Source organism: Artemia sp. Qi Xiang Cuo, chromosome 5, assembly GCF_049724085.1.
Source record: "Artemia sp. Qi Xiang Cuo chromosome 5, ASM4972408v1, whole genome shotgun sequence".
NCBI lineage: Eukaryota > Metazoa > Arthropoda > Branchiopoda > Anostraca > Artemiidae > Artemia > Artemia sp. Qi Xiang Cuo.
In genome coordinates, this window is record NC_142798.1 from 34,834,799 (window position 1) to 34,906,887 (window position 72,089).

General features: G+C 34.6%; 2 protein-coding genes across 2 annotated transcripts; both read left to right on the forward strand.

Annotated features, from left to right (window-relative positions):
* Positions 1-3,555: 3,555 nt before the first annotated feature.
* Positions 3,556-5,058, forward strand: LOC148952074 (uncharacterized). Its single transcript, XM_089088826.1, has 2 exons — positions 3,556-3,657; positions 4,660-5,058. The coding sequence occupies exons 1-2, from the start codon at positions 3,649-3,651 to the stop codon at positions 4,981-4,983; spliced, it is 333 nt and encodes a 110-aa protein (XP_088944952.1). The 5' UTR covers positions 3,556-3,648; the 3' UTR covers positions 4,984-5,058.
* Positions 5,059-50,674: 45,616 nt separating this feature from the next.
* On the forward strand, positions 50,675-52,052 carry LOC148952075 (uncharacterized). The gene is given in 3 exon segments (XM_089088827.1): positions 50,675-50,700; positions 51,761-51,942; positions 51,944-52,052. Coding segments are annotated over 3 exon segments (300 nt in total). The 5' UTR covers positions 50,675-50,691.
* The last annotated feature ends 20,037 nt before the right edge of the window (positions 52,053-72,089 follow it).

The following is a 72,089-nucleotide window of genomic DNA, read 5'->3' on the forward strand; positions in this document are numbered from 1 at the left end:
GAAAGTAATTCCTGGTCGTTTTGAATTTAATGTAGTACTTTACTTTTCTTAGAAAAATTCATTTTTCGGAAAGTTTGTCTAATGAATTAGTCGAAAAAGCTACAACAAATGAGAAAATCACGATAATGTTCAGCATTAGAGGAAAGAACGAATAATTCTTAGGATAATTTCATTTTTGACATTTCATTTAACTCTGCTGTATTAAAACGAAAGGATTCCATCAAAACTCTTTCTTTTGATTCTATTTCAAACAATCAAATAGATTTTTTTTTTTCTAAATGAAATTTAATCAATCTGTTTAGTTTGTACGGAAAAAACATTAAAACAATAAAAAATGATCGCAACAGAAATTGGCGAGCACTTTTAAATAGAGAGCAAAATTAAAACATTAAACAAAAAAATAGAGGCTACCCTCTCTTCAACCCCTCGGTCTTGCGCTAAGGTTTCAATTTTTGTCCTGATTTTTTAAAAACCTCTGCTTAAAAACAAGAGTTGTTGAATTGGACTGTGAATTATTTAAAAACCACTATAAAAATTTAGAGTAAAGAACATGGAGTTAAGGAGGGGGATTTCCCCTCACATACAGGATGATTTGTGTTTGTTGTGAGTTTTGATTTACCTCTCACTTACAGTTGAAAAAACTCATTTTTTTTAGTAGTGCACTTAAAAATGGGATATTGTCGATAACTATTAACCAACGGAATAGTGTTAAAGGCAAAGGTACTTTCAACAGGTCTAACAACTTAAGCATGCATGCTTAGGTTATTTTTTGTCATGTCGGTTCTTGGCTCATTGGGAAATCCAGTTTAACTCGTTCAGAATTTTAATCTCAAAAATAATAACACAGAAACTGCATGTTACCTTGGCATTGCCTACCTACAATTAGCAGATTGGTTCCATTCCATAGGTCGTATTCTGAGGTACTTTAAAAGGAGCATGTCCAAAAAAGAAGTTTTTCAAAGAAAAAAAATTGTTATATTAAAGTCGAAAATACGGATGAAGCATATTCATATAGTAGTTCAGGCCTAAAACAGACAGAAACTACTATGAATGAATATATGAGAATGCTTTAGATTGAAAACGATTAAACGTCGTTGGTCATTGTCAAAAAGGATCATTTTCAAATGCTATTAGCCTCTATAATAATTTAATTTTCTCTTGCATTCTGTTTATCCCCTTAGTATTCTTCTTTTGAAAACTTGAATTCTTTAAATGGAAAAAATATTGTCTAGAAGTAAAGACTCGTTCAGACTCACAACAACAATTGGAAGCTTGTACTAATGCAAATACATAAACCTTGTAATAATTTGAAACATATTTGTTGTTACTTTTTGTTACAAAATATAAAAGAAACATCACAAATAAAAAAAAGGGGCTTCAACAGGACTCTGTGAGCAGTGGTGTCTGCAATTTTTTGTTTAAGAGCTACTCATAGTTTAAATTGGTCAAATGGAAAAATTTGGGAATTTTATTTTTTTAACTAAAGGATATTATTGGGAGTGATATTCAAATAAAACGAAGACGAAAGCACTTAGAGTAATATCCTGCAACGAGCTCCTTAGTCCTGATATACATGATTATATCGTGTTAACATAAAGTCACCGTAAGTACAGTTTTTTTTTTCAGAGTTACAATATTACACTTAAAACTAAAAGCTCATCAAAAAATTTTTGCAAAATGTTTTATTAAAAAAGGTTACAAACAATGAACTTTGCTTTTGTTCGAGGTAAAAATGTTTATTCAAAGCTAATGCATAAACATTTTCTATTACAGATTTGATTATAAAATTTATAGCTGCAGAAATTGGAGAAATAGTCTATATTTAAAAATAAAGAGGATCTTTTAAATTACAAAAAAGCTACTGTTCGGTTATAGCGACCCCACGCAAGAATTACGTTGTGTAAAACTCGAGAACAAACCTAGAACTGGTTTTTCGTCTCTGTGTATTAAGAGACAATTAGCTTACGCTCAGTAAAAAACAAATGGCGGGTGACAGAGAGTACATTTGACATATGTAATTTGGGCTATATATTTGCATATTGAGGGGGGGGGGGTAAAGTATTTGGACAGTAGAAAGTTCCAAAACAATTCTTACTTCATAATAATATGCAGAATAATTGTAGATGACACATTTTGCATGCAGACCCGCTATAGTTTACCCCCCTCCCCCTAACTTGCAAATATAAAGCCCAAATTTGTTCCTAAAACACTATAATTTCATCATGTTTTGATATTTTTCATTAGGATTAACCTAACATCACTTCTTGAGAGGGGTCGGTATAATATCGAAACATAAGGGATCCTTATTGTATCAAACCTAACAACGATACAGGATGGTAACGAAAGTAGAATAGTAGAATAGTAGAAAAGTAGAATATAACCATAAATCATATTTCCTCCACACTCAAACAAGTAAACATCCATACACAGAAAAAAAACCTGATAAAATGAAATACAGCAACAAAATAAAAAACTCTTTTATGAAACCAGACAAAACACATACATAATTACAAAAAAGATACAAAAAAAGAAGTAGAGACGAAAAAAGATAAACGGTACGATATTACTCAAAAACAACATTAAAACGCAATCTGAAAGGGAGTTAATTCGACTTGCTAACCACTTATTGGGAAGCTTTGAGACAATCTGACCAAACATTTTTATCACTGAACTTGTCTCTGTCCGCACTCAGAATGTCACGACAGCGCTTTGTTGGAGATTCATGTATGAAAATTCTAAAATTTGCCAATTTTGGAAAATTTCTCCTGGAAACTCCTGCCACTACTTCTTGCAATCATTTTTCCGGTAGTATTTCGGTGACCTTTTTACAATCCTTTTTGCAAGCTGAAGAGCTGTAACAATAGGAGCATGGATATTTCAAGAAGACAAGTATTGAAGAGTGGGATGTTTTGAATTCAAGCAATCTTTCGTATTCCTCCCACCCTTCTAAGAAGAAACACTGTAATAGTATGCGAAGTCAAGCTTTGACATTTTTTCCTTCTTCTGTCACTGTTTTAGTAGGTTGGGGGTAGGAAATTTTACACACAGTGGAACAATAGTACACACAGTTTACACACATTATGGAACAATAGTAAATAAAAAGGGGCTGTATGACAAAAAACCTAATTTTTAAACACTTCTTAATGTACTTAACCACTGTCATTATGACTGCTTCTATTATTTGAATCTTGATTTTCAGACTTCTCTTTTCTTTTCAAGATATTTTAAACAGTAAATAAAAACATCATAGGCTGTGGATAACTAATTGGTATGCAGACGAAATTCATAGTTTGTGCTCGCAGTGGCGTCATTAAAGAAGGACTAAAGCTAAATTCCTCTCTGTAAGCTTAGGCTCAATAAATCATATAAATACACCACCCTCTCACCCCCAAAAATCTACAATTACAATTAACCTGTATCTTGTGATCTGATTGACCCAAAATATCTTCCTTCTGGATTAATCTCGGTTCTTAACCGCTGCGACATCCAACGTCAATTGAAAAAGTCCCCGGTATCTTTTCACCTGAAACTAGTTTGATTTAGAAAAACATAACCTGCAGTTTCAAACATATAAAAGGACTTCTTTAGTTTACATTATCAGTTGAATATTTTAGTTGCAGTTGATTGCTCTCCAAAAAATTGCTAATAATGAAATATGTGAGTAGCCTATTCCTGTCATTATAAATCGTAGATTAGCTTTTGTTAGTAGTTATACAGCCAATCCGAAACTCTTGAAGTTCATTTTCGAAAAGTTTTAAGATATCAATTATTTTAAAATAACATGGTTTAGTATCAAAGTAAAACCAAATAAATTAATAGAATTGTAACAAATTGCTTTATTGAAAGCCAAAATTGGAATGAATATTTCAGATTTAAGCAATAATAATAATTGAACTTATCTTGATACAAAATAGATCTTGTTAAAAAAAATGTCCTTGACTTATCTGAGGCAAATTATTTTTATTTTGCATTTTTCTGATTCATTAATGCCATAATCTTTCTTTATTTTTATTTTAACACTTTACTTTTATTTGAGATCTTTGTTTTTCCCTTCCTACTTGTTTCAGTAGGCTCTTTGAAATGTTTAAATTTTTTCAAATTGAAACATTTTACTAATTCCTGTTTGGAATGGATGAATTTAACAGCACAAAATTTATTTTTTCTATGTTTTTCATTTTATGCTTCTTACAATTTAATCTGGAAAGATGAAATCGATGAAGCTGTCAAAGAAAGTCATTTGAATGATCTTTCATTTTATCTTCTTAACTACTGATATTCCGTACACTATTGACACATTTTATTATAAAACTGCATTTTTTGATTGGAGTTCCAGTTCCTTAAATAGGTGTTCTGTGAACTAAATCCCAAATCAAATCTTGAAACTCAAGAAAATTTTCATTAGCTAAAATTTGTTACCATTTCCTTTGTGGGCTCTATACAAAATTCGAAATATGCCTTATAAATTTCTAAATGCATAATTGATTTTCCTATTGAATCCGCATTTGAATTTACAAATGCTTACATAACATTCATATTGATCTTTGCTCTTGATTTTGCTTGTTGTTCTTTGTGCATTTGCAGCATTAGTAGAATATACATCTCCAAAAGATACATACCTATCTTTATCAATATAAATATTTTTCTACTACTTTTTTTTAGATTCTGCTTGTTGCCCTTTATGTCACCGCAGTATTAGCCAAATCCAACAATCCCAAGAAACCAGCTATTGATTTTCAAGATATGAAAAGAGGGTTAACAGCTAACAGAGGTGGTCTTTCCTTTGACGATCATAGTTACAGGCTGAGAAGAGAAGCTTCTGAAGCGGAAGCTCCTATCGAAGAAGATCTGAAAGGAGCAGAAACTCATCACTATAGTTATTATCCTTATCATTATTATGGTCATTATTACCCTACATATAGCTATGCATATCCATCATATGGTTACGCACCGTACAGCTATGGTTACAGACGGTATTGGGGCTAGAGAGAAGGACTTATTTAACTACAAATGTTTTATTTACGTAATTTATTTTTAAATTAAATGTTTTTTTCACCCAAATAGTATTATTTTACCTGTTTATTCTATTCTTGATTATTTGCATTAGAGATTTATTTCCTTTTGCACATCAAATTTATAAAAAAAAGTAAACTAGTGTTTTCAAATTTTTGTAAAAAAGAACAACAAAAACTAAAGAACAAAAATTATTATATATATCTAGCTTTTCCAACACTATAAGAAAAATAAAATAAAAAACATATTTTTTATTTGGGCGGAAACATCTTCCACCCATTGCCACTCTCTCTGATAAGTCCTGTAAAGAAATTCTAGGTTGATACATCTACCTAGATTTTGATAAAAGAAGCTGCTAAATTTATCCTTAGAATTTACATGAATTTGGTCCCACCACAAGCCATAAACAATACTAAACGCCAATCCAAGGCTTTCAGAGGCCATGTTCTATTGTTGCCTTAGTAAAGTTTCCATTCCCTTCAATTTACTAATTAAACATAATTTCCAGAAAGAGTTTTTCCAATAGAAATGAAAGAGCTTTAGTAAAACCTCGAACTAGAAGAATACTTAAAACTTAGAAAAAATAGAAATTTTGAAGAAAGATCTATCAAACCCAAACGAACAGAAATTAAAATAAATAATCACATTAAACATAAATATAACTGAAATTGTTGTGGATGAGCAGATGAGTTATAACAAAAATTATATTAAAATGAAAAATGTGATTCAAACTTAAATTTAATAAGGAATAGCATGAATAAGAAGAGGACAGTCATCCCTTATGCTGAAACCGTACTAAAAAGTTATTTTTATTTATTGAGTTCTTTTCGGTGCTTTTTCTAGAAAAACAGTCGACACTGCCATCTTCCGTTCCATGTTTTTGTAAATATGGGGTAAAATTGGAGGAAGAAAACACTAAAGGGTGTTATCTAAAAATTGCAATTAGAGGATTTTTAGCTATTAGTGATAATAACTAGTAGGGTATTGTTTTCCTATACGATTAGTTTCTCCATTCGTAGTTGAAAGGTTTAATAGTGAAGAATTGTGTCTACCGTAAAATTTATAGATTGGAAGTCACAAATGACTTTCGTTTATGGGTGAGGGGAGGGGAGTAATTGTAAAACAAGGTCTGATAAGTTGATTTGGGACTTCAAAAAGTTCAAATATTCGGAGTCTTAGAGTTGTCAAGCCCAAGGCTCCGCTCTTCCTGTGCTCGTTCCTAAACAAGTCCATGCCTATTTATATCTAAAAAGAAAAGATGTTAGTCTGTTTCATGCCATCTTCTGAACCAAATACTATTTCAACCAAATTCTAAATATTTTAAATTCAAAAATTGGCATTTCCCCAGAAGTAGGGCTATGGAGAAGGAAACATGTGAGAAAGAATTTTACTTCACAATAAGCGGAAATTTTTTTTTATTAAATTTTGAATACATTCCCAACTACATTTTACCCTTATCCACCCTAATGTGTAAATATATAGCCAAAATTACAGGCTATATTTTCCCATGTGTTTTTCCGTTTCTTGATTTCCTCAGCGTTGATTCAATTTACGGCTAACCAGGTTGAAACAACAATGATGCATGGCAAAATCCAGGTAAAATATATAATTTTGGCTATATATTGGCACATTAGGGGTCGTTCGGGGGTAAAATAAAGTGGAAGAGTATTCGAAATTTGTATATTATAATTACTATACATATTTATGAAATAAGAATTACTTTCGTAACGTATTTCTTTCTCAATATTCCAAATTCTATGCTTATACCCAAAAATTTGCCGTCTTTTAATTTTCAAAGTCGATTCAAGTTTAGCTACACCCCTCCCAGTAATTCCTAGACGAATATTTAAATCCCAAAAATATAGACGCGGGCACAAAAAGAGTCTTTGAAGTTCTGGAGGGGGGGGGGGGTAAATTTGGCGTTTTATTTTTTTCACTGAATATAAAAAAAGGATTTTTCAATAAAAGTATCCCTCGAAATCGTTTTATTTCAAAATCTAACTGGGTAATGAATCGAGAAGGGACAGCCGTCCTGCAATTTACGATACTGATACCTTTATATAGCATATTCTATCAATGAAAGTTAACTCATTTTGACAGTTTCTGCCATTTTTGCAGTTAGCATATTTCTAACTAGCTGCTGTTCGTACTGTTGATAATAATAAACAACAAACCTTTGCTTATGTCATTATATTATATCGAAGCATTTGTTGAAGAGGGGGGGGGGGACGGTTAAACTGGAAGGAAGAAAAAAAAAATCTGACAAAAGGCAAATGTTGGGAAAAACATTTCCTGGATATAGTGCAGACATAATTTCATTAGACCTATCTGGCTAAATAATGTTCAAAATATTTTGTAAAATATTCTTCAACAAAACAAATGGCGGTATCCAATATAACTACTGGTTTTAAGATCTTTGATTTTAAGACAGTGTATTTTTTTTAGTCTAGAGTTTCAGGATGAAGGGGGACCCTGAAGCTCACCCCCCCCATTATTTCAATAGCGCATTGCCTACCTAATAATGTCTTATTTAAAATAATTTCATTTTACCTTTACCACACATTCTTTTCAAAAGAATATCATTCTATTATTTGTGTATCTATACAATTATGTTTATTTTCTTTGTAACTTTCTAATGTATGACTGAACAAAAACAAAGAACTTTACAAGACGTAAAGTGACGCCTATTTGTTTTGTTAGCTTTACAAGAGAAGAGTCGTGAATGAAAAATGTTAGCATGTTATACGTTACGTCCTGCTGCACAAATGCTGGCCAACAGAACTGTAAATAACATCTGTAATTAACATACTGAAATAGCATCTGAGGAAATGTTAAGGGGAAAGTAGAAAAAAATTCAAGCATACTATGTACATACAAATTGATAAATGGCGTATCATCAATAGTTTTGAAACAGCTTACCGTATCAATATGAGACTTTCGGGGTATCACGAAGGAGGATATTCAACTGAACAAAAGGCAACATGTACATGCTTCTACTGCTATTAATACTACTGCTACTACTATTACTACTATTACTAATACACCACTATTGCTACTACTGCAACTACTACTACCATTATTGCTATGATACTTCTACCATCAAGGCTACACGTATGAAGATGAAAATTTGCGGAATATAGGGGGAGGGGGAACTTGAACTAAATCAAAACACACTATGTGCATTTCGTTGTCAAAATAGTACAGGCAAACTAGAGTTTAACCCCAAACAAATTGCAACAGAAATGATTTTTTCATCATGTTTTAGAGAAAAAAAAGCCGAACAACATATGCAAAGCTCCGGTAATTGTTCGTTTTTCTTGAAGTGAATTTTTATTCTAATGTAAAAAGACGAGATGATTGTGAAAATGGAGTCAAATTTGGTGTACGGTATATACAAAAAGTTTCATAATCACAAATATGAGATTTGGCGTCTCCATTACCTTATACGTTGGTACATCTATTAACAAAAGCTTCTCTGGTTTTGCAATACAAAGACGGGGTTAAGACACCCCAAATCCTCACGAAAAACGTTTTCACAACGATCCAATTCTTCTCACATGGCTGAATCAGATCAGTTTCTGTTTTGTGGTACACGGGGTTAAACGGATAGACACTATCCAAGGTAGTTTCCTTGTTTTAACATATTTAGTAGAAAAGAAAATGAGTTTATAGTTTTGTTCATGTATGAGCCTGGTGTTTAGTAGGCCAGATAATTATTTGTATTTTAATGGTTTAGCTGCGGTAAATCCAGTATTTGGGTATGGATAATACCTTTCATAAGTTTATTTTTATAAATTACATAAGGTCATGACAGCTTGGCCGTATAGACCGTCATTACATAAGGTCATAACACCTAGGGTGTATAGGCCGTCATTACATAAGGTCATAACGCCTAGGGCGTATAGGCCGTCATTACATAAGGTCATAACGCCTAGGGTATACAGGCCGTTATTACATAAGGTCATAACACCTAGGGCGTATAGGCCGTCATTACATAAGGTCATAACGCCTAGGGCGTACAGGTCGTCATTACATAAGGTCATATCGCCTAGGGCATATAGGCTGCCATTACATAAGGTCATAAAGACTAGGGCATACAGACCACCATTACACAAGTCTATAACGCCTACGGCATATAGGCCTTCTGGCAAGGGTTAAGTTTGTCTGGAGATTGCAGCTCAGATTAGTCCCAGCATCTAATTATAAAGATTTTATGGTTGGATAAAATTATGTATTTATAATATTGTAATTGTTTGAATAATCAATACAAGAGGAAATGAAAAATATGAAGTCACAGATTGTTTGTTTACAAAATGATGGAAGATCCTTTTCCGAGCGGGACCACACCTCCATCACAAACATGGGTGAGGGCCCCTCAACAACGGCGTCGAGAGACCGAGAAGATACAGGTGATGGCAATTGTGAGAATGACGACAATGATTCTCTGCATTTCGATGACGAGCAGTCGGTGGTAGACCACGATCCCGGAACAGATGACAAGGTCTCTTTGGCAGAGTCGCTGGACCTTGTATACGAAGTACTGGGTGACACCATTTGCCCCAGGCCTACCATTACCATCCAACAGCCTTGCTCGGCGGCAGAGCTGGTTTTGCCAGTTGAGCATTTCAAGAGAAAACAGCTTATCACGTTACCTTTCTCCCCAATGCTGAAAAACTTCATCAAGCAGCGCTCAGAAGAACTGCAGTCAACAACAAAGAATAAGTCATTCTCAGAACGTGGTACTTTCTTCGATCCTCTCGACATACCGGGCCGAGCGAAAGCTTACAAATATCACGACACACATTTGGTTTCACAGGCGCCCGCAATTCTTTATTTCGGACTTACACTCTTTGAGTAAACTTTCCCCTTCTTTCCTTAGTTTTACCCCTTTTTAGATATTGGCAGCTGGCAACCCTGGTGGTATGCAAAAATCATGGAACAAAACATTACAGAAGTTAATTTTTGTGTCTTATTTTTAATTATTTGTATTTTACTCATTTGGGTGTGTTGAACCCAGTATTTATGGTATGGTATAATACTCATTACATAAGGTCATAAAACCTAGTGTATACAGGCCGTCATTAAATAAGGTCATAACGCCTTTGGCGTACAGACCGGAATTAAATAAGGTCATAACACCATTGGGTGTACAGATTACCATTACGTAAGTTCATAACACCTTGGGTGTACAGACCGTCATTACATAGGGTCACAACACCTTGGGTGTTCATGCCGTCATTGTATAAGGTCAAATCACCTTCGGTGTACAGACCTTCATTAAATAAGGTCATAACGCCTTGGGCGTACAGACCGGCATTACATCGGGAATACAGACCGCCATTATATAAGGTCACGACGCCTTGGACGTACGTACCGTACTTGCATAGTTTTGTAACGATTACAGCGCTGGCCTATAAGTCTGTTCTGGCATGAGGTAAGTTTTTCTGGTGATTAGAGTTGAATTTACTTCCAGCGTCTAATTACAAATATGCTATGCTAGCTGGATAACAGTATATACTTATAATATTGAGGAAAATATCATTTCAAAACGTAGTATTTTCTTTTACCCTTTCGGCATCCCGGACCGAGCGAGAGATTACAAATGTCAAGACGCATTTTCAGCTTCACAGGCACCACGCATAAACCCAAAGTTCATTTTATTACCATCAACTGGATAAGTAGAGGACATAAAGTTCATATCAGTTTACAGAAAGTCATTCTTGGGCTTAGATTCTTCCACACGAGTGACTCTGAGCATGCTATCATACAGTGACCTCACGTTAGGTACTGTCATAAAGACGTTAAAAGCAGAGAACGTCTCTCCTGACACTATCCCAAAAACTGATAAAGTTCTTGGATTCTGTTAGTAGATGTCAGCAGCATATTTCAAATATTCTTTCTAGAGCGTACTCAAAACTGATGTTTATGAGAAGAGATACTGTCTCGAACTCAATTCCTGACTTGCCTCAGGAGATTAGGAATAAACTGAGATTATTATCTCTGGAAAGTATTTCATGTTTTCCGCCGAATTTAAGGACCTAACTCACAGAATGAGGTTAGGGTTCACTTTCAAAAACAAAATCTATCAGTTCAAAGTGCCATGGTGAGCTATGGCCATCTTCAAGCCATCCAATGGCATATCATTATGATTCTCCAGCACAGACTTGGGCTCATGCTGAGCGAGAAATCAGATGATTCTCCTGCACAGACTTGGGTTCATGCTGAGCGAGAAATCAGAATTGCAACCTATGCGACGGATCATATTTCTCGAGTTTCTGGTAGACCTGGAGGTAAGGAGGGTGTACCTAACCCCGGAAAAGATTCAGAACTTGATACATGCAATCAAGGCAGCTCTAGAAAAATCGCATACCTCAATAAGGCAACTGATGAAGCTGATTGGACTCATCAATGCGGGCTCAAGAGCAATTCCTTTCAATTTCTTCCCAACTCTTGTTCCCACAGCAGCTACATACTATCTCCTAACAAGAATTAGACAATTTTAACTCAGGAAATGTCAGTTACTAATGCTCAGATTGTGGGACAGGTCTTGGAACAAGATAGTTTTAAACATCCTAATTACAACAGAGATGAAAGAGGCATTTTCACCGTGGCTGAACAAAGATTGGCTGAGTCAAGGCCTTCCTCTCAAGCCCCCTATTGTTTCCAAAACAATATTCACCGGCAGCTCAACCTACGGGCGGGGTGGCTATATAGAGGACCCACATCAAGACACTTCGGGGACTTGGTCTCCAGAAGAGAAATCTCTTCATATAAATTGCCTCGAGGTGAGAGCCGTAGGCAACACAATCAAACCCTTTGCGGAGGAGCTATGAAACGAGGTAGTCATGGTAGCGACGGACAACTCGACTGTAGTCAATTACACAAACAAAGAGGGTGGAACCCATTCTTTCTCCCTAGAGAATGGATCCATAAAGCTCTTCGAGATTACGATGGCCCTGAACGTTCACTTGAGGGTAAGACACATCGCCGGGTCACTCAATCTAGTAGCCGACACACTGTCACGAGAAGGAAAAGGTCTGCCCACGGAATGGAGTCTCAACGAGAGTGTCTTCAGAGCCCTGTCAAAAGAGTACGGATTGCCAGAAGTCGATCTATTCACGACTCCATTGAACCGGAAGATTGACGTATATTTCTCACCAGTTCCTGATTCTCTTGCGATCGGCACAGATGTCCTTGTCCGCGATTGGTCGAACAAACACAGCTATGCCTTCCCTTTATTTGCCCTGATCCCAAAGGTTCTGGAGAAGGTTCGAAAGTCTGTGAACTGCCGAATAGCGCTAATTGCTCCGCGATGGCCTCGCCTAGCTTGGTACACAAATCTTCTCAACCTGCTTGTAGACTTGCCTATACCCCCGGAGATCAGTCAGATCTCCTCCTGCAGGGTCGACTTCACCACCCAGCACTAAGGAATCTAAATTTAGGAATCTAAACTAAGGAATTTAAATTTGCACGGCTGGAAGATATCGAGCGTGGACTCGAAAAGAGAGGTTTTTCTAAAGAATCAGCCCGTGCAATTGCTCGGCCCAGCGAGGATCTACCATTGAATTTTACAATGGAAAATGGAAAGTGTTCGTTGGTTGGTGTAGTGAAAGGAAGGTTAATCCTTTCGAAACCAGTACTCAGACACATGCAGAATTCATTATATATCTAAAGACTGGTTGACATCTCTCACGATCAACGATAGAAGGTTATAAAACAACAATATGCAGAACGCTAGCTCTAGCTACAGGAACAGATATCAGCAAAGATACTTGTTTGACAAAAAAGATACAGAATTTGGGGCATGAGTCACCGCGGACACAACATGATATTCCTGCCTGCGATCTTGGCCTTGTTCTAAAGTATTTTAGAACTTCACGATTTCTTGACTTGTGGAATATTATTAAGAAAGATCTTAGTCTTAAGACGGTATTCATTACTGCCATCGCATCTGGTCGTCGAAGGAGTGAAATTCATGCCTTGTCCTTCAGTACAGCACAATTTTCGGATAATTCAGTAACTCTCAGGTTTCTCCCTTCTTTTAGACCCAAAACCGTGAAGCCTCATGAGATACCTTCTCCTATCCTTCTTCCCGCGCTAGATGTAGATCCAGCTTTGTGTCCAGTGAGAATACTATCGGCCTACGCACAGTGAACGGCTAACGTGGCCGTCAGAAAAGGGAGAAACAGGTTCTTCCTTCCTTTTTCTAAAACAGCATCACGAGAGGTGGCAGCTGGAACGATTTCTTCTAGGATAAAGCAGGCCATAACTATGGCATATGATGCAGCAAAAGAAGAGGGTAGAAAAGGGAAAGCACACGACACAAGATCCATGGCGGTGTCATGGGCGCTATCAAAATCAGTCCCACTTGCTGATATAATGAGTGCTGCTGGCTGGTCTTCGGAGTCTACTCCCAGACAACACTACCTTCATGAAATAGAAGATCGAACCGATACTCTACATTTATTTGCGGTTCAGACAGTTTTATAGTTTATACATTTGAATATTTGAGTTTGAAACTAAATTTTTATATTAGTTGATTTATGAACCCACCGCCAAATCAGCTAGAATCTAAGTTTTTGTTAATAGATGTACCAACGTATGAGGTAATGGCGACGCCAAAACCGAACTTTCGAATGAAAATTCAGTTTGGCTATCCGATACTTACCTCATACGTTGGTACATAGAGCCCCTCCCTCCTCCCCGCTCATAGAGAGTTAAAAAAATATTAGGGATTTAGTTCAAAGCAGAAACTGATCTAATTCCGCCATATGAGAAGAATTGGATCGTTGTGAAAACGTTTTTCGTGAGGATTTTTGGTGTCTTAACCCCGTCTTTGTATTGCAAAACCAGAGAAGCTTTTGTTAATAGGTGTACCAACGTATGAGGTAAGTATCGGCTAGCCAAACTGAACTTTCATTCGAAAGTTCGGTTTTTTACGCTTCGCGTCGTCGTAATCCCCTTTTTTTCTACCAGACTATCTTTCGCTGGCTAAATTGTCGGTTTTGAGATCTAATTAATTAGTTAGCCTGAATCTGATCGTCGCTGGCTCCATCACCTGATAGGTCGGCCTAAAAAAAGTGATTGCAATGTGCTTATTAAAACACAGAAATATTAGAAAAGGGTAATCATCTATGAAACTATTTTTCAACGGCCGGCATTTAAAATCCCTCTTAAAATAAACTATGGTCAACACACTGACTAGTCATCAGAACTGATAAAATTACCGAATCAACTTCAAGAGCATTTGAAAACAGAATCATACTCCGACTATTATTCACAACTTAATCTTTTGATTCAGATATCTAAGCTTCGACGTTTTCCTCATCTTTATAGCTTCTGATTCTTGGAGAGTTAGAACATGCTGTCCCTTTACACGTTTTACACGTTACAGTGCAAGCTAAGCCATTTTTGAAGCAGCTACCTCTAGTTGAGCTGCATTCCAGTTGACAGGAGCACTTCATGATTTTCAGAAGCAGACGAGGAGTTGGCGGGACGTTAGTAGTCAATGGATACAAGAAGTCATCTTTATTTTTTCAACCCCATCCCTCGGCTTTAAGTTCAGAATCAGGATCTTCACTCCATACCTGAATTTGGTAGAAATCCCTGTAACTGCAACATTTATCTGCATCAGAAGTTGGTGTTAACTGTTCTGAGGGGACAAACGTGCTATCAGTAGTCACCTTCTTTTTAAAAACTTCCCTTCGAAGTTCATTCAGATTTCCCCCATTTGATGAGTCATATATCATGAGCAGAGCGTCTTCTCCAGCAATCCTTACTTCCTCCTTCAAAGCTAACTTCAGAATGAAAACTGCAGCTGATGTACAAAATTGGCACCTACCATTAGCTCCTTCAGAGCAAGGCCTTGTCCCACATTGTGGATATGTGAATTAGAGTCACAGCCTAAGATAGTGTGAGCAAAAAGACAACTCCAAAAAGTGACTGTCAAAAAGTGATATCGGGTAGGAATAAAGTTCGTGTTGAAAGTACTCAGATTCTGTGAGATTGAACCTTTTTTCCAGCGTGTTGAACCCCTGAAAAAGGAAAGTGAAGTCCAGTCTTTTGCAATCTCAACCTGGATTCTGCTTTGTAGTAATTTTAACTGTTTTCGTCGAAACACAAAATTAGCGACCAGCTTTCCAAACATGGATTAAGTGATTTTTAGGCCTAAATCTCTAGCAGAATCAACATTGGCAAATTCGTAGGCTAAAGACCATTGGTGATGTTTCTTAGTTGAAGATCTCCATTGAATGTTGCTCACTAGTTCCATAGAAAACCTGCGATACACCCTCAATCAGAAGATTTAGTGCAGAGCAAACTGGTCGACACAGAACCCATAAAGACCTTTGAGCCTCTGTCATACCACTTACATTAGTAAGGCCACCAGCCGTTTTGAGACAACGAGTGCGCTCCTGCTCAATGACAATATCCGTGGAGAGCCCAGTTCAGAATCTATCAGAACGTCTGATCACACACATCCCATTCTGGAAGGCATGATAAACGGCAGAATGGGTTTCTTGGAGCTCGACCATTCACTGGAGGTAGGGCTGGGAGATTTTTTGTAGTTGTTGTGCCCATATACCGTCAGAAAATGTACAGGAGCTCTGTGCAGGCTCTGTATAGGAGCAGTTCTAGTCTCTTCCTATAGTTGAATTCCGCTATTTTTTACAGGGAAGGGTTTCCATCTATATCCGCAACGTCCACTTCTTTTTTCATAAGCTTTGTGTACAGGTTTCTGAGTTCCAATATTTGTTCAGTGCTAAAAGAAACATATCAAATGAAAATAAAAAAGTGCATATTGATAAATATGAAACGGCTTTTCTAGTAGACACTACATGAGGTTAATTTGATATTTTGGCTCAGCTCATCATTATATGTCAGAATAATTGCCTTCCGATAGTATGGTGAAAAAGAGGTCACAACGACGAGGAGGGTAAATCACATATTGATGATTATCAAACTTTTTTTTCTGGTACATTGTACATCAAATTTGCTTTCATTTTCGGGCTAAGCTCTTCATTTTACATCGGTACGGTACTTCATATACAGATAAACAAAAAATCGCGAAGAAAGGAAGAAAACGAGGACAATTAACAGCCAGTGAAAAAAGGTTTTTTTTTTCACTGGCTGTTAATTGTCCTCGTTTTCTTCCTTTCTTTTTTTCACTGGCTGTTAACTAGTTTTGCGTCGACCTAGAATGTCTAACTTTGGATATGTTCTTGAGCTTTTTTTCTCTACAACATGGTATTAAAATCATTTCTGTTGCAATTTGTTTGGGGCCGACCTATATTTTTGGCTAGTTTGCCTATACTAAAAGGGCGGATCTCAAGAATGGATTTGGGTATTAAGTTCAACTGACCAAAAGGTAACATATGCATGTTATTGCTGCTCTTAATACTGCCGCTATTACCATTACTACTACCACTACAACTACTACTTTCATCGTAACTACTTGTAAGTTTAAAGGTATTAAGTAGAAGATTTCAGAAAGTATGTGAATATCCTGGCTACCAATAGGGCCAATCGGTAATGTTATAGCAACGGCTGATTGTATTAAGTAAAAATTTCCAGAACTTGATGAGGGGGGATGGATATTTAACTGACCAATAGACAATAAGTTAATACTACTGCTACTACTACTGCTAGTGCTATTACTGTTAATATCACTAATAGTACTACTATTACTACTGATGTGACTACTATCACAACTATGCCTAAGGATACGAGGGTAAAATTTTCAGGGAATACCAAGGGGAAAGGTGAATTGAATCATAATACGCAGTCTATATCCAGGTTACCAAAAGAGCGTATTGACAATATCTTAGGAACGGTTTGGAGTGTGAGTTGAAACTTACAGGGCTTGTTGTAGAGGATGTTGAACTAACCAAAAGACAGTATTTGCATGAAAATACTACTACTTTTACTCAAACTTTTACTACTACCACTGCTGATACTGCTACTGCCACTGCTGTTATTGCTGCTACTAAAGCTAAGGCTAGTATTATTAATTGTGCTATTACTACTACTGCAACTGCTACTACTGTTACTACTGATACTACTAATACTAAAACTAAGGGCAATAGCCCTAAGGTTGAAAATGTTGAACTAAATGAACTAAGGTCAACAGTATTGAACTAAATCAAAACACACATGCGCATACAGGTTGTCAAGAGAACGTATCAGCAATGCTTCAAGAACGCTTTAGGCTATGAAGTTGAAAATTTACTCGTGTGTTGAAGGGGGTGTTGAAGGAAACCAAAGGTGTTATGTGCATGCGGCTGCTAATGCTACTACTGCTACTACAACTATTACTACTAAGCAAGCTAGGGGTACTAAGGTAAAGTTTCCAAGGAATATTTGGGGGGTATTGGCCTAAATCAAACGAACAATGAGCATATAGCTTGTAAAAAGGGTGACACAACAATATCTCAAAAACGACTTAGTTCTTTAGATAGATTCTGAAGTTGGACCTTTCAGGGTAAGTTGTGGAGGATTTTAAAGTAACCAGATGTTACTATATGTACACTATTAATGCTATTGCTACGATCGCTATAACTAATGACGGTAAAGGTATTAAGCTGAAACTTTTAGGGAAACTTTAGGGGAAGTTTCAATTAAACTAAAAACTATATGCATGAAGGTTTTCAAAAGAATATATAAGCAATATCATAGGTAGCGCAGCGCTTTCATAGATAGCAAAACCACATAAACTTTTAAAGGAGCTAATCCGATTAGAAATTAAAAGTTCTGGTGCGTTTTTTAAGAGTCAAAACTAATTTGAGAGCAAGCATTTTTTTGATAGCCATTGTGTTCAGCATAGTTGAACAGTCCAGCAACTGTTCCATTATGCTTCAAAATCAAATTTACAAAAAAAAAACTGTGTGTATGCTTGTTGCTAAAAATGCATCTCTGCAATATTCCAAAATTACCATAGGTATTAAGTTGAAACTTTCAGGGCTGTGCCACTACTATTACTACATCTGTTCTTACAATTTAATTAAATCAAAAGAGTGTAAGCGTATCTAGGATGTCAAAGAGTATATATAAAAAAGACTTTGGGAATGGTATCAGGTTTTATTTTTCAGGTCAACTTGAGAAGGTGTAAAACTAAATTAAACAATACTATTTGTTGTCAGTATTTTCAAGTCAATGTGCGTTGTTAAAAAATGTCGAACAATTTTCACCAGCATACAAAAAGGAAGCCCTGCTATGGATTCTTATAGAAAATAACCAGAAAACATTTAAAGTATTATTTTTCTGTTTCCATGAAAAAGAGAAAGTCAACAAAAAACAAACAGAAATTAATTAAAAAAACTTTACACAAAATTAGTGTTTCAAAGAAAAGTAAAGAGCTCTATTAAAATCGAGTAGAAATAAAGTCTATTAATGTTCCAAGCATAATACTACCACAAATCACCATTAATAAATAAATTATACCCAAAATGAACAGAAATCTTAATAAATAACCGAGTCAAAATAAAAACGAACTGAAATTAGCATGAATAGGACTGAGACCCACCTCCTCCTTCTGAAAACTAGAACATATGTTTCACTTTACTGAAATAAAACAAATAAATGTAGATTGACAATTTAATATACATGTGCTGATATTTATTCCTTAAAACCTTTATAACTTTAATTTATTTAATTTCTGTTTGTTTTGGGCTTTATTTATTCTTTAAAAGTGATTTCTGGTCATTTTGAATTAAATGTAGTTCTTTATTTTTCTTTGAAAAATCTATTTTTCGGAAAGTTTGTCTAATGAATTTGTCGAAAAATCTACAATAATTAAGAAAATCACGATAATACTCAGCATCAGAGGAAAGAACAAATCTTAGGAGTAGAGAGGGAGGTGCTACTCGTGACGGGAGTCCATATATGGGCATAGCCTCCCTGGGGAGAACACGTGGTTAATGGGGTCAATGACCTAAATTTCCAAGGTCGATGTTGTTGTTGTTGTAAGTGCACGCTCTCAGCAAATGTCAAGGTCGATGTTGTTGTTGTTGTTTTTGGCACGCTCTCAGCGAATGTCAAGGTCGATTTATTTGTTGTTGTTGTTGTTTTGGGCAAGTGCAAGCTCTCAGCGAATGTCAAGGTGTCCAGAAATAGGAAACATTATTTGTTGTTGTTGTTGTTTTGGCCAAGTGCACGCTCTCAGCGAATGTCAAGGTGTCCAGAATTAGAAAATAGTATTTGTTGTTGTTGTTGTTTTGGCCAAGTGCACGCTCTCAGCGAATGTCAAGGTGTCCAGAAATAGGAAACAGCATTTGATGTTGTTGTTGTTTTGGACATGTACATGCTCGAGGCGAATGTTAAGAATTTCCTGGAAACAGTTAGATCACGTGTTTCCTTCTCAGCCAATCAGCGAGTCGGATACATCCTCCTTCTCAACCAATCAGAAAGACTTGTTATATATAGTTTTCCCCATTACATAACAAATCGCCCTTGAGATTTAGTATATACCGCGCCTGCAATGTAATTCAATTATCAGAAAGTATTTTGACATAGTGTAAACACCTAGAATGGATAGATATTGATGAATTAGAAGTCTTGGCAGCCGCAATTAGCAATGTAAGTGCATTTTTATTTTCAAACGAATTTTCCTTGGACATCCTCCAGTATATTCAGCTAAAACGTAAATATATTCCTTTACCCCAAACCCCTCCCCCTCCCCCAAACCATACAAACATCATTATAATCAATGGAAAACATAAAATATATTCTTTTTACCCGAACCCCCCCCCCCCCACCATTGTTTTACACTCCCAAATTCTCGCAACAAGAAAGAATTATCCTTTCGTTAAATTTTTGCCTTTCGGAATTGTAATCTTTTCTCTAACGGAGACATCCATCGTTCTATTGGTATTAGCCCGCTCTGATTTGACACAAGACTCCAATGTGAGGCTTATAATTAGCTGTCACCCTTTTCCGGTGTGTTCACGCTATCGGTCTAGTCAAAGGGTTTTGTTTTGGCTGTCAAATTAAAACAGTTTTAAGCAAAACGAGATTGCTGTATATTAAGCTTGTAGTTTCGTAACCTTGTATTTGTCAGAGATAATTTTAAATATATAATGTTCAAATTAATAATAACAATATCTATATAAAATTCGGTGACAGGGGGGAGGGGGCAAGACATTGCTTCGTACCTCTTTCGTTTTTAGAAAAGGATGTAACGAAGAAGGGCCATGAATTCAAGTCGACAGCCATCAGTGTAAAATGAAAACAAACTATTCATTCACATTAAAAGTAAGGGGCTTGTATTTGTCTGAGAAGCGGTGAAAGAGATTATTTTAAAATTAAGTTTAACAATATATTTAAAACATTATAAGAAAGGGCGTAGGGGGCAATACATTGCTTCTAACAGCTTCGTTGTAAGTAAATTATGTAAAGGGGGAGGGCAATGCCTTCAATTCTACCGCCATCAGTGTAAAATGAAAACAAACAGTGCAGGGCTAGAAAAGTCTTTTTGAGTTGCATGAAGCTAATATTATGTATAAATTGAATAGCATTTTAACCTATGCTTGCAAAATATAGGCCTACAGATCGATGGGTTAACGATCTAATTTAAAGCCTATAGACCGGAAAATTTAATATTTTTCTAAATGGTAAAAATAGAAACAATGATTCCTATCCTATGTCTATAGACTACTGATTGTCTAATACAAACGTTTGATTTCTAAGTTTTATATATTTCTAACGAAATTTTTACTTTTTGCTTTACTGAACAGAGATTAATGCTTTTCTAGACAAAATTATATGGATGAGGGTACTAACTTTCTTTCTGTAAAAAAAAAGGGGCAAATTATTTTGATACTAATTTTTTCTCTTCTTTAAGGCAAATTATGAAGAATGTGTGCCCCCTCCTTCCAAGAAAGCCAGAGAGGGTGAGACAGCCCCATCAGTGCCAGCCTCAATGCACCCTGGCAGAAAGTTAAAGAGAGAGTGGGCGGGTAACTACAATGCCGAAGCTATGCAAGATTGTGAAATAGGCGGCCCAGTTGCGCAAGAACAGATCGCTACCACCCCCCCCGCCCTCACACAAGCGGTAACTGATCCTTCGGGGGCCCAACCCCCGAAAGCTTATTCAAATGTAAGCAATTTTTCCTAACAATCTATTTCTTCCAATGTTTTTTTCTTTTTAAATTCCCAATATAAACTTATATCAGCGGGATATTAACCCCTCACCCCCAACCATTGTTTTAAATTTACCTCTCCCTCGGAGATATCTAAATGTAATTTTTTTGCAAAGAAACCACTCTTTTCTAATCTTTGCTATCGCTTCGATATCTCATAAGCGAATATTTTTATGTAATTTCTATTAATAATCACCGCCTTTGAAACTCAAAATGCTATTTTTTATAATGTTTAATATTTTCTCTATTGCTATCACATATATTTTTAGCTACCTGTGAAACACCAACTGCTCTTTTTCACCTAATTTTGAGAGAGATTATCCCATCTGTCACATATTGTCGTTCTAATTTACACTGAATATTTCTTTCGTGCCATTTTTTACTATTACAGAGAATATATAAATCCAATGTCCAAAATATTAATTTCAAAGACACATTTTTCTCCAGTATCTCAGAAAAAAAATAATTAAGCAAAAGTCATTGAAACCTTGATTGACTACAACCGCTAATGTAAAACAAAACATGAAAAGGAGATACCAAAATTACTTATAACGTCGCACAGAGAGCTTTATGTCAAAACAAAGCGGTATAATGCCTAAGAAGTGTGGGGAAAGTGACTTAACGGCTCTCAACATTTTGAAGTTCAAACTCGTTCATCTATCCTCCATAATTAAACTCATGTGTTTACCGAACCTCTATGGACTTAGAAATATTTCAACTTTTTCGGAACATTATGTAAATGGTTGGGAGCCACGGAGCCCTGAATACGCCAGTGGGTTCGGGAAGCGCTGTGGGGCAAGGTTAGGGAAGCGCCGGGGGAAGTCCCACGGGTCCGAGCCGAACCCCGAGTGGTCCGAGAAGGACTGGGAGGAATTTTTAGGGGAGCACTGGGGTAAGCACCGAAAAAAAATAAATAAAAAAATTGAACACTGAATATAAACGACCAAAGTGTCGCCTTCTATGTCTTATCTTTGATCTTCTCTAAGATGGAACTTTCACTTTAATTATACATATGTTATTAAGGAATAATAATTCAAATTTTAAAAGCAGTAGGGATGATTTGAACACTTTAAAAATAAGCTATTATTTCATTTATAGGTTTCATTGGTCCAATATTCACCGTCCAGTAAAGAAGAGGAAGGCGATGCATCTTTGGAGTATCGTGAAAGTGAAATGTCTTGTCAAGGTGTCGTTAATGAAATAGCTGGAAATATTGATGATTTTTTAAATAATTTTTTTAATTTAGAGAGTAGCACAGTTGAACAGGGGGACTTACATTTGCTAAGTCTAAATACATTGTATCTTTTAGAGGATTTTAACCGGGACTTAAAAGGGAACCCTCACCCCACTTATTACCCGAATCCAATTCAAACAACTGACGTGGAACGTTTGCCAGATATTGTTGAACAACTTGGGGGAGGGGGTAATATACAAGAGGGGGAGGGGGGTACAACTCTCCCCGATTTTCAATTAACCAACAGAATTTTAAATGCAATAGTTGTTTACACTGCGACTTTTGGTGATCCCTTTAATTCACTAATGGGGGAAAATTTGTTTTTGACCCTGTAGAAATTGTGCATGCATATGTAGATAAAATTCGTGCACTTCTGGAGAATCAAATTCAATTGTGGGGGAGGGACTCAATTAAGGTCTCCATTGTTTTAAAAGTGTTCTATTTAAATGAGGGAAAAATTGAAGTTTATTATCATTATGTACATTCCGAGATGCGTTTGGTTTATTCGAATTTGACAATTTTGAATGAGCTTTCATAGATTGGGTCGCTAAAATTATAATGCATCTTTTGAACTTTAATGAAAACGGTAGTGGGTCTCTAGTTTTTTTTGTTGAAAATTTAAGCGTATATATTTGTAAATTTAAGAAGGATTTTATTTTAAGAGGGGGGCATAGGGATGAGGGTATAGTTTTAAATTATAATCCAGATCTAGAGGGCTTTCAGGGTGTCCAACGTATCTGTTTTGAAACAGATCAAATGTGTTTCAGATATGCTTTCCACATATCAGCATATGAGCCTCTAGCACGTGACACTACTAAGAAGAATGTAGATAATTAGGCTATGCATGGAAAGGACGGGTTTGATTTCCCCCTTGTCGATTTTTTCTTGTTTAGAGGGGAAATACCTAGCAACGCTTCGATCCATTGATATTTTTGAAAGGGCTACTGCCCACTTAAATATTGGCGTTACTGTGGTTCAGTATGTAACTGAATTTTAAGATGGAACTCGCTCTAAAAAGAAGGGGGTGGTCTTCCCTGTAAGGAGCCCGTCAGTTGATTTGGTTAAACACTGGGTTTGGCTGTTATACACGCCACCTAGTCAACCGAACACAATCGGTCATTTTAACCCTATCACTGACAGTAGTAGAGGTCTGAGGGGTGGTAAGCATAAGGGGGTACGTTTCTACTGTCCAACATGCTTGTCAGAATTCCGTAGTGATATAAAACTATGGAACCACATAAGGCATTGTAGCCGACATGGGCATCAAACAGTGGAAACAGTTTCAGGGGATAGGGCCATTCTACGCTTCAAATAGTTTGGGAACACACTTCTCCAGTGTGACAAAATATCTCTGGACTGTGAAGCTAAGCTGGTGAAGGTGAACGACCCTCAATATCCAAATCGAGTCAAAGAACATCTGGCTATTGCAGTGTCCTACGCTCATGCACAAAGAGATAATTCTAATACCATACGGTTGTTAGAAATAGTAGAGACATTGGATTAGGGGTCTAAGTGCATGGTCAAATCATTGACTAAACTGATTCGCGCAGCTAATGGTGCTATTTCTCGGTTGATAAATACACATTATCCAATGGTGCTGTCTGTTGAGGATCATCTCGCGATTAACGATAAAAAAATATGTTGGGTATGTACGGGGGAGTTTGCAGAGGTGGATAAGGGGACTAAAGGGAAAAGAGGGGGGAGGGGGAAAGTCAGAGATCATAATCACATGTGGTAGGAAATATCCTCGGGGGGTAGTAATTTTAGGGGGGTTGCGCATCACTCGTATAATTCAAATGTTAGCCAGCAGTTTTTTATCCCTGTTTTTATTAACAACTCTAATTATGACTTAAAATTTATTTTATCGGCACTGGCACGTATGCATAGGGAGGGAGGGGGAGTAGATTGTCCATGGGTAAATAGTTCATTTACCTATAACATTATCCCCAAATCGGCTGAGAAGTTATTGATTCTCGAACTGAAATGGCAAGTAGTGGATAATGAGCGTACGTGCTGGAATAAAATCAGGTTTTTAGATTTCTTTAGTTTTTTCCCCAAGGCATTGAGTCAATTTATTTAAGTGCAAAAAAGCGTCAATTATGATAGCTTTCCCATGCTTAAACAGCACTTTCCAGACAGTGAAATGTATGATCTTTTGACCTGCAAAGGTATATACGCATACGACTATTACTGTTCTTGCGCATGCTTAAGCGAGGTAAAACTCCGTCCAATTAAAGCTTTTTACAATTCACTGACCAACAGTGAATGCACAGCCGAGGAGTATGAGTTGTCCAAGAAGGTGTGGTCCAAGGGGGATTGTAAAAATGGGTGGGATTATTGTAGACTGTACTTGGCCAGTAACGTTCTAACTCTATTGGATATAGTCTGTAAGAACACAAACCAAATCTATTCAGAGTTCGGGTTAGATATAGGCTATTATTTTCCTAAACCACTTTTCATGATGTATTTAATTTAAAAAACTAGCAGGGCGGACATAGGCCTACTCCCCGAAAAAGATGAACACACTTTTGTAGAGCGTTCAATGCTGAGGGGGTATGTTTTTCATGGGGACCTCATCTTATTAACCGATCTGAACAGACAAAGCTCCGGTGCAAAGTCAAATGCAGTGTTCTTGGACATGAACTCATTGTATCCCTCGGAAATGTTTCACTACTCTTTGCCGTGTGGGAACTATAAATCGCTTGAGAATCCTCGCGAGTTCCCCGACATTAACACCGTCGAGGACAATGGGCCACTAGGATGGTTCTTTGAAATTGACGGTCACAGTCCGCTGGCCCTTCAGGACTCAGTCAAAGATTTTGTCTTTCCCTGTATCAATCGGCCCGTGAGCAGGGACTCTTTGAGCCCCTAAAATCGTTCATTGGTTGAGGATATGGGGATGCACTGGACCCCATCTAAACAGAAACTGATTGCTGATTTGGACCCTAAGGAGAATATCGTTGTTCACCTTGTGCTTTTGCACTGGATGGTGAGCAATAGTTTCAAGATTACCAAAACACACAGGGTCCTGCAGTTCAATCTTCGACCCTACTTGAAAACGTTTATCGACACCTTTGTAGATAAACGCTCTAGGGCAAACTCAAAGGTGGAGAAGGAAATACATAAGCTCATTCTAAATTCAGCGTTTGGCAAAATGTGTGAAAGCGTTCGTAATAGATCTCGCTGCGACGTCGTGACTGACCCTCTCGAGTGTGCACGAATGATTGCCGAACCCAATTTCACTTCGTTCACAAGCATAGAGACTGGCATGGTTCTTCTATACAGGCGAAAGCGAAATGTAGTGCTGAACAAGAATAACGTAGGAGGTAGTTCAGTACTGGAAATTTCTAAAAAGCTCTTTTTGTCGTTCTTTTACAATGTGTGCAATGTGCAATGGCCCAGGGCGGGGGAGGCTCAAATTTACTGTTGTGATACAGATTATCTGCTCCTAAAGGTAAATGGGACAGAAGCTGATGTATTTTGTGATTTGCAATAGGGTGAATACATCAGCTCGTAGATGGATTTCACCAACTGGACTCAATCTCTATACCCCGGGCTGGTAAAACTTCAATCCCCCAACCAACTATTAATGTTAAAATCAGAGACGGGGAGTGATTTGATATCCAGGGGGTGTTCCCGGGCCCCAAAGTTTATTGCGTGGAAACACATAGTGGGGATGAAAAGAAGGCGTGTAAAGGGGTGCCTACACATTTTGTAAAGAGCAATTTCAACATGAACGTATATAGAGACTGTGTAGAACGTAATCTAGTGCCAAGAGCAAAAGTAATTGCACTTCATTCTCTACAGTATAGAAATTATTCTGTGAGATTAGAAAAGAATGCAATGTCGTGTATATCCGACAAAGTCGATGTGCTCGAGAATGGTGTGACTGTCCTACCCCACGGCCACTACCGTATTTCAGACCGGGTTGAATGCATAGACTATCGCAATCAACTTGGTCTGGATAAATTAACCTAACCTGAACTAACCAACTAACCACCCCAACCTGTTCATAAATTAACTAATCCCAATCTCACTACCTTAACCACCTAACCACTGATCACCAACCTAACCTCATCCACTAACCTGTAGCAGCTGTCGCAGTGACGACAACTATTGTTTTTCACCCCCGCGGCTCCCGGGGGGGGGTCCCTTCCCGCGGCCGCCCAGGGGGGGAGGGGATCCCTCCCGCGGCCGGCCGGCCTTCGGCCCCGCGGTCCCCGGGGGGGGGGGGGACATCACCTTTAAATTCACTGTAATGTGTTCAACTGTGCTAGCGTTTCCGTGAGTGTGTATTTTCAAGTGTGTTTTCTGTTTTGTTGTTGTATAGAAAAGTGTTGTTTTTTTTTGTACATAAAAGTGTTTAAGTTGACAATAAGTGCTTTAAAAGATGGACAGAAAAGTGTTGTACAGAAAAGTGTTTAAAGACAATAAGTGCTGATGATGGGCAAAAAGTTTTTTATAATTTATATAAAGTGCTATTATTGTTCATGCTGAACAAATAGTTTTCATTTTGACCATGAAATTTTGTCAATTGCTCTTGTCAAACAAATGTTATTTTTATCGTTGTGCTGTTCAAGTGGACGGCAAATATTTGTTATCTTACGGTGTTGTAATAAATTTTACCATGAAATATTGTTGTTTTTGTTCTTGAATAGATAGATTTATGAGGGAAAGTATTGCTACTCATTTATTGGAAACGTATAATTTACAGTTAGTTGTAGTCCGACTGTTGTCCCCAACAGCAGCATGTATCAATTTAAAAAACCCTTCAGATCATTTCTGTGTGGTCCCTCAATGTCGGGGAAAACAACGCTTTTAACTAGAATAATTCAAAATTGTGATAAATGTTTTTGGAAAAGCCGAAAAAAATCTACTATTGCTATAGTATTTGGCAGGAGTCCCAAGATAAAATGAAAGTTATTGACACATCCATACCACTACAATTTATACAGGGGCTTGATGTTTTCAATAGTATTAATCCGAACTTAAGGCTGATTATTGATGATTTGGCTGAATCCATTGAACAGTTCTCACAGGAAATGCTACAACTGTTCACTGTTCGCTCCCATCATGAAAACATGTCCGTTACTCTGGTTCTACACAATCTGTTTCATCAGAGCAAATGTATGCGAACCCTTGCTTTGAATTGCACCGTCTATATTATCTATCGAGTCGTTCGTGATTCTAGCTCGCTAATAACTCTCAATAAGCAGATATACCCCGGCGCCCCTAAATTTCTGTTGTCAGCGTACACTCAGGCGACTAGCAAGCCCTACGGTTACATTTTGCTGGATCTTAATCAGAGCACGCCCAAGGATCTACGTATAGTCATCGACATTTTCAACAAAGAAATTACAGCATATCTTCCGGTGAACAGTAAAAAAGACTATTAGTCGCCTTTATGACACTGAAAAAACTACACGAACAATGATATTTTTTTTGCGTTTTAAGCACTTAAAAACCATTGCTTAGAAAGGCTATACTCAAACATGGGGTTGACAATGATTTCATTAATCTAATATCTTAACTTTGTTTAAATTTAACTGAGGGAAATGTTCAACTGCCAGAAGGTGTTAGAAAACAGACAAAGAAACATCTTTCCACTTTCCGTGTCTTGGCTTTAAAAAAAAGGGGACAAAATTTTAAATGGACACGACTCGTTCAGGCAGGGGGTGGCTTTTTCACACTTTCACTGCAGATAATTGCAGGACTTGTTAACAGTTGTCTCTAGAGAATGGCAAAACCATATAAATTGACACCATTTGAACTTGTCCTCTTGCCCATCGAACATTTTGAGGATAACCTAAGAAAAGTCATAAATGACGTGTATATCTCCTTTGCCAAAAACTGATGTTCATTCAATATTAATTGTGACGTGCGGACAAGTTTCCAAATTCTTGGAAGAGCCCCACCGTCATTGACACTCCTCCCCAGGAAACATCTCCTCAAGAGTCTATACACATCACAGGAGAAAGACATGAATTCGATTGTATTGAAAATTGGAAACCTTTTGTCTCTGACCAATCGAAAACAGAGTAAAAGAGTATTATCTTATCTCATGTTGGAAACTGACGATCAAGTTCAAGTCGAGAGCACAGGGAAACGAATTATAATTCAGGGAAAAAGTTATAATCTAGTTGATTTAATTTGTGATATGGTGACGAATTGTAAAGGACTCTTATCCTTTGACGATAATCTATACACCTTTCTGTGTGTATCAAACTTCCCCAAAAGTCTTATTGGCAATAAGCAAATTCTAAAGAAACTAAGAGAATATAGTCCACCAACAACACCATTTAAAAAAGAAGAAGATTCAGTATTTGAAGATACTAGCAGCACCACTGATTTTACAACACCTGTGGCTGCTAGTCGAAAGTTAAGACGAATTGATTCACCCGCCAGTGTGCAAAAGGAGAGTGGTCATTACACTATACGCCTACGTTCGAAATGGTTGAAGTTCTGAATGATATCTATGAAAATATTGGCGAGGTAGGAAGTTTAAGTTCCCCAACAACTCTTTCCAAAGCTGTCTCCGGCACCACAATGAAAAAAGCAAAAGAGTATCTAGGGAATGAACCGAGTTACACACTGCATCGGAATCACAGGCTTCGCGGTAAACAATATTGACAAATTAAAGCCTTTTTCCCTCTGCATATAATTCAAATGGATCTCTTAACTCTAGATACAGTTAAATGGCGTCAAAATGCACCCTTCACATATATTCTGGAGGCAATCAGTGTCTTTAGTCGCTATGCATATGCCTTTCCACTACGTTCAAAGAGAGGTGTTGAAGTTGCTAGGGGCACTGAAAGTATTCTAGAACAGGATTCGTATAGAAAAATTCAATTGGATCGTGGCAGTGAATTTATCAATCCCCATGTGCAAAAAGTTCTTTTGAAATATAATTAAACACTTTATCATAGTCACATTCCGATAAAGGCTGCATTGGCTGAACTATTAATAAGAATGATTCATATATTAATTTAAATATATTTCAAATTTAAAAATACACCGGATTTTATTCATGATTTAGATAAAATCTTGTTGTTTTATAATCAATGGCCCCATCGATCTCTGTCCAGCTCTACACCAAGGGATGTTCACTACAATGAAAATACATTTGATGTTTTTCTAAAGCAATACTCCAATAGCAACGAGAAGAAAAAGAAGAAGAAATTCAATGTTGGTGATACTGTTTGAATTAATAGAACCACCAATATTTTTGAAAAAGGAAATTATTTATGGAGCACTGAACTTTTCAAAGTGTCCAAAATCTTAGACGCAAAATTTCGCCCACAACATATCGACTACGAGACACCAAAGATGATGAGATTCTTGGCGGTTTTTATGAATATGAACTGCAAAAAGTTAGAAACACTAGTGAAAGTTATCAAATTGAAAAGATATTAAAGAGTCGTACTCGTAGGGGTAAGAAACAGTTGCTTGTTCGCTGGCTAGGATACAACTCAGATTTTGATTCTTGGGTCAGTGTTGAAGACATTGACAATGCCCAATGATTTCTATATGACTTTCATGTCCAATGTTTCCGATCCTCTCTACAATGACGTGAATAGAACAAGTGCTTTTTGGACAAAACTCTCCCCCGCCATCAAATTTGACGACGGAAAGTATGAAGTGGCTCTTGTCGAGTCTATTCTCAAAAATACCTATGATATCCTAAGAAAGGATCGTAAATATGAAATAAAATTAGACCATGTGATGGTCGACCACTACCACGCAGTTATAAAGATAACAATAAAAAAATCTATGGATTGAATTTTTCATACATTGAATTAGCATATGAGGAACTCACTAGCTTGGATGGGGTATGTGGTATCACCAATAACAGACGTTCCGCCCGTAAAAAAGGAGCTGATTATTTCTATTCGTAACATGAGAAGGGTAAGATATACCGCATGAAGCCTATTGAGAGCGTCCAGCTTTTTATCAATTACCAACTAAATCATATTCTTGTCTTTAAGCTAAATATAATCAATGATAAAAGTGCGGGAAACACTCATTTCATTATTACTGACTATCCGCCAGCCTTCTCCACAGACATCTGTATGTTTCTCTATGCCACTGTTGTGGAAAAATTCCGGGTTGGTACTTCAAATGTCCCCCTCTCCTGAGTAATCGAACGACAACCCACCCGGGCACACGTTCATTACTGAACCAACAAGCATCATCATTAGAGCCCCATAAAAATGTGCTATTTAAAACTCTGTCAGTTAACACTAAGAACCGAATTAGGTGATTTAATAGCAAGGTAACAGTGGGGGGTTGTGATTACTAGCCAAGTTCGTAACAGTATACATAGAACTTACTCCTCGTAAAAAAGTGGCATTAAATTGCCATGGCAAAGAATGATATGTCTATACTATATGTCCGCGGACACATGGCACTGGACTGGCCTATTCTAAGGGACACTCGTTAATGTTTGGTTATGGGCTAGGTCTCGAGTTCAATGTGTGCTTTTGTTCTTCGTTACCTCTGGCTCGAAAATATCTTTTACCGGTTGCGACAGATTTTGCATCCTCTACACTATACGGATGAAGCTCTGGCAAGGATTTAAAAAAAAGTACTTCGGAAAATCTTAGGTCCAGTGTGTGAACCCTTGGCAAGAAATTAAAACAGAATGGAAAAGGCTTAAAAAGGTCAAGAAACAACGCATCACTCATCAGTCTCTACTCAGGACGGACACGTAAGACATCACCCCTCTTGTCAAAGAAAAGAAGGAAAAAGCCGACACGTAGTGTAACCAGAAGTCCCAGGAAGAAAATTGTTAGATCGAAACTAGATTTCTTCTCCTAAAATGTCCTACCTACCACATACGGATTCTCAACCTTCAATCACTGCCTCATTGAATCTATTCAATGCTGAAAATGTTGATGTGAGTGTCAAGCATAGATACTATGGACAATTTTATCCACAACAGCCCCTCAGATATTATCCACTTTCAGATTTATTCCAATGAAGACTACTTTATGGACATGTCTTCAACATTTATAGATTTACAAATTAAAGTCCGGAGATCCGATAATACACTGCCAATTCGGGCCGATGGAATATCCCATGAAAATTGTATACTATATAATTTAATTCGTCAAATTAGTGGCTACATCAATGGCACGCTGGTGAGCACAAGTAACAATCTTTCAAATTATACGAGCTATATTCACTTCATACTGATGACACCCAAGTCATACAAGGAATTGAGAGGCGCCTCCAATGGATATGAATATATTACTAATACTGATAGTACAGATGCACTTAAAAATGCTACAACTAGTGAATTACATCTAGTTGGAAAAATATATCATGAAATATTTAATATACCCCAATGGCTGCCGCCCCATGTTAAAGTTGATATAAGACGGATAATAGCACCAAACTCGGCCAATTAGTGAAAGGTGCGTGCTGGAACTCCCGTAGCGAGTAACTTCCTAACCAGAGCAATACTACATGCGAGTAAAACGCAGTTCCTATGTTCAGTAGAATAGTTCAAGGAAGTTTTAAGTGCCAATGTTCATACCAGATCCTCTATTGTTAATCCGAATGAACCAAAAGACCGACACTTTCATAGGGGGTCGCGCACCTTCACCGATTCATCCTTTATCAATGGTGAACTTCCGTCAAAAGTTGCGTTGGCATTTGTAAAAAGCGCCAGTGCAATAGGATCATGGACTGAATGCCCACATAAATTCGAGATGTTTGGACTTTCCTCTGTTGTGTGCAAAGTAAACGGCATCCCACTATACAATCGATCTTTTTTTAAATCCTATAAAATACTGTACGATTTGACCATGCAAACCCTAGATCATGACTCTCAACTATTTGAAAATGGTATAACCGAAGATATGTTTGCTAAAACACATGATATCATTGTACTGGATTTGTCTGGCAAACAGGATATGAGTATAGTACGTACTGGGAGTGTGCGTTTAGAGTGTACATTTGCCGACCCATTGGCTGAGAGTATTGCACTAATCTCACTAAATCAATATGAAACCTATTGGGAAATCACTCCCGAAGGTAGTGTTCTACTAGACTTGGCGCCATGAACACCAGTCAAATAATCAATGTATTTAATAGGGACCCCTACATGTCCCAGTACAAATCCTATGGTCTGACCTCGGACTTTCTTGTAAAAATTCAAAGTGTTAAAAAAACCGTGATTATTGTAAATAGCAGTCCGTCGACTGAGCTGATGGGTCATTGGCTGTGCATCTTTCAAAAAATGAAGACGATTGAATTTTTTTATCCTCTTGGTCTACCCTATACATTCTACACACCCCACATCAGCAACTATATTGTGAGCAGTGGGAAAACTATTATTAAAAATCGAAAGAGGGTGCAGGATCTAACGACTAAAAGATGTGGCTTCCATGCACTACTATATTTTGTGTTCCGATGTCGCGGCTATACTTACAAGCAGTTTCTCCACATTTATGTTGACAATCCCCGTCTGAATGACTTTCTAGTGGAAAATATCCTCTCAGACCTATATGATATTGATTTCAGTGCCCTAAGAGTAAAGTGCTTAAAAATGTTTGTGAATTTGTTTATTAATAAAATGCATATATATATACAACAGTGTCTTTAAATCTTCACTTTAGATTTCTTCATCTTCGATGTATAGGCAACTGTCGTGAACCGCTAATGCTGGTAAATCATCTGGATTCACTGTATATTGATCTTGATTGACTACAAATTCAGGGTCACTTTTTCTACAGTACAATGTTACTTCACTCTTGTCATATCTCTTTGTATAGTCAATGATACTATTTGCATTCATATTATGAAATTCACGAGTTTCAATCTTTCTATTTGAAGCAATATCACATACAGTGTTTTCAAGTGTTCAATCACATTCCGTCACAGCCAAATAAAAATCACTTGGTTTATAGTCATAGTAGGTGGTGTCATCACAACGATGACGTAGAAACCAAATTGTCTTGTTACCCCAACAGTTGAATCGTAGACCAGATTCCTCTTCCCAGAATAATTTAAATCCACGACGATACCAATCTCGTAGAAATAAACTAAAATCACGTTTAGGATTCTTTCCAATCATAGCGGGGTAAGTATTCTCCCACCGATTACATTTATCATAGTGACAATTGGAGCACAGGTGCCCTCTAGGATGAGAGTCACACACCTCTTCAAGACATGAACTACATCCTTTAATTTGTACTGCATAGCCTCTATGTAATTTACAAGGATTACATAATTTACACTTTTCACTATAGTCATCAATAATTGTACAATTCTCACATTGAGTCCAACTGCCAAGAGTGTACATGCACAATGGACATATATAGAACATTTTTTGGTTTCCGATGTCAACTCACTCACAGCTAAAACGAAACTGATCATCTTCGCTCCATAAATTCAAGGTGGAGGGAACTGGGGGAGAGGAGTAGCTCTGTGACGTTACCTCTTTCGAATGACGGGGGAGCCATCTACATTGAATCCATTGGCGATGTTTTCAAAAGTATATCCACTATATGATTCTGCTTTGTTCCAATTAATATATCAATAAATTGAGTATAAGCATTTGAATCACATTTTAAAAGCTTCATACAATAGTCCAATGGGGGAGAATCACTCCTCATTATATTGTCAAGTGTTTCCTGACAAAAGAATATCCTGCGTTTAAGAGATAACTCAAGACAATCATCATCCAAAATAAAATGTTTTTCTGTAAACACTAGAGTTGATCTAATTCTCTCTTTCACAAATTTATTCATTTTTCAATCCTTTCACTCCGACTGCTGACTCTAGACTGACCCTGATTCGTTAGCTCTAACCAGAAAAGAAAGAAAACATTTTCGATTTCGAAACAATTTTATTGAATAATTACAACAACAACAATAATACAGAGCATGTACAATTAGCGATACTGTTTATTGTCTTCGATATATTTCACTAATGCACTTAAAGCACATTGAAGTCTATTCACATGTGCTATATCAACTTTTGCGGCGAAACATAATTGATCTTCCATTTTAAATTTGCTCAAGGATATCACATATCTTGCATATACTGCATCCGATTCCAGACAAAGCCGCGATCCTTTCGTAATTTCCACCGCAATGTTTGGTGCTCTTGTACTATTATCATCAACTCCACTATCAACTTCTAATAGAGTAAACATTCCACTCATTATTACAAATATATATCCAAATGAGTTAAGTCAAAACTCTCCTTCTCACTCCTTTGAATTCTATTCACAGACTAATAAAAATATAACAAAAATCCTTTCTTTATATTCCCTCCGCCATTACTATTTAACCGACTCGCTGATTGGCTGAGAAGGAAACACATGATCTAACTGTTTCCGGGAAACTCATAACATTCGCTGAGAGCGTGCCGAAAAAAACAACAACAACAACAAATAAATCAACCTCGACATTCGCTGAGAGCGTGCCAAAAACAACAACAACAACATCGACCTTGACATTCGCTGAGAGCGTGCACTTACAACAACAACAACATCGACCTTGGAAATTTAGGTCATTGACCCCATTAACCACGTGTTCTCCCCAGGGAGGCTATGCCCATATATGGACTCCCGTCACGAGTAGCACCTCCCTCTCTACTCTTAGGATAATTTCATGTGCCACATTTCATTTAAATTGGCTGCATTAAAAGGAAACGATTCTATCAAAACTATTATTTTTGTTTCTATTTTAAGTAATCAAAAAGAAAATTTTGTTCTAAATGAAATTTTAAAATGAGCACTATAAATTTAAGCAATCTGTTTAGTTTGTACAGAAAAACATTAAAACATTAAAAAGTGATCACAACGGAAATTGGAGAGCACTTCTTAATAGAGAGCAACATTAAAAATTAAACAAAAAAAAATAGAGGCTACCCCCTCTTCAACCCCTCGGTCTTTACGCTATGTTTTCAATTTTTGTCCTGATTTTTTTAAAACCGCTGCTTAAAGACAAGAGTTGTTGAATTGGATTGAGCATTATTTTAAAACCAATATAAAAATTTAAAGTAAAGAGCAAGGAGTTTAGAAGGGGGATTTCCCTTCACATACAGAATGATTTTTGTCTGTTGTGAGTTTAAATTTACCTCTTGCAGTTGAAAAAACTCGTCTTTTTTTAGCAGTGCATTTAAAAATGGGACATTGTCGATAACTATTAACCAACGGAATAATGTTAAAGCAATGATACTTTCAACAGGTCTAACAACTTAAGCATGCATGCTTAGGTTATTTTTTGTCTTGTCGGTTCTTGGTTCTTTTGGAAATCCAGTTTAACTTGTTCAGAATTTCGATCTTAAAAATAATAACACAGAAACTGCGTGTTACCTAGGCATTGCCTACCTACAATTAGCAGATTGGTTCCATACCATAGGTCGTATTCTGAGGTACTTTAAAAGGAGCATGTCCAAAAAAGAAGTTTTTCAAAGAAAAGAAATTGTTTTATTAAAGTCAAAATACGGATGAAGCATATTCATATAGTAGTTCAGGCCTAAAACAGAAAGAAACTACTATGAATGAATAAATGAGAATGCTTTAGAGTGAAAATGATTAAACGTCACTGGTTGCATTGTCAAAAAGGATCATTTTCAAATGATATTAACCTCTATAATAATTTAATTTTCTCTTGCATTCTCTTTATCCTCTTAGCATCCTTCTTTTGAAAACTTGAATTCTTTAAATGGAAAAAATATTGTAAATATTTTTAAATAAGTAAAGACTCGTTCAGATTCACATAAACCATTGGAAGCTTATACTAATGCAAATCAATAAATCTTGTAATAATTTGAAATATATGTGTTGTTACTTTTTGTTACAAAATATAAAAGAAACATCACAAATAAAAAAAAAGGGGCTTTAACAGGACTCTGTGAACAGTGGTGTCTGCAATTTTTTGTTTAAAAGATACTCATAGTTTAAATTGGTCAAATAGAAAAATTTGGCAATTTTCTGTTTTTAACTAACGGATATTATTGGGAGTGATATTCAAATAAAATGAAGAAGAAGGCACTTAGATTAATATCCTGCAACTAGCTCCTTAGTTATGATATGTATTATTATATCGTGTTAACATAAAGTCACCGTAAGCAGAGTTTTTTTTTCAGAGTTACATTACTACACTTAAAACTAAAAGCTCATCAAAAAATCTTTGCAAAATGTTTTATTAAAAAAGGTTACAAACAATGAACTTTGTTTTTGTTTGAGGTAAAAATGTTTATTCAAAGCTAATGCATAAACATTTTCTATTACAGATTTCATTCTAGTTATTAATGATCTGGATGCGAGCTACCCAGAAGCTATCCCAGTGCGGACAGTGAAATCACCAAAAATCGCAGAAGAATTAGCGAAATATGTCTCACGTCACGGAATCCTTAAGGAAATTTTAACAGATAATGGAACAAATTTTGTATCGACATACATTCGAAAATTATACGAAATTCTTGGTATTAAACAAATATTAACTATTCCATTCCATCCTCAGACAAATGGAGTGACAGAAAGATTTAACGGAACCCTTATTAGTATGTTGAGAGGTTTTGTAAGAGACGATGTAAACCAATGGGACAAAATGCTTCCTTGTGTCCTTTTTTTATACAGAGACACTCGACACCCAGCTACAGGGTTCTCGCCATTTGAATTACTATATGGGACAAACCCGAGGGGGGTGTTAGACACTATAAAGGAATCATGGGAGAATGAGGAAAAAAATGAAGAAACAGTGATAACCTACTTGCTATCACTACGAGAAAAACTGCATAAATACCATGAAATTGCCAAGCAAGCACAGGGGGAATATGCAGAAAAAACGAAAAAATGGTACGACAAATACGCCCGAATGCGCGAATTTGCGGAAGGGGATGAAGTCCTCATATTGCTACCGGACGGAAATAATAAATTTGAAGTAAGATGGAAAGGACCATTTAAGTTGAAAAAGAAAATGAATGAGGTAAATTATATGATAGAATCAGATGGAGCAAGGAAAAAGGAAGAAGTTTACCATGTGAATTTACTGAGGAAATTTAACAAGGAAAATGAAAAAGAAAACCACAAGGATCCGCAGAAGCGCTGCCTCATGATTTCGACCTCAGAAAATGACGAGGAAAGTGCCCCTTTGGGTACAATAGACCCGGCGGAAGCACATATAAATACCATTGAAAGAGTTTCGGCAGAAACACACCTGAGCCGAGCTCAGAAATCACAATTAAATAAATTATTCATGGAATTCGCAGACGTACTAACAGACCGAATCGGAAAAACAGAAAATGTGGTACATAAAATACTATTAAAGGACAAGAAACCAATAAAACAATACCCGTACGGAATACCAGAAGCTAAAAGGAAAGAAATGAAAAAAGAAATAGACCGAATGCTCGATTTAGGGGTTATAGAACCATCAAATTCAGAATATACAGCGCCAGTCTTACTAGTCCCGAAGGAGGATAGCTCCATTGAATTTTGCGTAGACTATAAAAAAAATTGAATAGTATTTCCGCATCAGATGCGTCTCCGATACTAAGAATGGACGAAACTCTAGAGTCAATTTGCTCCGCAAAATTTATATCAATTTTTGACTTGAGAAGTGGGTATTGGCAAGTAAAAATGCACCCAGATGATTCAGCAAAAACTGCCTTTCAAACTAAATTGGTATAACGCCTTTGGGTTATACCAATTTAGTTATATGCCATTTGGACTAAAAGGGGCACCAGCAACATTCCAAAGACTAGTAGATTATATTTTGAATTCCTTACCATGTACAAGAGCTTACTTGGATGACATTATAGTATTTTCGAACTCGTTCAATGAACATCTAACCCATATGGAACAAGTGTTAACCAGCCTGAGAAGAGCAGGACTAACTTTGAATGTAGAAAAATGTAAATTGGTACAGTCACAGACAGAATACCTGGGACACAAAATAGGAAACGGTATAATAACCCCATTAAGGGAAAAAACAGAGAAAATTAGAAACGCAGCAGTTCCGAATACAAAGAAAAAAGTTCGGTCATTTTTGGGATTGGCAGGATATTACCAAAAACACAAGCCAAATTTTGCAACGATTGCTACACCTTTGACGGATTTAACAAGGAAGGGGGCCGTAGACCCTGTTAAATGGTCAGAAAATGAACAAAATGCATTTGATACACTGAAAGATGCTCTTTGTAGCGAAAGAATACTGAAAACTCTAGATTTTTCCTTACCATTTGTGCTACAAACAGACAGTTCAGATTACGGAATAGGGGCAGTTTTATCTCAAGATTTCAAGGATGGGGAATATCCAAACATATTCATATCCAGAAAATTATCAAAAGCGGAATTAAATTATAGCACAATTGAAAAAAAATGTCTTGTAATAGTATATGCGGTCAAAAAACTTGACTATTATTTATTTGGACGGAAATTTAGAATAATAACGGATCACAACCCATTGAGATGGTTAAATATAATGAAGCCAGATAACCGACGATTGGCACGGTGGGCCCTGTGCTTACAGGAATATATTTTCGAAATAAAATCAAGATTGGGGACAGATAACGGAAATGCTGACGGCATGTCCCGATTGTAATAAAAAAGATATAGGTTAAAAATTTAAAATGTTGGATGGGCTATACCTTGATAACATAAATAATAGGGAGAAAAATACAAAATTGGATGGGCTGTACCTTGATAACATAAATAACAGGGGGGATAAAGAGGTCAAAGACCCATGGGGAATACAACAAGATGGTTACAAAATAGAGATGAACGACCTACAACGGGTTGGGGGAAAGTTGGGATATATTGAAGGTCAAGTCGGATTGGAAAAACTTAGGAAGGAATCTGACATTAGTACTGTTAATTCAAAAGATATATATATTTATATCTTGGTGTGCCTTATGGACCAACTTTAGCTCTATGCCGTGCTTCTATTTCTGAAGCAGTTAAAAGTAGAATAGCGTCTAGTTTCGGGGCAGTAATTTGTCTTCGCGATCTTCTATCTCGGAAATCACTGGCTCGGGTATATAATACAGTCACTTTTCCTCAAATTTTAGTTTTGTCATCGCTTCTCCCGTTTTTTAGAATTAGTAATATTGCGCATGTAAAAACCCCATTTTTAAATTCTGCTAAGTTCCTTTGCCGCTTTTCTAAATCTGAATCAAATACTTTTTTAATGAATGCACATAAAATAAAAAACACTGTTGATGTTTTGGAGAAAAAGCAAAAGAATTTTTTATCCAAATTAAATGTTTTTTCTCATAATTTATATAGAACTGCGCACGAAGCTTAATTTATTTTATTTGATTTAATTTTTGAATGAAGCGTTAATTTGTGAAATGTTAATTTATTATCTATTGAATGAAGTGTTAATTTGTGTGGTAATTTTGATTGAAGGCCTTTGCGTACTTGTTGTTATATAGTTTAAAATAATTGTATGGCCTGTTGATTAGCGGTTATTATTTTTATTTATTTGTTTTTACTCTTCGTATTCGGAGGAAATAAAAAGTTTGAATTGAATTGAATATGTCGATCCTTTATGAGGGGGAAGGATCCCTTTGGGAAGATCCCCTGCGGGAAGTCTCGAAAAATAGCCCTTTTCCTCAATGCACAACAGGCGGACAAGTTGTGATCCCTTTACCGAGGTTTTGCCTCTCTGATCTGGAGTCCTTGGGGGATACTCTCTCCCAGTCACTTCACATTTCACCCAAACCTTTGTCCAGTAACCCTATTAATAGTTGTTATTCTTCATGGGAATCGACAATTATTTCCGGAAAACGATATTCAGATTCTAAGTTTCATCTTCAATTAGCATCAACGCATATTCTTCATTTGATTATCCCAGGGGAGGGAACCCAGAAAAAAAGGGCGATTCATGGTTCGCTCAAAATATTACTTCATTCCCTGTTACCCTATCGTTTTCACAGGCCTTTGCATTTTCTGCCTTGGATTAATTGAAATTATGCCAAGGGGCAATTGACTTTTTATTGAAATGTGGGGTTGTTTCCACATATGGGAACTAAGAGGCTAGTGCAGCCAATTTTTCATGATGGCTGGCATCATTGAATGTGCCAGAAACTGATTCTCTGCTCCTCTCAAATGCAAATTCGTGAGAGCGAGGAAAATTGTATTCTTGACTGTGCTGCGCACGATCATTTTCTACGAATCTTGGGGACTTCAACTTTCAAAACCTAATGCGGATGCTATACAATCTAGACCATGGTGGTTCTACAGTAGAGACGTGTGGATGACGACGAATCCTGAGCCAAGCAGTAGAATTGCAGGCACTGGTGGAAGAAAGAAGAGAAGATACTAGTTTGGTGATTTTTAGTTTGGTGTTATTTATTTTATGTTTGAGTTTCCAGTCAATCCACCGGAGTAGCGGCCATTTATCTTAGGAGGGAGGTGTTAGGACCGTTGGTCCTAGTTTTTTCAGATAAATGCCCTTCCCAGATTCTTTTCTTTTGGTCCCTTATTATTCTCTTTTCCCCTGGTAATAATTATTAATTTTCCTTTAATTTTGGTCGCGCCATTATCTTTCCTTCTTTAATTGCGTAGTTTGTGAAACAAACCACGAGGCATTAATTGCGCAGTTGAGGATGATTCACCATCGGGCAGTAATTAGTAAGCATTTGGATTGGCTGAAAAAATCCACCCACCACCCACAGCAGACACGCGGTGAGCGAACTGGAGGAAAATTGGAAGTCTGATTTTTAGTTCCTTTTGTAGCGTGACTGAATACAGTAAGATTTTTTAATACTATATAATCTTTGACTTTTTAGCTTAGGTAGAGTCCAAGGATATAGTTAGAAATATTTCCGGTAGCCCAGGACTGGTGCCCTTGGCCTTAAAGTGGCCCCTTTGACCAATAAGTGGTGAGCCCTGTACTTTAGACCCTCAATATTAATCATTTATTTTTTAATATGATAATTTCATTTCAACTTTTTTTTTACATGTCTTAGAATGAACAAGTAAACAATATGGGATTAGTGGGACCATTATAGATTTGAATATCAAGGACCGCAACCATCAATGACCTTAGCCATCAAGGACCTCAACCTCCAAGGTTCCCTTTCTCCAACCTAAGGGGCCCCCTCCTCCCAACTTTTTTGGGCCCATCCCCTTATTTCTATAATTTTTGAAGTTTATTTTTTTAACATGATAATTTTATTTCAACTTTTTTTACATTCTTAGAATGAACAATTATACAATAGGGGATTAGTGAGACGATTTCAGATTTGAACATCAAGGACCGCAACCATCAATGACCATAGCCATCAAGGACCTCAACCTCCGAGGGACCCCCTCCCTCCAACTTTTTGGGGCCCATCCCCCATTTTTCTAATACTGTTTTTGAATTTTTTTACTTTTTTTTCATTATTTTTTTAAACATGGTTTTTCAACTTTTTTTTATGTATCTTAAAATAACATGAACTATGCTTGCGGCGGTACCAATCATTCTCTATGCTTGCTCATAAACACAACGCGGCTTTCCCAGTGATACTCCATGCTCGGTTATCGACACTACCTACTTTACGGCATGTATTAAATCAGTAATTTTTTCTACGTCGGAAGGATTGACATCTGCATCATATTTTTGTTTAAAAAGTAAAAATGAATGATTCGAGGAAAGTGTGTACACATGATAAAGTCATTGTTGTCTTGAATACTGATAAGGAGAAATATTGAACTATGAAACAAGTACAAGTGGTAGCACTATTGTAAATGTATGCGTGCGTTGTCATGACAGCGAGAGTTTAGATTTCTTTGGAGTACCCAAGGATTACCATTGTACAAATGGTAGATATGCAAAAGTATCATTACCCGAGATGATAGTTCTCAAAGAGAATGCCCACATAAAAATAATAGTTGATGAAGAGGGGCATCTTCTTGCTCATGCTTCTAGTAACACATTACCTACTGATACATCAATTCCCTCGTCCTTATATTAGTATTCAAATGAATGCAAAGGGGAAAAGAAAAGCCAACTGCTGCACTAATGTAATAAATCATATCATGGCTACCTGCCGGAACTGTTACCTGTGTAAACACAATGTGAGAATAGACAGTGAAATCGCTTACAAAATAAAAAAGGCATTGGCATACAATATCATCAATAGTTATAGAGATAAATTGATGGAAAATGAAGCACAAGTGAAGGTTATTACTACTATTGATCATATAGTCAACGAATCCAATAGTACCAAAGATGAAATGCAGATTGAGACAGTAGGTGAGACCCAAGCAAAAATTGTGTTTGACTCAAAATGGATGAATGATTATTCTACTGTTTATGAACTAAGAGAAGAGAATAACTATAGTATCAAGAGAGAACACGATAAATCATTTTATGGAACAGATTCAAAATGTCCAAAGTTGTTCAATGATGTTAATAATTTATAATAATGTCTGCAACATATTTTTATTAATATTCTACCAGTCATTATTTCATTAAAAATATTTGCTACATTACTTTGTTACAATATCTTTATTTTTACGGTATGCTAGAACGTCAAGCGTTCAGAATATCTATTAAAAAGGTCAGAGATATAAAAACAGGAATTTTCAGAGATAAAGATACTACTAGCAGGCTCATAGTGGATATATTAGAAAATGAGATACTTTAACAGAACTTTACCAAAGTCTGAGAGAGATGAGCTGAATTTCTTATCCAAATCTCCACAGACAAGCAAACACAAGCAAGCAAGACAAGCCGTCCTGACAGACAGCAGAGAAAATTTTAGTTTTCAGAAACAGGAACATCCACGTTTAAAATACATCTGTTTCTATTAATAATATTTGACTTTTTAATAAAGTTGGGTTTTAGTTTTCAGAAATAAGAACATCCACGTTTGAAATACATCTGATTTTAATAATAATTTTTTTAATAAAGTTTCGGTTTTAGTTTTCGAAAATAGGAGCATCAGCGTTAAAAATATATCTGATTATATTAATAATATTTGATTTTTTATAAAGTGGGATTTTAGTTTTCAGAAATAAAAATATCCACATTTGAAATACATTTGATTATATTAATAATATTTAATTTTTCTTAATAAAGCTGGGTTTTAGTTTTCGGAAATAAGAACACCCACGTTTAAAATACATCATGTTTTATTAATAATATTTGATTTTCTAATAAAGTAATTTCACTGTCGAAATCAACGATAAAATTGTTTTAAAAGGCAATATTATATAAAGGCAATATTATTTCAGAACAAGTTCTTTTCGTAATATTCCTGCTAAACCCATTTTCTAAGTTGAAGTACTCATCTTTTTTCACTCCCAACATTACTTTACGACTTTTTGCATGCCCCAACACCAAACAATACTTTTCAAAAGACTTTATTTTATTATTTCAGAACAATTTCTTTTCTTAATATTCCTCCTAAACCTGTTTTACAAGTTAAAGTACTCATTTTTTTCACTCCCAACATTACCTTACAACTTTTTTGTTCTTTTCTTAATATTCTTAAACAATTCTTTTCTTAAAATTCCTCCTAAACTTGTTTTACAAGTTGAAGTGCTCATCTCTTACGCTCCCAACATTTCTTTACGACTTTTTGCATACTCCAAAGCCATGAAATACTTTTCAAAAGGCTTTATTTTATTATTTCAGAAAAAATTCTTTTCTTAATATTCCTCCTAAACCCATTTTACAAGTTGAAGTTCTCATCTTTTTTTTTACAATCCCAACATTACTTTACAACTTTCTGTATACCCCAATACCAAGCAAATACTTTTCAAAAGGCTTTATTATATTATTTCAGAACAAGTTCTTTTCGTAATATTCCTCCTAAACCTGTTTTATATGTTAAAGTACTAATTTTTTTTCACTCCCAACAATCATTTACGACTTTTTGCACACCCCAACACCAAAAAATACTTTTCAAAAGGCTCTATTATATCATTTCAGAACAAGTTCTTTTCGTAATATTCCTCCTAAACCTGTTTATTCTTTCTTTTTCAACAACAAGAAATACTTTGCAAAAGACTTTATTTTATTATTTCAGAACAAGTTCTTTTCTTAATATGCCTCCTAAACCTGTTTTACAAGTTAAATTACACATCTTTTTTCACTCCCAACATTACTTTAAACTTTTTTGTATACCCCAACACCAAGCAATACTAAAAGGCTTTATTATATCATTTCAGATCAAATTCTTTTCGTAATATTCCTCCTAAACTCATTTTATAAGTTGAAGTACTCATGTTTTTTCACTCCCAACATTACTTTAAGACTTTTTGCATACCCCAACACCAAGCAAAACTTTTCAAAAAGGTTTGAAATATCTTTTCAGAACAAGTTCTTTTCTTAATATTCCTCCCAAACCCATTTTACAAGTTGAAGTACTCATCCTTTTTACTCCCAACATTACTTTACGACTTTTTGCATACCCCAACACCAAGAAATAATTTTCAAAATGCTTTATTATATTCTTCCAGAACAAGTTCTTTTCTTTATATTCCTACTAAACCTTTTTCACATGTTGAAGTCGTCACCTTTTTCAGTGCCATCAATACTTTGTGACCTTTTGCATACCCCAACAACCACCAATACTTTGCAAAAGACTTTATTATATTATTTCAGTACAACTTCTGCTCATATTCCTCCTAAACCGGTTTTACAAGTTGAAGTACTCATCTTTTTTTCAATCGCAACATTACTTTACGACTTTTTGCATACCCCAACACCAAGCAATACTTTTCAAAAGGCTTTATTATATTATTTCAGAACAAGTTCTTTTCGTAGTATTCCTCCTAAAACTTTTTTAAAAGTTAGAGTACTCATCTTTTTTCACTCCCAACAATACTCTACGACTTTTTGCATACCCCAACGCCAAAAAATGCTTTTCAAACGGCTGTATTAGATTATTTTAGAACAAGTTCTTTCCTTAATTTTCCTTTTAAACCTGTTTTAAAAGTTTAAGTACTCATATTTTTGTCTCCCAACATTACTTTAAGACTTTTTTGCATACCCGAAACCCAAACAATACTTTACAATAGGCTTTATTGTATCATATCAGATTATGTCCTTTTCTTAATATTCCTCGTAAACCTGTTTTACATGTTGAAGTACTCATCTTTTTGTTTCCCCAACAATACTTTACGACTTTTTGCATACCCCAACACCAAGAAATACTTTTCAAAAGGCTCCATTATATTATTTCAGATCAAGTTATTTTCTTAATATTCCTCCTAAACCTGTTTTAAAAGTTAAAGTAATCATCTTCTTTCACTCCCCACATTAATTTACCACTTTTTGTATACCCCAACACCAAGCAATACTTTTAAAATGATTTATCTTCTTTCACTCCCAACATTAATTTACCACTTTTTGTATACCCCAACACCAAGCAATACTTTTAAAATGCTTTATTATATCATTTCAGATCAAATTTTTTCGTAATATTCTTCCTCAACTCATTTTATAAGTAGAAGTACTCATCTTTTTTTTACTCTGCAAAATTACTTTACGACTTTCTGCATACCCCAACACCAAGCAATACTTTTCAAAATGCTGTATAATATCTTTTCAGAACAAGTTCTTTTCTTAATTATCCTCGTAAACCCATTTTACAAGTTGAAGTACTCATCTTTTTTTTTACTCCCAATATTACTTTACGACTTTATGCATACCCCAACACTAAGCAAATACTTTTCGAAAGGCTTTGTTATATTATTTCAGAACAAGTTATTTTCTTAATATTCCACCTAAACCTGTTTTACAAGTTGAAGTACTAATATTTTGCCATTCCCAACATACTTTACGACTTTTCGCATACCCCAACACCAAGAAATACTTTTCAAAAGGCCTTATTATATCATTTCAGATCAATTCCTTTACGTAATATTCCTCCTAGTTTAAGTACTAATCTTTTTCACTCCCAACATTACTTTACGACTTTTTGCACAGCCAAACACCAAGCAATACTTTTCAAAAGGTTTTATAATATCTTTTCAGAACAAGTTCTTTTCTTAATATTCCTCCTAAACCCATTTTACAAGTTGAAGTACTCATCTTTTTTGACTTCCAACATTACTTTACGACTTTTTACATACCCCAACACCAAGCAATACTCTTCAAAAGGCTTTATAATATTATTTCAGAACAAGTTCTTTTCTTAATAATCCTCCTAAACCTGTTTTACAAGATAAATTACTAATCTTTTTTTCTCCCAACATTATTTTACGACTTTTTGCATACCCCAACACAAAGCAATACTTTTCAAAATGCTTTATTATATTAACTCAGAACAAGTTCTTTTCTTGATATTCCACCTAAACCTGTATTACGAGTTGATGTACTCATCTTTTTCTCGTCACTCCCAACATTACTTTACGACTTTTTGCATACCCCAACACCAAGCAATGCTTTTCAAACGGCTTTATAATATTATTTCAGAACAAGTTCTTTTCTTAATATTCCTCTTAAACATGTTTTACAAGTTAAAGTACTAATCTTTTTTTCTCCCAACATTACCTTACGACTTTTTGCATACCCAAACACCAAGAAATAGTTTTCAAAAGGCTTTATTATATTATTTCAGAACAACTTCTTTTCTTAATATTCCTCCTAAACCTGTTTTACAAGCTAAAGTGCTCATCTTTTTTCACTCCCAACAATACATTACGACTTTTTGTATACCCCAACACCAAAAACTAGTTTTCAAAATTCTGTATTATGTCATTTCAAGACTACATCTTTTCTTAATAGTCATACTAAACCCGTTTTACAAGTTGAAGCATTCACCTTATTTCAGTACAAACATTGCACTACGACTGTTTGAATGGCCCGTCACGAGACGACACTTTTCAAAATGCTTTATAATACTATTTCAGAACAACTTCATTTCTTAATACTCCTCCTAAACTTGTTTTACAAGTTAAAGTACTCATCTTTTTCACTCCCAACAATACTTTATGACTTGTTGCATACCCCAACACTAAAAATATACATTTCAAAAGGCTTTATTATTTTATTTCAGAACAAGTTCTTTTCTTAATATTCCTCCTAAGCCTATTTTGCAATTTGAAGTACTCATCTTTTTCACTCCCAACAATACTTTACAACTTATTGCATACCCCAACGCTAAGCAATACTTTTCAAAAGACTTTTATTTTATTATTTCAGAACAACTTCTTTTCTTATTATTCCTCCTAAGCCTGTTTTACAAGTTAAAGTACCAGTAGAGTCTGTTCTAACTCTCAAAGAATCAAAAGCTATAAAGATGAGGAAAACGTCGAAGCTTAGATATCTGAATCAAAAGATTAAATTGTGAATAATAGTCGGAGTATGGATTTGTTTTCAAATGTTATTGAAGCTGATTCAATAATTTTATCAGTTCTGAAGACTAGTCAGTGTGTTTATAATACTTTATTTTAAGAGGGATTTTAAATGCCGGCCGTTGAAACCTAGTTTCATAGATGATTTCCCTATTCTAATATTTCTATGTTTTAATAAGCACATTGCAATTACTTTTTTTTAGGCCGACCTATCAGGTGATGGAGCCAGAGACGATCAGATTCAGGCTAACTAATTAATTATATATATATATATATATATATATATATATATATATATATATATATATATATATATATATATATATATATATATATATATATATATATATATATATATATATATATATATATATATATATATATATATATATATATATATATATATATATATATATATATATATATATATATATATATATATATATATATATATATATATATATATATATATATATATATATATATAATATATATATATATATATATATATATATATATATATATATATATATATATATATATATATATATATATATATATATATATATATATATATATATATATATATATATGCAGTTGAGCTATATCGCCTTATTTTAAATTTCTTCTTACTTTTAATTTCTCTTAGCACGCTCCTTTGTCCTTAATAAAGACTTTCAATCTGAGGCGATTCACCTTGGGTGGTTGGCTTTTGTTTTGATTCCAATATATTCCCAACCATCACGAATCCAAGTGTCATTATAGCTTCATTGTCAATCGGTAAGACTTGATGTTGATCACAGTTTATAGACAGTAAGCTTATCGCAGATTATTTCTGGTCTTCGTTCTCGGTGCGAACAAAAAGCTCCTCCCACTTATTTCTGCATTAGCGGATTAGTCTGTTTTCGTCAATCACTGAGAAATGGTTACCAAGTGCATTATTCGTAATTGCGAAAGCAAAAAAAAACTTGGTGAGCCAGCCAAGTGGTTTGCAATCGAATAATGGCTTGAGTGCAAAGACCTGAATTGGGAAACTGGCTGCGAGGACTTTCCCCTTGAACAGTTTATAAGATTTTTTTGCACACAGTTTATAACAGTTTATAGATCGGGAAATCGAGAGACGTACCTATCAAGGAAAATAAACTAGCAAGTAATTATTTTAGTTTTAGTAGTTTAAATATTTGATTATCTGTTTTTTTGAACAAAGGGGTAAAAATTTTTTAAATTTGTGTTTGATTATCTCCTTAATGGGCTCCTCAGTAATACAGACAATAAAAATAAAACCAATATCAATAAACAGATGTGAAAAGTGGTAGTGAATATATTTAATTTAGCTGCAAGTTTACATTCATGCCCACCACGTTATTTCCCTTTGAGAAAAAATTGATAAAACTTTTAAAACTGAAATATCGATGCGAAGCACCAAACATCATAATCAAATGTCATCGCTTTATGGCATTGTTCAAATAAAACTTATTTTTTAATTGATTATCGTCGTAAATTTATTCCTTGTCTTTCTTTTCATTCTTAAACCAATGTTATATTTACCTTTTGCATTATTACAGCCCACTATATATACATTCATATAAATTTATATGCAGTGTTACCGCCATACCAATTATTCTCCTTTCCTTTTTTATTCCTTAATAATAATTTCTGGTCGTTTTGAGTTTGAATTATTGTAGGCTTCTACTTCTACTGATCTTAAGTTTAATATGGCCTTTATTTTTCTTTTAAAAAAACTTTCTTTTTCGTAAAGTTTTCGTAGTATATATATATACTATATATATATATATACTTATATATATATTAAATATATTTAATATATATTTATATATTTATATTTAATATATATTTATATATATATATATATATATATATATATATATATATATATATATATATATATATATATATATATATATATATATATATATATATATATATATATATATATATATATATATATATATATATATACTGTGAAAACTTTAAAAAAATATTCTTTATATATATATATACGTATATATATATATATATATAGTATATATATATATATATATATATATATATATATATATATATATATATATATATATATATATATATATATATATATATATATATATATATATATATATATATATATATATATATATATATATATATATATATATATATATATATATATATATATATATATATTTATATTTATATCGGCGCGTACAAACAGCTCCTCTCATTTGATCTGCCATCAGCGGTCCAATTACCCTGGAACACGTATTTTGGCAGAAACTTCCTCAAAATGCCTTTGAAACCAACTTGAGACTTCGAAACCTATTTTTAATTCCTAAAAACATCTAATAATAACATTACACTACTAACTACCGGTTTTCATGTATGTATTGGAATAAATTAATTTAAAATTAGTTTCTTCAAAATTAGTGTTCCAACGTCGAAGCCAAGTTTCGTGTCCAAGAAAAATCTGACTTGTCTACCCGTGAAAAGATCTGACTTCGCTTATGTTTATATCTGTAAAAACGTTGTCCGGAGCACTCGCACCCCGGTCCGGGTTTTTATAATGGATGAGATAGAGAATTATCATACTGCTATTTATATAAACTGTGATGTTGATACACACAAAGATGTTTTTGTCGATCTTTGGACACCGGAAGTGAAGTGTCAATTAACGAAAGAAGGAAAATAGGTGACTGCTTGTCTGGAAAATGCCGAACAGATCAGGGTGAAATAAAATATTTGTAGATCAAAGAATGCAGACATAGGTAGTACAAAAATACTGAATTGTACCATAATTTTGTAAAATGTACCATATTTTATGGGATTGTACTAAATTGTACCAGTAGAGGTGAAATGTACCAAAATGATACAATTGTACCACGTTTGGCATCACTGCCCGGTACCTTTTCACCTGAAACTAGTTGGATTTAGAAAAACATAACCTGTATTTTAAAATATATAAAAGGACTTCTTTAGTTTACATTATCAGTTGAATATTTTAGTCGAAGTTGATTGCTCTCCAAAAATTGCTAATAATGAAATATGTAAGTAGCCTATTCCTTTCATTTTAAATCGTAGATTAGCTTTTGTTAGTAGTCTTACAGCCAATCCGAAACTCTTGAACTTCATTTTCGAAAAGTTTTAAGATATCAATTATTTTAAAATAATATGGTTTAGTACCAAAGCAAAACCAAATAAATTAATAGAATTGTAACAAATTGCTTTATTGAAAGCCAAAATTGGAATGAATATTTCAGATTTAAGCAATAATGATAATTGAACTTATCTTGGTGCAAAATAGATCTTGTTAAAAAAAATGTCCTTGACTTATCTGAGGTAAATTATTTTTCTTTTGTATTTGTCTGATTCATTAATGCCCTAATCTGCCTTTATTTTTATTTTAACACTTTACTTTTATTTGAGATCTTTGTTTTTCCGTTCCTACTTGTTTCAGTAGGCTCTTTGAAATGTTTGAATGTTTGGATTTTTTTCAGATTGAAATATTTTACTAATTCCTGTTTGGAATGGATGAATTTAACAGCACAAAAAATATTTTTTCTGTGTTTTTCATTTTATGCTTCTTTCAATTTAATCTGGAAAGATGAAACCGATGAAGCTGCTAAAGAAAGTCAATTGAATGATCTTTCATTTTATCTTCTTAATTACTGATGCTCAGTACACTATTGACACATTTTATTATAAAACTGCATTTTTTGATTGGAGTTCCAGTTCCTTAAATAGCTGTTCTGTGAACTAAAAACCAAATCCAATCTTGAAACTCAACAAAAATTTTCATTAGCTGAAATTTGTTACCATTTCCATTGTGGGCTCAATGCAAAATTCGAAATATGATAAGATGGTTGGCAAAATTTAGTCAAGAATGAACTTTATAAATTTCTAAATGCATAATTAATATTCCTATTGAATCTGCATTTGAATTTACAAATGCTTACATAACATTCATATTGAACTTTGCTCTTGATTTTGCTTGTTGTTCTTTGTGTCTTTCCAGCATTAGTAGAATATACATCTCCATAGGATATATACACATTTTAATATACCTATCTTTATCAATATAAATACTTTTCTACTACTTTTTTCTAGATTCTGCTTGTTGCCCTTTATGTCACCGCAGTATTAGCCAAATCAAACAATCCAAAGCAACCAGCTATTGATTTTCAAGATATGAAAAGAGGGTTAACAGCTGACAGAGGCGGTCTTTCCTTTGACGATCATACTTACAGGCTGAGAAGAGAAGCTTCTGAAGCGGAAGCTCCTATCGAAGACGTCTTTCTCAGCCTTTCTCGTAGGTCATTAATACCCTACATATAGCTATGCATATCGATCATATGGTTACGCACCGTACAGCTATGGTTACAGACGGTATTGGGGCTAGAGAGAAGGACTTATTTAACTACAAATGTTTTATTTACGTAATTTATTTTTAAATTAAATGTTTTTTTCACACAAATAGTATTATTTTACCTGTTTATTCTATTCTTGATTATTACCATTAGAGCTCTATTTCCTTTTGCACATCAAATTTATAAAAAAAACTTGTGTTTTCTAATTTTTTGTAAAAAGGAACAACAAAAACTAAAGAACAAAAATTATTATATATATCTAGCTTTTCCAATACTATCAGAAAAATAAAATAAAAAACATATTTGTTATTTGGGCGGAAACATCTTCCCCCCATTGCCAGCCTCTCTGGCAAGTCCTGTAAAGAAATTCTGGGTTGATACATCTACCTAGATTTTAATAAAAGAAGCTGCTAAATTTAACCTTAGAATTTTCATGAATTTGGTCCCACCACAAGCCATAAACAATACTAAACGCTAATCCAAGGCTTTCAGAGGCCATGTTCTAGTGTTGCCTTAGTAAAATTTCCTTTCCCTTCAATTTACTAATTAAACATAATTTCCAAAAAGAGTTTTTCCAATAGAATTTAAAGAGCTTTAGTAAAACCTCGAACTAGCAAAATACGTAAAACTTAGAAAAAACAGAAATTTTGAAGAAAGATCTATCAAACCCAAATGAATAGAAATTAAAATGAATAATCACATTAAACATAAACATACCTGAATTTGTTGCGGCTGAGCAGATGAGTTATAACAAAAATTAAATTAAAATGAAAAATGTGATTCAAACCTAAATTTAATAAGGAATAGCATGAATAAGAAGAGGACAGTTATCCCTTCTGCTGAAATCATACTAAAAAGTTATTTTTATTTATTGTTTCCCTTTCGGTACTTTTTCTAAAAAAGCAGTCGACACTACCATCTTCCGTTCAATGCTTTTGTAAATATGGGGTAAAATTGGAGGAAGAAAACCTTAAAAGGTGTTATCTAAAAATTTCAATTAGAGGATTTTTAGCTATTAGTGATAATAACTAGTAGGGTATTAATTTCCTATACGATTAGTTGTTCCATTCGCAGTTGAAACGCTTAATAGTAAAGAATTATGTCTACCGTAAAATTTCTAGATTGGAAGTCACAAATGACTTTCGTTTATGGGCGAGGGGAGGGGAGTAGTTCTAAAACAAGGTCTGAAAGGTTGATTTGGGACTTCAAAAAGTTCAAATATTTGGAGTGTTAGAGTTGTCAAGCCCAAGGCTCCGCCCTTCCTGTGCTCATCCCTAAACACGTCCATGCCTATTTATATCTAAAAAGAAAAGATGTTAGTCTCTTTTATGCCATCTTCTGAACCAAATACTATTTCAACCAAATTCTAATTCATTTACATCCAAAAATTGGCATTACCCTAGAAGTTGGGCTAGGGAAAAGGAAACATGTGAGAAAGAATTCTTACTTCACAATAAGCGAAAAAAATTTTGTACTAAATTTTGAATGCATTCCCACTACATTTTACCCTTCTCCCCCCTAATGTGTAAATATATAACCAAAATTACAGGCTATATTTCCCATGTGTTTTTCCGCTTCTTGATTTCCTCAGCGTTGATTCCATTTACGGCTAACCAAGTTGAAACAACAATGATTCATGAATTACGCATATGAAGGTGAATATTTGAGAAATGTAGGGGGAGGGGGAAGTTGAACTAAATCAAAACACTATGTGCATTTAGTTGTCAAAATAGTACAGGCAAATTAGAGTTTGACCCCAAACAAATTGTAACAGAAATGATTTTTACACCACGTTGTAGAGAAAAAAAGCTGAACAACATATCCAAAGCTCCGGTAATTGTTCGTTTTTCTTGAAGTGAATGCTTATTCCAATGTAAAAAGACGAAATGATTGTGAAAAGAGAGTCAAATTGGGTGTACGGTATATACAAAACATTTCATAATCACCAATATGAGATTTTTACGCTTCTCGTCGTCGTGACCCCCTTTTTTTACCAGACCATCTTTGGCTGGCTAAATTGTTGGTTTTGAAATCTAATAATTAGTTAGCCTGAATCTGATCGTCTCTTGCTCCATCACCTGATAGGTCGGCCTAAAAAAAAGTAAATGCAATGTGCTTATTAAAACATAGAAATATTAGAATAGGGAAATCATCTATGAAACTAGGTTTCAACGGCCGGCATTTAAAATCCCTCTTAAAATAAAGTATTATAAACACACTGACTAGTCTTCAGAACTGATAAAATTATTGAATCAGCTTCAATAACATTTGAAAACAAATCCATACTCCGACTATTATTCACAACTTAATCTTTTGATTCAGATATCTAAGCTTCGACGTTTTCCTCATCTTTATAGGTTTTGATTCTTTGAGAGTTAGAACAGACTCTACTGGTACTTTAACTTGTAAAACAGGCTTAGGAGGAATAATAAGAAAAGAAGTTGTTCTGAAATAATAAAATAAAAGTCTTTTGAAAAGCATTGCTTAGCGTTGGGGTATGCAATAAGTTGTAAAGTATTGTTGGGAGTGAAAAAGATGAGTACTTCAAATTGCAAAATAGGCTTAGGAGGAATATTAAGAAAATAACTTGTTCTGAAATAAAATAATAAATCCTTTTGAAATTTATATTTTTAGTGTTGGGGTATGCAACAAGTCATAAAGTATTGTTGGGAGTGAAAAAGATGAGTACTTTAACTTGTAAAACAAGTTTAGGAGGAGTATTAAGAAATGAAGTTGTTCTGAAATAGTATTATAAAGCCTTTTGAAAAGTATTGCTTGGTGTTGGGGTATGCAAAAAGTCGTAAAGTAATTTTGGGAGTGAAAAAAGATGAGTACTTCAACTTGTAAAACAGGTTTAGGAGGAATATTAAGAAAAGAACTTGTTCTGAAATGATATAATAAAGCCTTTTGAAATGTAGTTTTTGGTGTTGGGGTATACAAAAAGTCGTAATGTATTGTTGGGAGTGAAAAAGATGAGTACTTTAGCTTGTAAAACAGGTTTAGGAGGAATATTAAGAAAAGAAGTCTTTCTGAAATAATACAATAAAGCATTTTGAAAAGTATTGCTTGGTGTTGGGGTATGCAAAAAGTCGTAAAGTAATGTTGGGACAAAAAAATATTAGTACTTTAACTTGTAAAATATGTTTAAGAGGAATATTAAGAAAAGAACTTGTTCTGAAATAATATTATAAAGCCGTTTGAAAAGTATTGCTTGGTGTTGGGGTATGCAAAAAGTCGTAAAGTAATGTTGGGAGTGACGAGAAAAAGATGAGTACATCAACTCGTAATACAGGTTTAGATGGAGTATAAATAAAAGAACTTGTTCTGAGATAATATAATAAAGCATTTTGAAAAGTATTGCTTTGTATTGGGGTATGCAAAAAGTCGTAAAACAATGTTGGGAGAAAGACAAGATTAGTAATTTATCATGTAAAACAGGTTTAGGATAATTATTAAGAAAAGAACTTGTTCTGAAATAATATTATAAAGAATTATGAAGAGTATTTCATGGTGTTGAGGTATGTAAAAAGTCGTAAAGTACTGTTGGAAGTCAAAAAAGATTAGTAGTTCAACTTGTAAAATGGGCTTAGGAGTAATATTAAGAAAAGAACTTGTTCTGAAAAGATATTATAAAACCTTTTGAAAAGTATTACTTGGTGTTGGGGTATGCAAAAAGTCGTAATGTTGTGAGTGAAAAAGATTAGTATTTAAACTTATAAAATGAGTTTAGGAGGAATATTACGTAAAGGAATTGATCTGAAATGATATAATAAGGCCTTTTGAAAAGTATTTCTTGGTGTTGGGGTATGCGAAAAGTCGTAAAGTATGTTGGGAATGGCAAAATATTAGTACTTCAACTTGTAAAACAGGTTTAGGTGGAATATTAAGAAAATAACTTGTTCTGAAATAATATAACAAAGCCTTTTGAAAAGTATTTGCTTAGTGTTGGGGTAAAATCAAATAATCAAATAACACTACATATTGTTTGAATCTCTAATTCTTTTCAAAGCAAAGGCGGAAGCTATTCTCTTTGACCTTCTTGGATTCGGTTCATTAGCGTTCAATGATATAACATTTGGACAAAGGTCAACTACATTGGGTAAATTGAACTTTACTCTGTCAGATTTTAATAAATTATCATAGAGAGAGTCCAGCCCATATTCACCTGTATCCCGAGTCAAAGCAATATTCTTGAATAAGATTTTCTTTATTTTAAGAATTTCACGAAAATTTTGCTTTAAACCCCGAGCCCTAGAAATCAAAGAGACATTCTCGAACAAAATAAAATGGTCTGGAAAATTAAAAATATGTTCTGAAAGGGCTGAAGTGAAATCATCAGATTTAGAATCTTGCTTTAAAGCCGAAGAAATAGAATCTTTGTGTTGTAATAATCTCATTTCCAAACTCTGGTTAGTACGTTCCACATATGAGCTTCCGCAAGTACATGGGATCTGATAAACCCCACTTTGTTGCCCCAATGAAGTTAGATCCTTCTCAGAATTTAGAAAACTACCCAAAGTATTATTACTATTTAAAGCTACCCTTAGACCATTGCTTTTTAAAATTCTTATAAGTTTTTCACTTAACCCAGGGACATATGATAAGGAACAAAAAACATCCTTCTCCCAAGCTTTCTCCAAGACTTCCATAAAAATCTCTAGAAATCTTTTCCTTCTTTTTGAAAAAGTCTGGTTAATTAACCATTCTGGATATATGTTACTTATGAGTATTTTCTTTTGAAAAGACAACTCCTCACCAAATTTGGGAGATCAAAGACTAAGGTTCCGATGAGTTATAGAAAGTATCGAGCCGTTATTTACTCGTTGAGCATGACCGGAATTATAAGGCAAAAATCTATGGTTATTTGTAGGTTTTCTATAAATTTTAAAATCCAGACTATTTTTATTTTTCAAAAGAAGAACATCAAGAAAAGGAAGTTTCCCATTCTCTTTCAATTCAACAGTAAACTTTAAATCCCCCCCCCAACAATTAAGATGTTCCAAAAATCTTTTTAATTCCTCCTCCCCATAATCCCATACTGAAATATTGACATCCATATACCAGCCCCAGAAAATATGTATTAAAAAATATGAATCTAACGCAATTGTTTCAATATTCTACACAAAAATATTAGCAAATAAAGGGGATAAAGAAGCCCCCTTAAGTAAACCATTTATTTATTCGAAAAACTCCCCTTTGAGTTGAAAAAAATAAGAGAATTTCTTGCACAATCTTGATAAATACATTATTACAGAAACTTCCAAAACTGTTTTGCCACTAATCAAATCCAAATTCCTTAACAGATTTCCTTTTAGAAGAGTTTCGGCTGCTTCTACATCAATATTTGTGTACATTGATCCAATGTCGAAGCTTGAAAGCAAAGAATTCGAAGAAATGTCTACTTTTTCAGTTTTTCAACTAAATTTGAAGAATTCTTATTATACGAATTTTGTCTAGACAAGTAGTTTACAGATTGACACTAACCACTAGCTCAAAACACTTGTAGGCAACCTTGTATTTTAAACAACTGGTCGTAAAAGTAGGTTAGGCTCATGAATCTTGGGCAGTCCATATAATTTAGGGCACAAGGAACTGCGTGGCAGGCATTTGAAATAGAGTTGAGGTGTAATTTTTCCTTCATCCTTTAAGCACTTTAATTTTAACTTAAACTGATTTGTAAAAGAGTCTGTTGGATTATACGATAGTTTCTTGTATGTTTTTTCATCCTCTAGTAAACTTCTTAATTTTGAATCGTAGTCCTCAGTATTCATCACAACTAAAGTGTTACTCTTATCTGCTTTTGTAATAATAATTGAACCATCCTTTTTCAAGTTTTTAAGAATTCTTATGTCTTTGATGGTCGTACTAAGAAATTTCGGTTTCAATACAAAATTAGACAGGGTTTTTACAGTAGAAACTCTTACTAAGCTAACATCTTTTATTAGATTTGCGTTTTTATGCAAAGATGTTTCTATTGAAGAGACAATATCTTCCACGGGGATTTTATCCGGTTTAAAACAAAATTTCGGACCCTTTTCAAGCACTGATTGTTCTTGTATCGTTAAAGTTTTTGATGAAAAATTAACAACACTTGGTCCTAGAATTGACGAAGGTATTACCGCAATATTTTTTGATTATTTTGAAAGCTTTTTTAGCAATCTTTCTCTAGAAAGGCGAAAATCATTATTGAAGTGATTTTTTCCTGTTTGTTGAATAAAACAAAAGTCAATTACACTAACCTTCTTTTACATGCATTTTTTCAGGGAAAGATTATCTCACCCTGATACAGTTCTTTTTCGAATTTTATACTTGATAATGGTAGTCTAATTATTAAGACTTATTCTTTTTTCAAAATTTTCGTCCATGAAAGTGCTCAAATTTCAATTTACTTTAAGTGTGGTTTTCACGAAGCTCATCTTCTTACATCGTAGAAGAAAATCCTGTTGGTTGATAACATTTGCATGTTTTTTCTGGGTGTTTATATATTTATAAACATTTTTGGTCAAATCATTCCCATAAATGTGACGTAGAAAATTTCGGAAATCAAACTGCCTTTCTATGACGATAAATAAAAGTTCATATTGGGATAAAATCCTTTTAATAGACAGTGATGATGATAACAGTGATAGAAATTTACAAAAATACCAGATATTTCGGTCAAATATACAGTGACCGTCATCAGTAGTAAAACTAAAATAAAACAATTTAAAACAAAAGTTTATATACTAAATCAAATAACCCTACATATTATTTGAATCTCTAATTCTTTTCAAAGCAAAGGCGGAAGCTATTCTCTTTGACCTTCTTGGATTCGGTTCATTAGCGTTCAATCATATAACATTTCGACAAAGGTCAACTACATTGGGTGAATTGAACTTTACTCTGTCAGATTTTAATAAATTATCATAGAGTCCAGCCCATATTCACCTGTATCCCGATTCAAAGCAATATTCTTGAATAAGATTTTCTTTATTTCCAGAATTTCACGAAAATTTTGCTTTAAACCCCGATCCCTAGAAATCAAAGAGACATTCTCGAACAAAATAAAATGGTCTGGACAATTAAAAATATGTTCTGAAAGGGCTGAAGTGAAATCTTCAGACTTAGAATCTTGCTTTAAAGCCGAAGAAATAGAATCTTTGTGTTGTAATAATCTCATTTCCAAACTCTGGTTAGTACGTCCCACATATGAGCTTCCACAAGTACATGGGATCTGATAAACCCCACTTTGTTGCCCCAATGAAGTTAGATCCTTCCCCGAATTTAGAAAACTACCCAAAGTATTATTACTCTTTAAAGCTACCCTTAGACCATTGCTTTGTAAAACTCTTTTAAGTTTTTCACTTAGCCCGGGTACATATGGTAAGGAACAAAAAACATCCTTCTCCCGAGTTGTCTCCAAGACTTCCTTAGAAATCTCTAGAAACCTTTTTATTCTTTTTGAAAAAATCTGGTTAATTAACCACTCTGTATACATATTGCTTATTAGTATTTTCTTTAGAAAAGACAACTACTCCCCAACAAATTTTGGAGAGCAAATACTAAAGATCCGATCAGTTAAAGAAATGATCGAGCCAATTTTTACTTGGCGAGCGTGACCGGAACTATAAGACAAAAATCTATTGTTATTTGTCGGTTTTCTGTAAATTTTAAAATCCAGACTATTTTGATTTTTCAAAAGAAGAACATATTTATTCCTTAAAAGTGATTTCTGGTCGTTTTGAATTAAATGTAGTTCTTTATTTTTCTTTGAAAAATTTCCATGAAAAAGAGAAAGTCAACAAAAAACAAACAGAAATTAATTAAAAAAACTTTACACAAAATTAGTGTTTCAAAGAAAAGTAAAGAGCTCTATTAAAACCGAGTAGAAATAAAGTCTATTAATTTTCCAAGCATAATACTACCACAAATCACCATTAATAAATAAATTATACCCAAAATGAACAGAAATCTTAATAAATAACCGAGTCAAAATAAAAACGAACTGAAATTAGCATGAATAGGACTGATACCCCCCTCCTCCTTCTGAAAACTAGAACATATGTTTCACTTTACTGAAATAAAACAAATAAATGTAGATTGACAATTTAATATACATGTGCTGATATTTATTCCTTAAAACCTTTATAACTTTAATTTATTTAATTTCTGTTTGTTTTGGGCTTTATTTATTCTTTAAAAGTGATTTCTGGTAGTTTTGAATTAAATGTAGTTCTTTATTTTTCTTTGAAAAATCTATTTTTCGGAAAGTTTGTCTAATGAATTTGTCGAAAAATCTACAATAATTAAGAAAATCACGATAATACTCAGCATCAGAGGAAAGAACAAATCTTAGGATAATTTCATTTGCGACATTTCATTTAAATTGGCTGCATTAAAAGGAAACGATTCTATCAAAACTATTATTTTTGTTTCTATTTTAAGTAATCAAAAAGAAAATTTTGTTCTAAATGAAATTTTAAAATGAGCACTATAAATTTAAGCAATCTGTTTAGTTTGTACAGAAAAACATTAAAACATTAAAAAGTGATCACAACGGAAATTGGAGAGCACTTTTTAATAGAGAGCAACATAAAAAATTAAACAAAAAAAAATAGAGGCTACCCCCTCTTCAACCCCTCGGTCTTTACGCTATGTTTTCAATTTTTGTCCTGATTTTTTTAAAACCGCTGCTTAAAGACAAGAGTTGTTGAATTGGATTGAGCATTATTTTAAAACCAATATAAAAATTTAAAGTAAAGAGCAAGGAGTTTAGAAGGGGGATTTCCCTTCACATACAGAATGATTTTTGTCTGTTGTGAGTTTAAATTTACCTCTTGCAGTTGAAAAAACTCGTCTTTTTTTAGCAGTGCATTTAAAAATGGGACATTGTCGATAACTATTAACCAACGGAATAATGTTAAAGCAATGATACTTTCAACAGGTCTAACAACTTAAGCATGCATGCTTAGGTTATTTTTTGTCTTGTCGGTTCTTGGTTCTTTTGGATATCCAGTTTAACTTGTTCAGAATTTCGATCTTAAAAATAATTAAATAAAAAAAACAAGTTTTTTAAACTGAAAGTAAGGAGCAACATTAAAACTTAAAACGCGAACAGAGATTATTCCGTATATAAAAGGGACTGTCCCCTCCTCAGCGCATCCCTCTTTAAGCTAAATTTTTTTATTGTTTAAAAAAATAAAGTTGTGAGACAGAGTCAAATTTTAGCGTAAAGAGTGAGGCGTTGAGGAGGGGACAGCCCCTTTCATATACGGAATAATTTCTGTTCGTTTTAAGTTTTAATGTCGCTCCTTAATTTCAGTATAAAAAACTTGTTTTTTTTATTTAATTTCTGATCTTTTTTTAGTTAATGCAGCTTTTATTTGTATAAAAATTTTACTTTTCTTTTGCTAAATGGATGTCTTTACAAATTAACTTACGTAACTAACTTCTATATTCGTATATTTTTCTTCTGGCAAAAAATACAAAGTTGCAGATTTTTGCAGATATGAGCTTGAAACCTATGTAATAGGGTTTTCTGATACGCTGAATCTGACGGTGTGATTTTCATTAAAATTCTTTCACTTGTAGGGGATGTTTCCCCCTCTTTAAAAAATCGAGTAAATTTTCTCAGGCTCGTAGCCTTTGATGAGTAATATTAAACTTAATAAAATTTATATATTTAGGATCAGCATTATAAACACATACTTTTGATACATTTATTGACATTAAAATTTCGTTTTTAAAAGTTTCGATTATTATTGAGCCGTATCGCTTGTTTTTTTATTGTTTTTTTTATTACGTATATGTTATTACTTATATGAAGGGGTTCTCCCCTTAGTCAATACCACGCTCTTTACATTAAAAGTTAAAAAAAATTTTGATTCAGAAACCCCTGAGTCAAAAAGGCCGTTTAATTAGAATAGATAGCTCTTTTGAAAGCACTAAAAAAAAACTGTAGCGTAAAGAGCGAGGTACTGACTTGGGGGAGAACCCCCTCACATGCGTTATAATTTCTGTTCGTTTTAAGTTCTAATATTCCTTCTTACATTTCAGTTGAAAAAACTTGTTTTTTTTTAATTAATTTCTGATCGTTTCTTAAATAATGCTTGGAAATCCGGCGCCCCCTTCATAGAAATGTCCCTTCCCCCACAGAAACATCCTCCACGACAATATTCTCCAGAGTAACCCCCTCCTCTAGCCCCCCCCTCTCCAGAAAAAATCCTTCCTGAAAATGGTTGTATACTTCCCAATAGCCAATAAATAATGCTGGCAAGTCCGGCGCCCCCTTCATGGCGATTTCCCTTCCCCCATGAAAACTTCCTTCATGAACAGATCCTCCAACATAACCACCGACCCACCCATCCCTCCCACTACCAGAAAAAAATCTCCTGAAAACATCTGTATAATTCCCAATAACCAATACTATATGTTAACATGGGGTAAAGTTCATAACTTTTAGCCCTCCATCTGGGAACTTCGGGGGATTAAGTCATCCTAAAAGACATATTTATCATATTTTCGACCATATTGAACAAAATGCCAATCTAACAATTTTGATAAGGTGATTTTGAGAAAAAATAAGCGTGGGAGGGGGCCTAGTTGCCCTGCATTTTATTTGGTTCAGTTAAAAATGGCACTAGAACTTTTAATTTTAATTCCAATGAGCCCACTCACGATATTCTAAGACCACTGGGTCGATACGATCACCCCGGGGAAAAAAAAACAAAAAAAAAACAAACAAACAAACAAATAAACACGCATCCGTGATCTTTATTCTGGCAAAAAATGGAAAATTCCACAATTTTGTAGATAGGAGCTTTACACCTCAACAGGAGGGTTATCTGATACGCTGAATATGATGGTGTGATTTTCATTAAGGTTCTATAACTTTTAGGGGGTCTTTCCCCCTTTTTTCGAAAATCAGCCAAATTTTCTCAGGCACGTAACTTTTGATGGGTAAGATTAAACTTAATGAAACTTATATATTTGAAATCAGAATTAAAATCTGATTCTTTTGATGTATCTATTGGTATCAAAATCCCGTTTTTTAGAGTTTCGGTTACCATTGAGCCGGGTCGCTCCTTACTTACAGTTCGTTACCACGAACTGTTTGATAACACAGAAACTGCGTGTTACCAAGGCATTGCCTACCTACAATTAGCAGATTGGTTCCATACCATAGGTCGTATTCTGAGCTACTTTAAAAGGAGCATGTCCAAAAAAGAAGTTTTTCAAAGAAAAGAAATTGTTTTATTAAAGTCAAAATACGGATGAAGCATATTCATATAGTAGTTCAGGCCTAAAACAGACAGAAACTACTATGAATGAATAAATGAGAATGCTTTAGAGTGAAAATGATTAAACGTCACTGGTTGCATTGTCAAAAAGGATCATTTTCAAATGATATTAACCTCTATAATAATTTAATTTTCTCTTGCATTCTCTTTATCCTCTTAGCATCCTTCTTTTGAAAACTTGAATTCTTTAAATGGAAAAAATATTGTAAATATTTTTAAATAAGTAAAGACTCGTTCAGATTCATATAAACCATTGGAAGCTTATACTAATGCAAATCAATAAATCTTGTAATAATTTGAAATATATGTGTTGTTACTTTTTGTTACAAAATATAAAAGAAACATCACAAATAAAAAAAAGGGGCTTTAACAGGACTCTGTGAACAGTGGTGTCTGCAATTTTTTGTTTAAAAGATACTCATAGTTTAAATTGGTCAAATAGAAAAATTTGGCAATTTTCTGTTTTTAACTAACGGATATTATTGGGAGTGATATTCAAATAAAATGAAGAAGAAGGCACTTAGATTAATATCCTGCAACTAGCTCCTTAGTTATGATATGTATTATTATATCGTGTTAACATAAAGTCACCGTAAGTACAGTTTTTTTTTCAGAGTTACATTACTACACTTAAAACTAAAAGCTCATCAAAAAATCTTTGCAAAATGTTTTATTAAAAAAGGTTACAAACAATGAACTTTGCTTTTGTTTGAGGTAAAAATGTTTATTCAAAGCTAATGCATAAACATTTTCTATTACAGATTTCATTATAGTTATTAATGATCTTGATACGAGCTACCCAGAAGCTATCCCAGTGCGGACAGTGAAATCACCAAAAATCGCAGAAGAATTAGCGAAATATGTCTCACGTCACGGAATCCTTAAGGAAATTTTAACAGATAATGGAACAAATTTTGTATCGACATACATTCGAAAATTATACGAAATTCTTGGTATTAAACAAATATTAACTATTCCATTCCATCCTCAGACAAATGGAGTGACAGAAAGATTTAACGGAACCCTTATTAGTATGTTGAGAGGTTTTGTAAGAGACGATGTAAACCAATGGGACAAAATGCTTCCTTGTGTCCTTTTTTTATACAGAGACACTCGACACCCAGCTACAGGGTTCTCGCCATTTGTATTACTATATGGGACAAACCCGAGGGGGGTGTTAGACACTATAAAGGAATCATGGGAGAATGAGGAAAAAAATGAAGAAACAGTGATAACCTACTTGCTATCACTACGAGAAAAACTGCATAAATACCATGAAATTGCCAAGCAAGCACAGGGGGAATATGCAGAAAAAACGAAAAAATGGTACGACAAATACGCCCGAATGCGCGAATTTGCGGAAGGGGATGAAGTCCTCATATTGCTACCGGACGGAAATAATAAATTTGAAGTAAGATGGAAAGGACCATTTAAGGTGAAAAAGAAAATAAATGAGGTAAATTATATGATAGAATTAGATGGTGCAAGGGAAAAGGAAGAAGTTTACCATGTGAATTTACTGAGGAAATTTAACAAGGAAAATTAAAAAGAAAACCACAAGGATCCGCAGAAGCGCTGCCTCATGATTTCGACCTCAGAAAATGACGAGTAAAGTGCCCCTTTGGGTACAATAGACCCGGCGGAAGCACATATAAATACCATTGAAAGAGTTTCGGCAGAAACACACCTGAGCCGAGCTCAGAAATCACAATTAAATACCACCCAGATGATTCAGCAAAAACTGCCTTTCAAACTAAATTGGTATAACGCCTTTGGGTTATACCAATTTAGTTATATGCCATTTGGACTAAAAGGGGCACCAGCAAAATTCCAAAGACTAGTAGATTATATTTTGAATTCCTTACCATATACAAGAGCTTACTTGGATGACATTATAGTATTTTCGAACTCGTTCAATGAACATCTAACCCATATGGAACAAGTGTTAACCAGCCTGAGAAGAGCAGGACTAACTTTGAATGTAGAAAAATGTAAATTGGTACAGTCACAGACAGAATACCTGGGACACAAAATAGGAAACGGTATAATAACCCCATTAAGGGAAAAAACAGAGAAAATTAGAAACGCAGCAGTTCCGAATACAAAGAAAAAAGTTCGGTCATTTTTGGGATTGGCAGGATATTACCAAAAACACATACCAAATTTTGTAACGATTGCTACACCTTTGACGGATTTAACATGGAAGGGGGCCGTAGACCCTGTTAAATGGTCAGAAAGTGAACAAAATGTATTTGATACACTAAAAGATGCTCTTTGTAGCGAAAGAATACTGAAAAATCCAGATTTTTCCTTACCATTTGTGCTACAAACAGACAGTTCAGATTACGGATTAGGGGCAGTTTTATCTCAAGATTTCAAGGATGGGGAATATCCAAACATATTCATATCCAGAAAATTATCAAAAGCGGAAATAAATTATCGTACAATTGAAAAAGAATGTCTTGCAATAGTATATGTGGTCAAAAAACTTGGATTTCATGTATATGGACGAAAATTTAAAATAATGACGGATCACAACCCATTAAGATTGCTGAATATAATGAAGTCAGATAACCGACGATTGGCACGATGGGCCCTGTGCTTACAGGAATATATTTTCGAAATAAAATCAAGATTGGGGACAGATAACGGAAATGCTGACGGCATGTCCCGATTGTAATAAAAAAGATATAGGTTAAAAATTCAAAATGTTGGATGGGCTGTACCTTGATAACATAAATAATAGGGAGAAAAATACAAAATTGGATGGGCTGTGCCTTGATAACATAAATAACAGGGGGGATAAAGAGGTCAAAGACCCATGGGGAATACAACAAGATGGTTACAAAATAGAGATGAACGACCTACAACGGGTTGGGGGAAAGTTGGGATATATTGAAGGTCAAGTCGGATTGGAAAAACTTAGGAAGGAATCTGACATTAGTACTGTTAATTCAAAAGATATATATATTTATATCTTGGTGTGCCTTATGGACCAACTTTAGCTCTATGCCGTGCTTCTATTTCTGAAACAGTTAAAAGTAGAATAGCGTCTAGTTTCGGGGCAGTAATTTGTCTTCGCGATCTTCTTTCTCGGAAATCACTGGCTCGGGTATATAATACAGTCACTTTGCCTCAAATTTTAGTTTTTTCATGGCTTCTCCCGTTTTTTAGAATTAGTAATATTGCGCATGTAAAAACCCCATTTTTTAATTCTGCTAAGTTCCTTTGCCGCTTTTCTAAATCTGAATCAAATACTTTTTTAATGAATGCACATAAAATAAAAAACCCTGTTGATGTTTTGGAGAAAAAGCAAAAGAATTTTTTATCCAAATTAAATGTTTTTTCTCATAATTTATATAGAACTGCGCACGAAGCTTAATTTATTTTATTTGATTTAATTTTTGAATGAAGCGTTAATTTGTGAAATGTTAATTTATTATCTATTGAATGAAGTGTTAATTTGTGTGGTAATTTTGATTGAAGGCCTTTGCGTACTTGTTGTTATATAGTTTAAAATAATTGTATGGCCTGTTGATTAGCGGTTATTATTTTTATTTATTTGTTTTTACTCTTCGTATTCGGAGGAAATAAAAAGTTTGAATTGAATTGAATATGTCGATCCTTTATGAGGGGGAAGGATCCCTTTGGGAAGATCCCCTGCGGGAAGTCGCGAAAGATAGCCCTTTTCCTCAATGCACAACAGGCGGACAAGTTGTGATCCCTTTACCGAGGTTTTGCCTCTCTGATCTGGAGTCCTTGGGGGATACTCTCTCCCAGTCACTTCACATTTCACCCAAACCTTTGTCCAGTAACCCTATTAATATTTGTTATTCTTCATGGGAATCGACAATTATTTCCGGAAAACGATATTCAGATTCTAAGTTTCATCTTCAATTAGCATCAACGCATATTCTTCATTTGATTATCCCAGGGGAGGGAACCCAGAAAAAAGGGCGATTCATGGTTTGCTCAAAATATTACTTCATTCCCTGTTACCCTATCGTTTTCACAGGCCTTTGCATTTTCTGCCTTGGATTAATTGAAATTATGCCAAGGGGCAATTGACTTTTTATTGAAATGTGGGGTTGTTTCCACAGATGGGAACTAAGAGGCTAGTGCAGCCAATTTTTCATGATGGCTGGCATCATTGAATGTGCCAGAAACTGATTCTCTGCTCCTCTCAAATGCAAATTCGTGAGAGCGAGGAAAATTGTATTCTTGACTGTGCTGCGCACGATCATTTTCTACGAATCTTGGGGACTTCAACTTTCAAAACCTAATGCGGATGCTATACAATCTAGACCATGGTGGTTCTACAGTAGAGACGTGTGGATGACGACGAATCCTGAGCCAAGCAGTAGAATTGCAGGCACTGGTGGAAGAAAGAAGAGAAGATACTAGTTTGGTGATTTTTAGTTTGGTGTTATTTATTTTATGTTTGAGTTTCCAGTCAATCCACCGGAGTAGCGGCCATTTATCTTAGGAGGGAGGTGTTAGGACCGTTGGTCCTAGTTTTTTCAGATAAATGCCCTTCCCAGATTCTTTTCTTTTGGTCCCTTATTATTCTCTTTTCCCCTAGTAATAATCATTAATTTTCCTTTAATTTTGGTCTCGCCATTTTCTTTCCTTCTTTAATTGCGTAGTTTGTGAAACAAACCACGAGGCATTAATTGCACAGTTGGGGATGATTCACCATAGGGCAGTAATTAGTAAGCCTTTGGATTGGCTGGAAAAATCCACCCACCACCCACCGCAGACACGCGGTGAGCGAACTGGAGGAAAATTGGAAGTGTGATTTTTAGTTCCTTTTGTAGCGTGACTGAATACAATAAGATTTTTTATACTATATAATCTTTGACTTTTTAGCTTAGGTAGAGTCCAAGGATAAAGTTAGAAATATTTCCGGTAGCCCAGGACTGGTGCCCTTGGCCTTAAAGTGGCCCCTTTGACCAATAAGTGGTGAGCCCTGTACTTTAGACCCTCAATATTAATCATTTATTTTTTAATATGATAATTTCATTTCAACTTTTTTTTTACATGTCTTAGAATGAACAAGTAAACAATATGGGATTAGTGGGACCATTATAGATTTGAATATCAAGGACCGCAACCATCAATGACCTTAGCCATCAAGGACCTCAACCTCCAAGGTTCCCTTTCTCCAACCTTAGGGGCCCCCTCCTCCCAACTTTTTTGGGCCCATCCCCTTATTTCTATAATTTTTGAAGTTTATTTTTGTAACATCATAATTTTATTTCAACTTTTTTTACATTCTTAGAATGAACAATTATACAATAGGGGATTAGTGAGACGATTTCAGATTTGAACATCACGGACCGCAACCATCAATGACCATAGCCATCAAGGACCTCAACCTCCGAGGGACCCCCTCCCTCCAACTTTTTGGGGCCCATCCCCCATTTTTTAATACTGTTTTGAATTTTTTTACATTTTTCCATTATTTTTTTAAACATGGGTTTTTTCACCTTTTTTTTACGTATTTTAAAATAACATGAAATATGCTTGCGTCTGTACCAATCATTCTTTATGTTTGCTCGTAAACACGACGCGGCTTTCCAAGTGATACTCTATGCCCGGTTATCGACACTACCTACTTTACTGCATGTATTAAATCAGTAATTTTTTCTACGTCGGAGGGATTGACATCTGCATCATATTTTTGTTTAAAAAGTGAAAATGAATGATTCGAGGAAAGTGTGTACACATGATAAAGTCATTGTTGTCTTGAATACTGATAAGGAGAAGTATTTGAATTTTGAAACAAGTACAAGTGGCAGCACCATTGGAAATGTATGCGTGCGTTGTCATGACAGTGAGAGTTTAGATTTCTTTGGAGTACCCAAGGATTACCATTGTACAAATGGTTGGTATGCAAAAGTATCATTACCCGAGATGATAGTTCTCAAAGAGAATGCCCACATAAAAATAATAGTTGATGAAGAGGGGCATCTTCTTGCTCATGCTTCTAGTAACACATTACCTACTGATACATCAATTCCCTCGTTCTTATATTAGTATTCAAATGAATGCAAAGGGGAAAAGAAAAGCCAACTGCTGCACTAATGTAATAAATCATATCATGGTTACCTGTGTAAACACAATGTGAGAATAGACAGTGAAATCGCTTACAAAATAAAAAAGGCATTGGCATACAATATCATCAATAGTTATAAAGATAAATTGATGGAAAATGAAGCACAAGTGAAGGTTATTAGTAGTATTGATCATATAGTAAACGAATCCAATAGTACCAAAGATGAAATGCAGATTGAGCCAGTAGGTGAGACCCAAGTAAAAATTGTGTATGACACAAAATGGATGAATGATTATTCTACTGGTTATGAACTAAGAGAAGAGAATAACTAAAGTATCAAGAGAGAACACGATAAATTATTTTATGGAACAGATTCAAAATGTCCAAAGTTGTTCAATGATGTTAATAATTTATAATAATGTCTGCAACATATTTTTTATTAATATTCTACCAGTCATTATTTCATTAAAAATATTTGCTACATTACTTTGTTACAATATCTTTATTTTTACGGTATGCTAGAACGTCAAGCGTTCAGAATATCTATTAAAAAGGTCAGAGATATAAAAACAGGAATTTTCAGAGATAAAGATACTACTAGCAGGCTCATAGTGGATATATTAGAAAATGAGATACTTTAACAGAACTTTACCAAAGTCTGAGAGAGATGAGCTGAATTTCTTATCAAAATCTCCACAGACAAGCAAACACAAGCAAGCAATACAAGCCGTCCTGACAGACAGCAGAGAAAATTTTAGTTCTCAGAAATAAGAACATCCACGTTTAAAATAGATCTGTTTCTATTAATAATATTTGACTTTTTAATAAAGTTGGGTTTTAATTCACAGAAACATGAACATTCACGTTTAAAATACATCTGATTTTAATAATAATTTTTTTAATAAAGTTTCGGTTTTAGTTTTCGAAAATAGGAACATCAGCGTTAAAAATATATCTGATTATATTAATAATATTTGATTTTTTATAAAGTGGGATTTTAGTTTTCAGAAATAAAAATATCCACATTTGAAATACATTTGATTATATTAATAATATTTGATTTTTCTTAATAAAGCTGGGTTTTAGTTTTTGGAAATAAGAACACCCACGTTTAAAATATATCATGTTTTATTAATAATATTTGATTTTCTAATAAAGTAATTTCACTGTCGAAATCAACGATAAAATTGTTTTAAAAGGCAATATTATATAAAGGCAATATTATTTCAGAACAAGTTCTTTTCGTAATATTCCTGCTAAACCCATTTTCTAAGTTGAAGTACTCATCTTTTTTCACTCCCAACATTACTTTACGACTTTTTGCATGCCCCAACACCAAACAATACTTTTCAAAAGACTTTATTTTATTATTTCAGAACAATTTCTTTTCTTAATATTCCTCCTAAACCTGTTTTACAAGTTAAAGTACTCATTTTTTTCACTCCCAACATTACATTACAACTTTTTTGTTCTTTTCTTAATATTCTTAAACAATTCTTTTCTTAAAATTCCTCCTAAACTTGTTTTACAAGTTGAAGTGCTCATCTCTTACACTCCCAACATTTCTTTACGACTTTTTGCATACTCCAAAGCCATGAAATACTTTTCAAAAGGCTTTATTTTATTATTTCAGAAAAAATTCTTTTCTTAATATTCCTCCTAAACCCATTTTACAAGTTGAAGTTCTCATCTTTTTTTTTACAATCCCAACATTACTTTACAACTTTCTGTATACCCCAATACCAAGCAAATACTTTTCAAAAGGCTTTATTATATTATTTCAGAACAAGTTCTTTTCGTAATATTCCTCCTAAACCTGTTTTACATTTTAAAGTACTAATCTTTTTTCACTCCCAACAATACTTTACGACTTTTTGCACACCCCAACACCAAAAAATACTTTTCAAAAGGCTTTATTATATCATTTCAGAACAAGTTCTTTTCTTAATGTTCCTCCTAAACCTCAAGCTTTTAAATAGATTTTATTAGATGGGTGGTCAAATTCAGTCAAGCCTGGCTAGCAGTAATAGGCCTAGTTAGTGCACTTGTTTCTACTGGTTATCATCAGGTCATCAATCAGATCTCCGCGCTAGCAGAGCACTGGGACATCAGATCTCTCCAATCAGATCTCTCCAGCGCTAGCAGGGCACTGGGACATCATAGGAGCATCAAAGTGTGTAGAGTTCCACAAATATAGGGAAACATTACAAGTTTTTAAATAGATTTTATTAGATGGGTTGGTCATATTCAGTCAAGCCTGGCTAGCAGTAATAGACCTAATTAGTGCGCTTGTTTCTACTTGTTATCATCAGGTTATCAATCAGATCTCCGTTAAAGGTGGTCAAAATTATCAGACAAAGGTATATTTGTGTCTGTGGGGGGGTTTAGCTGTTTGATGTATTTGATTAAGATGTGTCTTTACATCCGTAGCCAGACCGTTTTTCAGGCGCTCCATAACGCCAGAGAATCGTTCAGGGCCGTCGCATAAGCAACTGAAATAGAAACAAAAGGCTTTTTTGTAGAATCGTTTAATCGTAGGCAGTGCGCCAGCGCTACCTAAGTAAAGAACAATGTGGGCACAATGTTTTTTTTTTTTTTTTTTTTTCTCCATACCCGGGCACTTCGTATCGAAGGAGTTGTCGTAGAAACTTTGAAAAAGGCTCATTCGATTGGAAACTGGAGTGGCTAGTGCCCTTTTAATAGTCGAAAGTGATTGGAGGTCAACTAGACCC